The following is a 71,454-nucleotide window of genomic DNA, read 5'->3' as shown; positions in this document are numbered from 1 at the left end:
GCTGATGACGGTCGATTCCGAATTAAGTTGACAAGCCCCTAACGAACTACTGTAGCAAGTACACTCAACTTTTCGGTGACAAATATTCGGTGCATCAGATAGAGAATTAATGTCATCCCATCAGTGCAATCATATGAGAGAAAAAGCTTTTCACCCTGAAGCTCTATAAATACTGAAGGCAACCTTCAGTGAAGGAGTTCGGACAGTTAGATAATTTTTCCTTAGATAGAAGTAGCCTTATTTATAGTTTTTCTTTTACTTTGAAGGCGGAGCGAGAGAAGGGAAGAGATGTCGGAAGATTGCTTTGGTCAGCTCGAGAGAGAACCCAAAGGCATGGAAAAGCAGAGAGAGGGCCAAATTTCCCGAGAGTGAGACTATCTTTTGAGCATATTAGTGAAGAGTAGTGTAAAAGCCTTGGGAAGCAAGAGATTGCTACCAGGCTCTTTATTCTCATTTCACATTGTTATTCTGTATTCAAATTCTATATCTATAAAATGGAACTTACTTATCTACATCTGTTCACTCTCTTAAAAGCACGCATGAGTAGCTAAATCCATCGAATGGGTTGAGAAGAACTAAGCTAACATGACCTAGGATCCTAATTACATGCGATCATCTTGTCTTATGTTGCGCCCAACACCCCTTTAGAGCTACTCGTGAGAGAGTCTAAAGAAAGAACCTAAGACTTAAGAGAGTTAGGTTAGAATCTAGACTCGAGAGAGCAAGATTAGATCTGCATAAGCAAGAGATAGGGACTTAGAAATAAGCTCTGTTTGCCAACATGCATTGCATGCACTCTAGAGATAGGTTATGATATTATGCGGTCGCCTTGTTTGTGTGTGTGTCATTTGTCATCGCATAAATAAGAATAGAGGCTTATGTGTAGGTCCTATAGACTTTATCGTATATATCGCATGCGTTCTAGAACTAGAAGCCGTAGCATTTGTGTTGAGAGATGATTTGCTATTGTATGTATGTTGCATGATCGCATAACATGAACGCAATTCTATGAAGTGTTAGCTGAACCCCTTCTCAACCCGTTCCCCGCATATTCATCGCATCTTTCGTATTATCAACTCTTGTCTTGACTCCGCCGCATACTTTTTATACCGCAAATAACAACCCAAAAAAAACTCTTGATTTATTGGTTACCGAAAAGTCTTCTTAAAAATTACTAACGCATATTATTTTCCTTAGTCCCTGAGTTCGACCCCAGACTTACCAGGAAACACAGTAGAATTACTGCCGCATATTGTTTTACTTGGATTCTGTTGAGAAAACTTGTTGCACAACGCATTTCCCATCACTATAATTCCTTAAATAAAATCACCGCATAAAAAATATGATTCGGGCAAAACCTAAAGCGACCCTATCCATTTCTAGAGTTCACCTTGATATTGACCAACTGCATAAAACCCATCCGAAGGGAGCCGCATCGAAGGCAACTCGAGGGCATACAGAATGATCTCACGGTGTGAACCAATGACAGAGACCATAGGACGTGTTGGCACACACCCTTCACCCATTTACTATAAATACTCTCTCCGTCCACCTTGATATTGACTCATGCAAACACCATCCGAAGGGGGATGTATCCTGGGGCATCTCAAGGCCAAGCATGAATCTCACAGTGTAAACATACAGGGAGAAACGTGAATGGAATCATAGACATATCTGATACGCCTTCTCCTCCCACTGAGTATTTTATAATCTAAGGTTTAGTTTACTTAGAAAAAACACGGCTAAGGATTTTAACTAAGTGACTTTTAGGTTTTCCCAAGAGTAACTTTTACCTTGGATAGTTGAACAACTTTTGATCATCATCCATTAAACTCTTTAACGGAGTCTTTGACAATCATCGAATGCTTGTTGAAAATCTATCTAATTCACATTTCCAGGGAGGTTCTCAGGTAGGGGTGTTACGTTTCCGTCAACTTAAGAACTAGCCTAGCCGGAACCCGCCTTAGACAAAAGTTCCCTTATAGATAGGTTTACAACAAATTTAATCTTTTATTCCAACCAATTTAATCCTATTAAACCGATTTTAAAAAGATTAATCTAGGTTACTAAACTTTTTAGAACCATTTGAACTTAAGTCTTATCTCAATCCAATTTTAAAACCCTTTTAAAAAACTTGAGTTCACCCTAAGTCCGTATGCAACTCTGAATTATTGATTTTTAGGTCTAATTTTCTTTATAACACTTACAAACGGAAACAACCACAACAATAGAAGCTAACACATGCAAGGCATTCATAACGATTATAAACGGCCTAAGTGTCATGTTCAATGTATTGTCCATTCATTGCTACTTCTTTTATATAACACTTATACAAAATCGCAATGAAACAAGCAAAACATGTTTCCATTCACCCTTAGATTATAACATTTATAATAAAGGATTATACATGATAATGCTCAATGCATGCAAAAATATATTTCATGATGCATGCGCATGTTTTCAAGTAATTTCTTCATGCAAGAATGTAACATTTATAATACATGATGTATGAATAATTGCACAACCTAAGGTGGGTTTTTAACTATATGAAAAACACTTTGACATATAAGTACCATACATCACATGTATAAGCTATCAAAAGTTGTGAACCGGGTAAAACTGCCTTAAAACACAAAAGGGAAAGCTAACTATTACAAAGACAAGGAGTCTCCGATTCAAACAGGAAAATCGGGTCTTGAACCGCTCGGCAAAACATCACTTCTCCAACTATCCATCGTGTACTAAGCACCCCGTGATCGTCTACACAATAAAACAAACTCTTTGCTCTATTGCTTAACAGTGCTCCAAGAGTTAAACGATCGTTTAGCATTACTATACGATTGTTTAGAAAAATCCAAACGATTGTTTAGTTATTACTACACGATCGTGTACCTTTACTAAGTGATGAAGCCTGAAGTACACGATCGCTTAGCGCGCTCCGCACAGCGTCTGCCTTTCGCAATCATCTAAGCGACTACGATGCCGCGAAGCACCATCGTCTAAGTGATCGCTTAGTGAGTGTCTTCGTATCGCATACACACGATCGCATAGGTAGTAACTAAGCGATAAATTAGTAAAATCCCAACGATCGTTTACCTGAGGCTACACGATCCGACCAACGCTTGGTCTTCTTCTTCGTTGAGAACTACATCGCCATGCACCGAAGCTTCATCACGAACGACTCAATGAACTCGAACTTTTCGAATTACAGACTCGATTGCAAAGTTAATTTCACCTAAAAACACAGGGGCCCTTACAATTAACACTTTGTAATAACAAAATCTTTAACAAAAAAGGCAATTTAAACCTGAAACATTCATCAATTCATCCATAAATGCAGAAAACGGTTAACTACAAATGCAGAAACCCACCGCGACTGTAAAAAACATTCAATTCAGATCTGTAATTTGGAATATCAGAGAACCTAGCTCTTATACTAATTAAAGAAAATCGGATGCGGGATTTCTGTGAGCAGCGGAAGCAAGACTATTTCAAATTACAATCATGGATCAACAAATCATTTACAGTCAACTTGTTATACAATTTACAGAGAAATTATAGCATGAAACAACAAATGTATAGAAGGAAAAATAGTACTAACAACGGTAGAAGCGTTTTCACGCTCGGATGCGCACTCTAATCGAACAATAGCAACCACGAGCGCTCGATCTACACGACCGCAACACAGTACGAACACTTCGTGCTCATCCTCAATGATCTCCTCGGTCACAAACTCCTCTGCAACAGCGAACGGCCTCCACAGCACTACGAATGGCCTCTAGAAAACCTCGATGATGTCGAGTTTAGTCTGACACCACCAACAAGGAGACCTTGGTATTCTTGTGTGAGAATCCAGAGGGTGGGTCTGTTCGGACTTGGTGTGAGGCAGACGAATGGAGGAAACAACGATTGCGTACACGACTGGGCAAGTGGGAGAAGTCGGAGACCTATCGTATAGGTCGGTACCCAATTATTTAGATAAAACTATGCGATCATCTAGCAAAAGCTATGCGATCGTTTAGCTCTATCATCTAGCTCGGTCTACCGCATACAGAATCCACATGATCGTTTACCTTGGGCCAACGATCGTCTAGTAAAGCTACACGATCGTTTAGTAAACACTGCACGATCGTTTAGCTCACACATGCACGATCATTTAGCTCGTCCAGCCGTCGTTTAGTAAATTTGTATTTACTTGATGACTTCTGTGAGTTTCTTTTCGCTAGAGAGAAAACTCAAAATCTTTTCAAACTTTTTTGTGAAAACTTCTTTTTCAAAAATGGGAAACCACTTTCCTATCTACTCACGGTTACCATGATCCAATAACCACCCACTACATTTGGTTATTTAAAAGAAAAATATTAATTATCTAATAATTAATATTATTATAAATATAAATGATAATCAACTTATCATACTATATTTATAACATATAGTTTTAATATTTCATCTCATGAAATATATAAACCATAGTTCTTTTTCTATTCCATGGTACTTAATGTAAATCTCATTTACATCAATCCTCCACTAGATGTATCTCATACGTCATACCGATTATATCACATATAATCAAAATACCTCTTGTCAATTTGAACATTTCAAATCAACATCAAGAATTGATCCTCAACAGAATCCAGGCTACCAAGGGGACCTTATGGACCTGTAGATCCGAAGCTCCAACGGTACGTGAATAACTGAGTAAACTCTTTAGTCACGGGATCTACCATCCGTTAACTGCCATGCACTCTACTAAAGACCGACAGCTGAACTCTCTTAACTACAGATATATTATGTGTCCATCTTAACCAATCAGCAGTGCGACAACCCTTCACAGATCGCTCGTAAGTACAACTGGGCCAATAACCATTATGCCCCTGTAGTTATATCTGTTTCCTTAAGTACCATTGATCCCTCTAATGAACATAAACCATAGTCCTACTATGATTGAGTCTTCTCTTCCAAAGAGAAGTTGTGGCCACTATGTTCAAGCCCTGAAATCAGCCCTTAAGGGAGCAATCTCTCTACTTATCTCTGCTTCGGGAAAGGAGTGAATTCCATCTTGTGGATTGAGTTCCAAGCTCTCAGATCAGATAAGTCCCCAAAAAGGTAGGCATGTTGAGTTGGCAATCTAGCCACTCTCACCCATATTAATCAAAGGACAACCATCAAAGGCAGGAGTTCACAAAACACTCAGGATTGAGGTCGTATCACTTATGGTCGTTTAGGTGAGATGCAAGTCTCTAGTATCAACGGCGTTATATACAGATTCTAGTCATCTCGTGATTCAGGTCTTATACAAACTCTTTGTATAGGACATCCCCGCTCCACGTCTCCACACAAATGGTCAGGACCTACCATCTGTAGTAGTTTACAACACTTGCAAACCCCTACAAAGCGGGCCATATCCGTAATGTCACAAGGATCAGGTATCCCACTTTAATCCTTATACTACAGACCAATTTAGGTTATCACTTCAGACATGATCCACTTCTATATCACATATACATGCTTAAGTTCACATAAGATAACCAAGGATCTTTGTTTATTGGATATGAGTAAATGCCAGAATTAAATAACACTTATTTTATTCATTGAAAAATGTATATCTTTACAAAACAACGAGACTCCGGGAGAATTAGGACACCAATCCCAACAGTTGATAGAATAAGCACCTCAGGCCAGTCACATCCTTCTTAAGAGTAGAGAGTACCTCGATGTAGTGGGAGGGATGTCATTTAGCCCGACCGTTTCATAGGTTTGACAAAAACCCAAGTCGTCACACCTGATGATGCCATTGAGGATCAATTGATGTGGATACAAACAGGCAATTATTGATGTGGATAGAGACCAACAGAATAAAGCCATGGATCTCGAAATGGAGTTGATGTACTTCAATTCCATCTAGAAACTTGTAAAGCGACCGAATAGGGTAAAATCTATTGGTTGTAAGTAGATCTACAAGAGGAAACGAAACTAAGCTGATAAAGTACAAATCTTTAAGACTCGACTTGTGGGAAAGGATTATACTCAGAGGGAAGGGATGGACTATTAAGAAACTTTTTCCCCTATTGCCATGCTTAAGTTGATTAGAATACTCTTATCCATTGTCGCATTTTATAATTATGAAATTTGACAAATGGATGTCAAGATGCCTTTCTGCATGGCAATCTTGAAGAGAGTATTTATATGGTTCAACCAGAAGGGTTCATTGTATAGGATCAAAACCAAAAGGTTTGCAAGCTTAAACAATCCATTTATGGGTTAAAACAAGCATCTAGATCTTGGAATATAAGGTTTGATACTGCGATCAAATATTATGGTTTTGAATAGAATGTTAACGAACCTTGTGTTTACAAGAAAATTATCAACACCACTATAGCTTTCTTAGTGTTGTATATGGATGATATCCTGCTCATTGGGAATGATGTAGAATTCCTGACTAACATTAAGCGATGGCTAGCAATCCGATTTCAAATGAAAGATTTGGTAAAGGGTCGATTTGTTCTAGGGATTCAAATCCATAAGGAATCGAAAGAACAGAACGCTAACATTATCTCAAGCATCCTATATCGACAAGATGTTGACACAATATTCGATGCAGAATTCCAAGAAAGGTTTGTTACCTTTCAGGCATGGAGTTCGTTTGTCTAAGTAAAAGTGTCCTAAGACACCTCAAGAAGTTAAGAATATAAGATACATTCCCTATGCATCGAGAGTTGGTAATCTGATATATGCCATGTTATATACAGGCCTGAAAATGCTATGTTTTGAGAATTATCAGCAAGTATTAGTCTAATACAGGATATGATCATTGGACTGCAGTTAAAAATATCCTCAAATATCTTAGAAGAACGAGGCCCTATATGCTTGTGTATAAATCTAAGGACTGGATCCTTACAGGATATACCCACTCCCGATAAGGATTCGAGAAAATCTACATCGGTATCAATGTTCACTCTTAACGGAGGATCAATAGTTTGGTGGAGTATAAAGCAAGGCTATATCGATAGTTTGGAGGACAATTTTTTATTGTAATGCTTAATTTATGTGAAAAATAAATTTAAGATCGATCCTCTTCCACTGCGAACCTTCACATGTTCCTTTTGATTCATCTGATAAGGGATTCTTAGAGCTTAGAAGGAGCCTAAGATATTCGAGCAAAGGGAACTTTGCTCCTAGAAGGAAAGATATAACTCAAGTGAGAAAGAGTCTTACGACTTGAGGGGAGCTCGAGTCTTACAGAGAAAGAATCTTGGTCTTAAGGGAGCCTAAGACATTCTTCACCAATACTACTACATAAGGGGGCCCAAGTTTTCGTGAGAGAGAGTCTCAAACCTGGGGGAGCTTAGGTGTACGGTTGAGTGATAAAGCTATTTGAGAATCACTATAATTGTGTTACCATTATAAATAAGTACTACGTTGTAATTGCTTATCATTGATATTAGTGAAGTTTTCTTTCCTAGGCACACTGCCCTAGACGTAGGTGGTTTACACTTAACTGGGATACAAATCTCTTGTGTTCATTTGACTCTTGATTATTTCTTCTAATTGTTATGTGGAATGATGTAATATTGTAGGTAACTTAGTTATCTCGTAATAGTCAACTCCCTTCTTATTTTCACTATAAATCTCAATATAATCCTTCACTTTTAGTGTGGGGGTTAAAATTAGCTTTTTTTATTTTTTTATTTTTATTTTTATTTTTTTGTAAAAAAAAAAATCTCTCTTCTAGCTCCCTAGCTCCCACTTTCTCAATGGTCATGACTCATATTGAACATAAACTCTCATGATTTTGTTTTTGTTGAAGGAACTTTTATTCAAGAGTACCTATGAGCGGAAGCGGATCTTTCCAATTCATTGTGACAGAATTTCCACAAATACATTCAAACATACTAAAATGTATTCATAATGCTAAAGAGATCGAGAGATCATACCAGTTAAAGACTTCTTCTTCATATCAAATCTTACTTTTGCTGAGACGGTAAGCTATTGCTCAGTAAAACCCAATTGTCTACCTTAAACAATCACAAACAGAAGGAAATGAAGATGACACCACCACTCAAAGCCCTCAGTATTCTTGGAGTGAGAATTCTAAGGGTGGGCTTTGTTCAGATTTGGTAGAGGGAAGAAGGAAAAGAGATCGTATACAACTATCAAGCAAGTGGGAAATAGGCTCGTCTATCGTATAGACAAAATGCTTGATCGTTTAGGTGAAATATATGATCGTGTAGGAAAAAGGTAAGCGATCGTCTAAACGATCGTGTAGGAAAAGGTAAGCGATCGTATAAACGATCGTGTTGAAAAACTAAGCGATCATCTATACAATCGCTTAGTAAATATCAATCGTTAAACGATTGCTTAGGAAAAGGTAAACGATCATTTAGTAAATAGCGCGCGCGGGTGTAATCATTAACCGATCGCTTAGCACTATCGTATAGGTAAGCAATCGTGTAGGCACTATCGTATAGGCACAGATTTTCTAAGCAATAACACACTTTCAACACAATGTCCACGCATCTCATGCTTAACATACCATGAGCTATTTATGCATCTCAAAGTGATCTTTCAACTTACTCATCCGTTATTAAAACAGAAGAGACGTCGTCCCATTTCCCTTTTAACCATCCAATTAATAGACAATGAATAAGATCACATCATATTTATAACTTATGAATTAATATCATATACTAATCATAGTATTTTTCCTCCAGTAGATATAAATCATAATTATATCCAATTTCCTCCAAATTAATGTATCTCATACATAAAGTTAATTATACCATATATAATTAACTAGTTCAATTATATCATATATAATTGAACTCCTCTTGTCAATTTGAACATTTCAAACTGACCCAAAAATTGACTCTCAACATGTATCCAAGCTACCAAGGGGACCTTATGGATCTATGGCTCAAAGTTCCAACAGTACGTGAATAGCTTACTAAACTCTTTAGTCACAATATCCACCATCTGTTAACTGCCAGGCATTTCACTAAAGACTGACAGTTGAACTCTTCTTCCCATAGATATATTTCTATGTCCATTGGATATAACCAATCATCAGTACGGTGACCCTTTACAGATGCTCGTAATTACAGCAGGCTATTTTACTGTTTTACCCCTGTAGTTACATCATACTCCTTAAGTACCACTGATCCCTTTAATGAACAATACAACATAGTCCTACTATGTGTGAACACCTCTCGGGCCATGAGAAGGTTTGTGGCGCCACATCGTTCAAGCCCCGGGATCAGCCCTTAAGAAAGCAAAATCTCCTACTTGCTCTAGTCCAGCAGCAGGTGGTCCCGTAGACCCATGCTCTGAAGGTGGCCTTCAAACACTGTAGCCATGAGAACCTTTGTAAATGGATCAGCAACGTTTTTCTTTGAGACGATCTTCGTGACGATCACGTCTCTTCGATGCACTATCTCGAAGATCAGATGATACTTCCGCTCTATGTGTTTGTCGCGCCTGTGACTCCTGAGCTCCTTAGAGTTCGCCACAGCACCACTATTGTCACAATAGAGGGTGATGGGCCTCGACATATCTGGAACAACTTCCAGCTCTGTCAAGAACTTTTTGAGCTATACGGCCTCTTTAGCAGCTTCACAAGTCGCTACGTACTCTTCTCCATCGTGGAGTCGACGATACACTTCTGCTTAGTGCTCCGCCACACTACAGCTCCTCCGTTAAGAGTAAATACTGACTCTAGAGTGGACTTTCAAGAGTCCTTATCAGTCTGAAAGTCAGAATCCGTGTATCCAGTAAGGATCAAATCACTAGACCCATACACGAGCATGTAGTCCCTCGTTCTCTGAAGATACTTGAGGATATTCTTAACTACAGTCTAGTGACCCTGGCCTGGGTTAGACAAATACCTACTGACTATTCCCACAGCATAGCAAATGTCTGGCCTACTACAGAGCATCGCATACATTAAACTGCCAACGGCAGATGCATGTGGGACCCATATCATGTCCTCAACCTTATGAGGCATCTTAGGACACATGTCCTTAGACAAAGTGACTCCATGCCTGAATGGTATTAGGCCCCATTTAGAGTTTTGCATTGAGTACTTGAGTAAGATTTTGTCAATATACGATGCCTAAGACAGCACTAGCTCTTTGTTCTTACGATCCCGAAAGATCTGTATACCCAAAACAAACTGAGCCTCTCCCAAATCTTTCATTTGGAATTGGGTCCCTAGCCAGTTCTTAACTGCAGTCAGTAGACCTACATCATTCCCAATGAGTAGTATATCGTCTACATACAATACTAAGAAAGCTACTGAACTATTAACTATCTTCTTGTGAACACAAGGTTCATCAACGTTTTGGTCAAAGCTATACGATTTGATCGTAGCATCAAACTGAATATTCCAACATCGAGACACCTGCTTCAGCCCATAAATGGACCGATTCAGCTTGTAAACTTTTTGCTCTTGACCTTGGGAAATGATTCTTCGGGTTGCACCATGTAAATGGTCTCCTCAAGGTTTTCATTCAGAAAAGCCGTCTTGACGTTCATTTGCCAAATCTCATAATTATAATAAGCAAAAATGGACAGAAGGATGCGAATCGGCTTTAACATGGCAATAGGTGAGAAAGTCTCCTCATAGTTGACTCCCTCCACTTGGGTATAACCCTTTGCCACAAGTCGAACCTTGAAGGTTTGCACCTTCTCATCAATACCCCATTTGCACTTGTAGATCTATTTACAACCTATAGGTCTTACCCCATTAGGCTGATCTACAAGATCCCATACCGAGTTGAAGTACATCGATTCCATCTCGAGATTCATGGCTTTAACCCATTCATCCCGGTCAACATCCTTCATTGTCTTTTTATAGGACAACGGATCCTCAACGTCGCCATCTGCCACCATAGCTAGGATTTTCATGAAACCCAGATAGCAATCAGGTGGGTTCATAACCCTCCCACTTCGTCAAGGTTCCCTCAACTCTTAAGGTGGAACCGACCTACCAGATGAACTATCATCAACAACTCTGGTTAATGAAGTAGGTCCTTCAACAACTCTTGTTGAAGTTTCAGTAGTTTTTTTGGAAAGCTCACTTAACAGACTTTACTACGTGGATTGTGCTCCCTGATATGATCCTCCTCCAGGAAAGTAGCATTTGTGGAAACAAACACCTTGTTTTCGAATGGATTAGAAAAGTAACTCCCTCTTGTATCTTTAGGGTAACCTACAAGGCACAACCTTGATCATGATTCCAACTTCTTAGGATTTTCCTCAAGCACATGTGCTGGGCAACCCCATATGCAGAAGTGACGTAAACTAGCTTTACATCCGTTCCACAACTCCAGAAGTGTTCTAGCAACACTCTTAGAAAGAACTCAATTGAGAATGTATACCGTAGTCTCCACTGCGAAACCCCAAAACGAGTCCGATAAGGAAGCATAACTCATCATCGAATGAACCATGTCCAACAAGGTTTTGTTTCTCCTCTCTACTACACCATTTTGCTGAGGTTTACTCGGTGCCGAGAGTTGGAAAACGATTCCATGTTCTAATAAATAGTCCTGGAACTCAGAATCCAAAAACTCTCCACCTCAATCTGATCGAAGTGTTTTAATTCGTCTATCCAAATCATTCTCAACTTAAGCCTTAAATATTTGAACTTTTCAAAAGATTCAGACTTTCGTTGCATTAGATAGACATACCCATATCTCGAGTAATCATCAGTAAAACTTATAAAGTACTTATATCCTCCTCGAGCTCGCACATTCATAGGACCACAAAGGTCAGAATGTACTAATTCTAGAGACTCTTTGGCTCGATAACCTTTTCCAATAAAAGATTTTTAGTCATCTTACCCTCAAGGCAAGATTCGCACACTGGTAAAGAATTTTCTTCTAACTCACCTAGAAGGCCATTCTTCACCAATCTCTCAATCCTATTAAGATTGATGTGCCCTAATCGAAGGTGCCAAGTTGGGCATTTTCTTTTGGAGAAACTCATTGGCATTTAGATTGAGTTACGACAGATTTAAACATCTCTATGTTATGAAGGGAACTTAAGGCTAACGGTCTTAGTACATACAAGTTATTTTCTAGTTTAGCTGTACAAATTTCAACACCATCCTTATGAATAAATACTTTATTCAATTTAAAAGAAAGAGTGTAATTGCATTGTTACAGACACTTTACAGAAATAAGGTTCCTTTTTAGTTTAGGAACTACAAAGACATCTTTTAATACAAAAAAACCTATTCTTTAAAGTTAACTAGATACCTCCCACTGCTACAGTTGAGACGACATGCCCGGTGCCTACTCGCAACGTCATCTCACCAGCCTCTAGCTATCGCCAGGATCTAAACCCCTGAAAAGAAGAACATACATGATTAGTGGCGTCCAAATCCATTATCCAAGCAGAATCATCATTCTCCACTAAACAAGTTTCTAACACAAGTAAATCACATTTACCTTTGTCTGCCTTGGCCTTAGCCTTGGCTGTCTTCATTTCCTTTAGATAACGAGGACAATTTCTCTTCTAATGTCCATCCTGGTTACAGTGGAAACATTTTCCTTTTTTAACTAGCGGTGGACACTTCTTCTAGACGACAGGTGGTGGGTTAATAGGTGCATTCCCTTTCCCTTTACTACCCTTCTTCTTCCCTTTTCCAAAGTTAGAAGTTGAAGGTGCAGACTTTGTTGTTGAGGTCGAACCTCGATGGAACCTTTTAGAAGATGAAACAACATTTGTCTTACCTCCCTTTTTCTCCTTACTTTTCAGCAAGGATTGGTAAGTCTACAACTCTTTGAGGAGAATGGTAAGGGTATAGTTTACTTTGTTAAGAATCATATTGCTAACAAAGTGGAGGAAGCTCTCCGGTAATGAATGCAGAATAATGCTAACCTGACTGCCCTCATCGATTTTAGACCCATTCATCTCCTCCACGTTAAAGTGGGCCATCATATTCAGCACGTGTTCACGAATAGAGGTGCCTTCCTCCATTTTGGAGTTGAAGATGTGTTTTAGAGCCTCATGCTTAAGCTATCCAAACGGCTATCCGAACATTCCCCGCAGGGACTCCATGATCTCACGTGCTGAGACCATGGACTCTTGTTTCTTGGCTAACACGTCACTAAGACTGACCAAGATATAGGCTCGAGCCTTCTCATTTGCCCGTGTCCAATTCTCATATGTTGCCCGAACATTTCGAGTAACGTCCTGAGGTGGAATAGGAGGACATTCCTCCGTAAGGACAAACTTCAGATCTTTGATGATGAGTACCGTCGTGAGCATATGTTTTCAACTTGAATAGTTTTGGCCATTCAGTTTTTTGGCGCTAAGTAAACTAATAGTGGTTGTAGCCATTGAAAACCGTTGCTGAAAAAAACGAATAACTTTTCATAAGACTTTGCAAAAACCACATTTTTAACCAATTCATTTTAGCAAAACAGATTCCAAGTACCTTAAGTAATAAGACTTCTATTTTGCAATGATTCCCCAACGAGGCAGGGCAAACGTCATCAGTGGGGTGATCAAATTTTCCTTCATTGGGATGAGACATTCTCAACCATTTAGCAGAACCAACTCTTGGAACTGAACCTAATAGCCACCATTTGTTTGGTCCAGAACTGTTAATCCTTAACAATTCCACATAAGTGTAACCCCTTGTTTTCAGCCCCAGAGTCCCGCCCTAATGTGCCCACCATAAGGAAAAATCATATTAGGACAAGAGACTAAGTAACTTTATCCTCTTACAGGAGATCAAATAAAGAAACGCGCAAAACAACCATCCTATAGGGGGACACACCCAAGGTGCCACGAGGCGATGTGCAAAAACTTTATTTAATCTAACGAGAGAGAGATCGTGGGATATGTTATCGCACTTCTCACTCCTACTTACTATGAGCATTCTCTCCATCCACCTTGATATTGACCTACCAAACACCATCCTTAAGGGGGACACTCTCAGGGTGTCCCGAAGTCGATGATAGATCTCACGGTGTAGACTATGAGGGAGAAACGCGAGAGGTGTAAATAAAGTATCAAATGCCCCAAGTACTTCCCACTGAATGTTCTACCTATGGGTTTATTAACCTAGACAATTCGACTACTGATTATAATCTAAGTCATTTATTAAGTTTACTCAAAAAACAACTTTTTCCTTTGAAATAAAACAAGTCTAAGTAGTCACATTAAACTCTTTAATGAATTGTGCTTAATTTGCATGCATGCATCAAATCTATCTAATTCACCTTTCCAGGTAGGTTCCCAGGTAGGGGTGTTCCGTTGCCGTCACCTTAAATACCACAGCCTAGACAGAACCCGCCTTAGCCAAAAGGTCTCTTATAGATAGATTTGCTACATATTAACTTTTTACTAATTATTTTAGTTCTAATTTCATTTTATAACCATTTATAAAATAAACAACTAAAAGACACATGCCACATAACGAAGTATTTATAACGCTTATAAATATTATGCTAAATAAATAATGCATACATAAATATAACCCTTATATTATATGAAGCATGAACATGCACTTACGTAAATTAAATCATGCTTCACTAAATCATAATGCTTATAATAAAGAGAATATGCATGACCAATGTATAACAAGGTGGGATTTATCTAAATGTGCATACCATATGACAAAAAAAAACATACATCACATGTATAAAACCATGGATTAGTGGACCGTGATGAATCAATACAAAACCGAAATGAGAAAACTATCTATTTACATTATTTTGCTGAGCAAACCGGTTCACAAGCGAACCGAGTCTTGAGCCGTCGGGTGAAGCTCCCATCATTTAGTAAATGCCTCCAGGTAAACAATCATGTAGCGCACACTAGATGATAGCGCAAAAGCTAAACAATCGCATAGACAACAATGAGGCCGCGAAGCCTGATCGTCTAGACGATCGCTTAGCACACGAAAGGTAAACGATTTACCATGCTATTACTCCGCAATCGTATAGTCAGTAACTAAGCGATGAGGCTTGCTGAGCTATATGATCGTCTAGTGTGTGCACGTGTTAAACGATAGTCGAGCATCCAATACTCAGCGATCGTCTACCTCATCGCCTACACGATACGACCAACACTTGACCGTCTTCTTCCACGAAGAACAGCAACCCTTGCTCTGACTTCATCACGAATGACTCAAGACTCAAACTAACTTTGAATTTACAGACTCGATAATAATTAATTGTGCCCAAAAACACAGGGGCCTTTACAATTAACTTGAGAATTCAACAAATCGAGGTTACATCCCAGAAAACTCCATTAATTCACACATCCACAAACGAAACAACAATTAAAATAGAGAGTAGATATGCTACACCCACCAAGAATGTAAATGCAATTTTTTTGCAGCAATGAATTGGAATATCAAAAACTGAGTGCTCTGATACCAATTGAAGGAACTCTTATTCAAGAATACCTAGGAGCGAAAGCAGATCTTTCCAATGCATTGTGACAGAATTTCCACAAATACATTTAAACATACTAAAATGCATTCATAATGCTAAAGAGATCGAGAAATCATACCAGTTGAAGACTTCTTCTTCACAGCAAATCTCGCTTTTGTTGAGACGGTAAGCTATTGCTCAGCAAAACCCAATCGTCGACCTCGAACAGTCACGAATAGAAAGAAACAGAGATGACACCACCATTCAGAGCCCTCAGTACTCTTGGAGTGAGAATCCAAAGGGTGAGCTTTGTTCAGATTTGGTAGAAGGAAAGAGGAAGAGAGATCGTATACAACGATCAAGCAAGTGGGAGATAGGCTCGTCTATCGTATAGACAAAATGCTTGATCGTTTAGGTGAAGTATATGATCATGTAGGAAAAAGGTAAGCAATCGTCTAAACAATCGTGTACGAAAAGGTAAGCGATCGTCTAAATGATCGTGTAGAAAAACTAAGCGATTGTCTATACGATTGCTTAGTAAATATCGAGCGCTAAACGATTGCTTAGGAAAAGGTAAACGATCGTTTAGTAAATAGCGCGTGCGGGTGTAATCGTTAAACGATCGCTTAGCACTATCGTATAGGTAAGCAATCGTGCAGGCACTATCGTATAGGCACATATTTTCTAAGCGATGACACACTTTCAACACAATGCCCGTATATCTCATGCTTAACACACCATGAGCTATTTATGCGTCTCAAAGTGATCTTTTAACTTACTCATCCGTTATTAAAATAGAAGAGACATCGTCCCATTTCCCTTTTAACCGTCCAATTAATAAACAATGAATATGATCAAATCATATTCATAACTTATGAATTAATATCATATATTAATCATAGTATTTTTCCTCTACTAGATATAAATCATATTTATATCCAATTTCCTCCAAATTAATGTATCTCATACATAAAGTTAATTATATCATATATAATCAAACTCTTTCTTGTCAATTTGAACATTTCAAACTGACCCAAAAACTGACTCTCAACTTTCATCCAAGCTACCAAGGAGACCTTATGGACCTATGGCTTGAAGCTCCACCGATACATGAATAGCTAACTAAACTCTTTAGTCACGATATCCACCATCTGTTAACTACCAGGCATTTCACTAAAGACCGACAGTTGAACTCTTCTTACCATAGATATATTTCTATGTCCATTGGATATAACCAATCATCAGTACGATGACCCTTCACAGATGCTCGTAATTACAGTAGGCCAATTACAATTTTGCCCTTGTAGTTACATCTTACTCCTTAAATACCACTAATCCCTCTAATGAACAATACAACATAGTCCTACTATGTGTGAACACCTCTCGGGTCATGAGAAGGCGTGTGGCGCCACATCGTTCAAGTCTCGGGATCAGCCTTTAAGAAAGCAATCTATCTACTTACCCCTACTTTAGGGAAGGAGTGAAGTCCATCTTGTGAAGCTGAGTTCCCAACTCCCAAATCAAACGAATCCCTAAAGTGATAGGTTTGAGTCGGTGCTCTATCCACTCGCATCCATGCAAATCAAAGAATCGCCCTCAATGGCAGGAGTTCCCAACTCACTCAGGATTGAGGTTATGTTACCTATGGTCATCTTAGTGAAGTGAAGTCTCAGTCATGAACGGAGTTATATGACAAGACGTTAACACTTCGAGGTCAGGTCTTATACAAACTCTTTGTATAGGACGTCCCTGCTCGCATGTCCGCTACACGAATGATCAGAATCAGACCATTTGTGACAAGTCACAACAGTTATAATAATTCCATAAAGCGGGCCACGTCTATAGTGTTACCAGGATAAGGTTTCCCTCCTATATCCATATACTACAGACTATTTTGGTTGTCACTTAAGATATGATCCACTTGTATGTCACTACATACATGCTTAAGTTACATAAAGACAACTAGGGATATTAAGTTTATTAGTTTGTGGTAAAATAAAAACATCTAAATGTGCAAAGTCAAGCAGTGAAGTAAATATCATATGTATTATATATTACAAACGTTCTTACAAAGTTGTTTACAAACTACAGGACACAAGACTTTAAGGCACAAACCCCAACATTTGTAATCATCCAAAAAGCCTCATGCTAATGGATATAATTGTCCACGGAACTTATATATCCATAATCGCTTCATTCTCTAATTAATGTGAGATTTTATTTGCACTCCCAAGAGTATTATGAATAAAATTATTTGTCAAACTTAATAGAGAGAAATGACTCAGTCCAAACTAGTCAAGTTGACTCAAGTGGAAAGAGTTGAACATTAAAACTAGCCTAGGTGGTCAAGCCTTAAGCCAAGATATTAAAGACCCGAGACATGAGGTATGATGTATGAGCCACAAGCATAAAGCGTAAGGCATAGTCTTGAAGATGTATGAAACCTATGAAGATCGATCAAAGCCTAAAGATGAGACTAGTGGTGTGAGCAAGAAAGGCATGTGCCTATTGGGTTGGCCATAGCCCTAGAGGTACCGATCTGACAGTCGATTGAGACCTAAAAGGCCAACCTCGTGTGGGGTTAGCCTCGCCCACGTATGGTTAATTCTTATCGGTCGATTGTAGCTCAAACAAAACCATCCCCTTTAAGGGAGTGGTTGACCATTATGTGACCATTTCATTCAATTCGTAACATTTGAGAATTTTGATGGATTCTCAAACTATATTAGTGATGCTAGAATTCTGTAAAAGCATGAGACTTCTTTTATAAATAACAAAAAGTGGTAAGTTTAAAAGTATGCCCAAACACAATACTATTTTTCATTGTCTATTTACTCACAATTTCAATTCTAATTTAAGTGTCATAGTGTGTATGGATTGATACCACACTAGTGCAGGATTTTTTCTTTTTTTTTTTTTTTTTTTTTTTTTTGTCTTGTAGGTTATATAAATTTGATTCTCTTGTAACAAAATTTTACAGTTAACCTATTTTTCAATATCAACAACTAAGACACTACACAATAGATAACTTCTTAATGTAGATCTCCCCCTCCCTAATATCAAGGGTGGCTAAGAAAAGAGGGGGGAAAGGTTGAAGGGGAGAGACATTTTGTTTCTTTTGTCAATTTCTATTTTTCTGCTAAGCCAATGGATTAATTCAAGGATAACTATGATGATAACCCCTATAATTTGAGTTTTCTTTCATGTATTCTCAAATATACAAATTTTGTGTGAAAATGAACATAGTTCAACTTGAAGGGATTGAAGGCCAATGTAGAAGCGATTTATCGCTTTGTCCCAATTTTGTTACAAAAAATAACATAACAGAAACATAAATAATTAGGCTAAACATGCTTTATATCGTAGTTAATTAGGGAAGATGAATTAAAACCTTTATAGAACTAATTCTCAAAGACCTTTTCCCAATCTTCTAAATCCACGATCAAATCATGAGCCAGACACGACTGTGGATCTTCTCTACTATTCTCTTTGGAACAAGGAAGCTTATGGTAGCTTTAGTGTTCTTGGAGAAAGAAAAGTTAAAACCAGATAACTCTTCTCTATTTTTTTTTTTTTTATGTGAGATTGAGAGAGAGAGTTATTTTATATCTCTTAGACTTCTATGGTTTAGAATAAAATGTGAAGGGAGTTAAATTCCCTCACCCCATTAAATACACCCTTGTAAAGAATGAGAGTTGACTGATTAATTTATTTTAATTTGAAATTTAGATTAAATCTAATTTAATTTAAATGAATTAAATAATTAATCAACCAAATCCACATTTATTTAAGGGAGATTTTCAAATATAGAAAAATAAGAAAAAATATTTACACAAAATAACAAAATTTTAATCTTCTTTGATAGAGGCTGATAGAAGTCTATCAGTGTCTAATAACTGATAGAAGTCTATCATTGATATACTCTGATAGAAGTCTATTAGTATTTTTTTTTTTTTTTTTTTGCTATTTTTGTAAATTGTTTGACATATTTTCTACCTGTGAAAATCTCCCTTTATTTAATCTTAAATTAAATATCAAATATTTAATTAATTTAATATTTGATATTCAAAGATTCTTCTCTCTCATAACCTATAGTTTAATATGAAGCTCATGCATTCACATTGAATTTACTTTATAGGTTTAATATGAATCGATTCACATTATTTAATATTTGAACCTCAAATATTATTCTCTCATATTATATAGTTTTAAATTTGAATCTAATTGGGATTTATGTCCTAACCCAAAGCCTGTAAATTTGTAAACAAATTTTCTATATAAATAAAATGCCATGAAATAGTTATTTATTTAATCGCATAACTCAAATTCAATAAACTAAGATCCGAGGTTATTTTTGTGTAACTTGAAAAGTATGTGGCTGACATAAAAGTGAATAATGTTTACGTAATAACCTAAAGGTATATAGTATATGGATAAGATTGAGTGTCTTATCCTGGTAACACTTTGGATACAATCTACTTTGTTAGAAACAATTTAATTCAAATCGTTCATGTGGAGACATGTGAGTGGAGGTATCCTATGCAATGAGATTGTATAAGTTTAGACCGCGAAATATATAGTCTCTCGTTATAACACTGTTAACTGAAGAGATTAATAGTTCAAATGATTTCCATGGAACTCAATCTGAATCTTGAGTGAGTTACTACTCATGAGGGTCATCCTTTAAATATACGGGTGAGAGTGATCCTAATTGCCAACTCGATAAGCCTACATCTTTGGGATGTTACCAAGTAGGGAGCTGGGAACTAGCATCATAAGACAGAATTCACTTCGTCCCTTCTTTAGGGTAAGTAGATAGGTTGCTCCCTTAAGTGCTAACTCCGGGACTTGAATAATGATGTCTCATCCTCTCATTGGCCCAAGAAGGGTTTTGTATATGGTTGGACCATAAACAAATTTCTCATTAGACGATTAGTGGTACTTAAGGAGCAAGAAGTAATTACTAGGGTAAACGATAATTTGACCCAGTTATAGTTACGAATAGGGTTGGCAAAATTTCCTGCGAGGTCAAATCCACACAGGGCCCTACCCCGATCGGGACGAAAAATCCCCAATTTGATCGGAGTTGGGGTCAAACTGGAGACCTCTTTAGGATTCCCAAACTGGGTCACCCCGTCCCCGACCCTGGTCCCACCCCAATTAGATTTTAAATATATTTTTCTAAATGTATATATATATAACTTTATTCATTTAGCTTAGTTTTTAATTTAGTCTGAATCTAAGCCCAACTAAAGTGTCCAAGCCCAAACCAAAGAGAATTTTAGGATTTTTTTTTAAAGGTCCTCATGGAGAAACAAAAGGGAAAACGGGGAATGGGTCCCATGGAGATCTGTTTCCCCGATGGAGAATCCCTGCTCCCGTCCCCGCCATTTGAAGGCGGGGATGGGGGTAAATTCCCTCATCGGGAATGGGATGGAGAACCCCTTCCCGTCCCGCCCCGGCCCCGTTGCCAACCCTAGTTACGAATAACCTGTGAATGATTGACTTACAATAATTAGTTAAAAAATCAATGAATACATAAATATTCTACCATTCATAAGAGTGCAACTATGGGTTTATAGTGGAGAGCCCCTATTGTTAATGAATGTTGATTAATTTCATTAAAGAGTTTAGTTAATTAATCTTGTATTATTGGACCTTATAACTGTATGTCCATAAGGTCCCTCTGCTAGCTCATAACGTGATTAAACAAGGATTTGGGTATTGTAAAATTGAAATGTTCAAATTATTATTTAAGGAAATTTGTTGTATATGATACAATTTAATATAATGTATATAGACACATTTTAATATATAGTTTATTTAAACACAACTGATATTATCGACCTTTTTGTTAGAGGTTCAATTCCCTCACCCTACATATTGTAAAAAAAATCAAATTTAGTCCCTATACTTTAAATAAATCTTAAAATTAGTCATAATTTACCAAAAGTTTACATAATAATAATAAAATTTTTCATACAAGAAAAAAATCATATAAATATGTTTTAAAAATTTATAGAGAAAAGACTAATATAACATTTTGATTTTTGAAAAAGTTAACCAAACTAATAGTAGAAACTATTTTTATAAATTTATTGTATGTACAATAACGAAATTTAAACATTTAAAAACACATAAATTAAAAATAAAACATGTCCCGAAGTACATAGACCAAAATTGTGGTATTTCAACCATTTTTCTAACTCCAAACTAACATTGAAATTTTCTTTTTAAGATTTATTGAAACGGAGACTAAAGTTGAACACTTTCAAAATATATTGGTTAAAATTGAATACTGATAAGTGACTCACCAAAAAAAAGTTTTTAACCTAATTATTTTTTAAGTTCAAAAACTAACGTCTCATTTTATAACCATTTCATTTTTTGTTTTTGGTTTTTGAACATTAAATCTATTTTCTCGTAGTTTCTTTAAATGGCCTCCATTTTTTTTAAGGGAGAGAATTGAATCCTCATCCAAATTCAAAAAATAAAAACAAATTTTTTTAAAAAATACTTTTTTTAGTTTTCAAATTTTAGCTTGATTTTTAAATTATTGGTAAAAAATAGATAACAAATGAAGGGTGTGTTTGGAATGCATTTTCAAGTATTTAATTTAAAAAATAAATTATTTTGAAAAAAATTGGGGTGTTTGGCAACTACTCAATGTAGCTTTTGAAGTGTATTTTCAATAATTTTTGTCAAAAATATTTAAATAAAAATGTATTTCTTTAAAAGTGGTTGGTTGCACAAATAATAATCAAACCCAAAATAATAAAAAAATGTAGAACAAGGATAAACATATTAGGGATATGACACAAAATTAGCACCAGATATCATTGATAGCAGCTATCAGTGATAGCTATATAGGTAAATGACTAAAAAATCCTCATGTAGCCCAATATTTCACGTTTCTTCTTCCGGTTTTCTCAAATTGAAAACTATCACTAATAGAAGCTATCAGCGATAGCAATTGATCATGGCAGTTATCAGTGATAGCCACTGGCATTAATAGCTACTATTAGTTTCTATCATTGATAGCTGCTATCAGCGATAGCTTTCAATTTGAGAAATATTAATACAACCATAAAATAGTAACACTTGAAATATTACCTTTCAATTTACTATCAGTTTTCAATGCCTATCATTGATATATTTTGATCAATTGTAATCAAATTTGAAATATTAATACCTAAGGCTATCAGTGGATATCAATGATAGACTTTTATAGGTAGTTATTAACTTTTGAAAGGAAACTATCATCTTTCAAAGATTAACATTTAAAGCTATAAGTGATAGAAGTCTATCAATAAGAGGTCGTGACTATCTCTGATATTTACCTAAGTCATATCACCAACATCATTAATATCATTCATTTTATTGATATATACCTAAGCCATATCACTAATATATGGATATCACTGATAACTATCAATGATAGCTTCAATCAATAGCTATCACCAATAACTTTTAGCAGTGGCTATCAATGATAGACATTCATCAAATGGAATTGACTTTTATATCATTAATATCATCGATATATGGATATCACTTAAGTTCTATCATCGATATCACTAATATCACTTATATCGTAGTTATCAGTGATAGCTTTTATCATTGATAACATGTTATCAGAGATAACTTTTGCCATTCCTTTTTACCATCAAATAACATGTCATCGTTGATAACTTCTATCACTGATAACATGCTATTAGTGATAACTTCTAGGTATTCCACTTACACTTTAGTTCGAGATTCAACTTTATTAATTAAATTCACTAAGTTTGTTATCACTGCAAGACTTCTATAAGTGGATATTAACTGTGAAAAAAATCATCAAAGATTAAGCTATCAATGATAGAAAGTATTAGTAGCTATCACTAATAGACTTTTATTAGTGACTACCAATTTTGAAAGATTAACACTCAAAGCTATCAATGGATATTATTGAGAAACTTTTATCATGATTATCAATAATAAACTTTTACCATTGATATCTACCTAAATTCGATATCACTAATACATGAATATGACCGATAAATATCTAAGTTTGATCACTAATATCACTAATAATTGTTATTATCAATACACAAATACACAAAATATTTCAATTTGTGCCCTTCATTTTAGGTCATCTATGTCATTTTCTCAAGTTTATTTCTGATAGACATCATACTCTTAAAGTCTTATAAAAAATATATATATATTGACCTGTTTGATATAGTTCACATTTCTCTTTTTTTTTTTAGAAATATACTTTTTTAATAACTATTCTCGTTTTTTATTTCAAACCTTTAGAAATGTTTCTAAAATGGTGCAAATTTGTGGATTAAAAAAACTAGTTTCTTTCAAATCCGTTTTCATTTGCTATTTGTATTTAATGTTTCGTTATAATAATTAAATTTGATGATTGATTTGTTGGTGTTAAGTCATTTATGAATTAGATACTTTTAAGTTTTGAGTAAACTCAGACTCATAATTCTTTAAAAAAAGCAAAACAAAAAAAACAAGACAAAACCAAAAAAAAAAACAAAAATCGGTTAAAGGGAAGAAAATTTTAAAAAGAAAAAAAATAAAAAAGAAGCAAAAACTGGAAAAAGAAAGAGAAAAAAAAAAGGGAATAAGCAAAAACTGGAGAAAAAAGAAAATAGAAAAAAATAAAAAAAAATAAAAGGAAGAAGTAAAAATGAGAGAAAGGAAAGAAAATTAAAAAAAATGGAAGAAGCAAAAACTGGAGGAAGGAAAGAAAATTAAAATAGAAAAAAAAAAAAAAAAAGAAGGGAAAGAAGAAGGAAAAAAAAAAAAAAAAAAAAGGAAAAAAAAAAAACGGGGGGGAGGAAAAAAAAATAAAAAAAAAAAAAAAAAAAAAAAAGAAGGGAAAGAAGAAGGAAAAAAAAGAAAAAGAAAAAGAAAAAGCAAAAGCAAAATCGGAAGAAAAACTAGAGAAGAAAATAAAATAAAAATAAAAAATAAAGAAAGGGAAGAAGCAGCAATCAGAGAATTGAAAGAAAATTACATAAAAAAAGAAACGACAAAATAAAAATCGAATAAAAGAAAGAAAATTAAAAATAATAAAAAAAAATTAAGAAGAATGTGTGTAACAAGGCAAAACAAGAGAGGGCGAAATTGAAAATTAGAAAAAATTCAAAGGTTGATATATTTACAAATATTTTAAAAAGGTAATTTATTTTTAGATTTTTTCCCTTATTTTATTATCTATTACAAATATCTTTTTGAAAAGCATTCTTTTCAAATAAGTTCAAATAGGTCCAAAAAAAATTGAAGGTAAAAATAGTGTCTATGAACTTAATTTTTAAAAATAAAAATAAAAAAACCAAATAGTTACCTAACGAATATAAGAATTAAGACAAAATACACCTAGAAATTTTAGTAAGCTAAAAGAGATATTTGATAGATGAAAAACAAATTTTCAATGTTATGCTTGGAAGGAACTTTCTATTAGACAATGAGCTAAACACTAAACATTACGATATTTAAAATGTGTTTGGAATACATTTTTAAGTATTTAATTTAAAAAAAAAAAATAAGTCATTTTAAAATAAATTGAAGTGTTTGTAATTTTCAAGTATATTTTAATTAATTTTTGTCAAAAGTATTTAAATAAAAATAAATTTAAAAAAAAAAAAAAAATCTCAAACCAATCCAAATCAAGTAGCCTTAGAAAAGTTAGAATTGAAAATCGAAGGAAAGTAACCATATATGATAAAAGAACCTCGGTCACACTCACGGTCACAGTAACAACCAAATCAGTTGACTTAGAAGTCTTCGATCCTAACGCCAACGGAAGCCTTCAAATGCTTGTATATTAAATTAACTGAGAAGGACAGCCCTGAATCAACATCCAGATTTCTCTTCAAGACGGCCATTAACATTATTATTGATATTATGACTTGGAGATACAGACAAACCACATCAATTTCAAGCCTTTGTGGGCCAATCCAAAACTCACCGTCGGTATCTTCAAAATCAATCATGAATGACAGAAAATTCAATTATCATTTGCCCAATTCCATTGAAACCAAAATGGGGGAAGAAGAAATTGTTCAACAGCATAGAAGCTATTGGTGGAGATGGAGCAAACAAGATTTCTTACCAGAAGAATCCTTTCAAAGTTGGAGCAATTACAGGACTGCTCTTTCACAGACTTGGTTTCGGTTCATGGACCGTCTTCAAAGCAGATCATTCGATGAAAATGAAATTGGGGAGCTAAGAAAACGAAGTGAGAATGAAATGAAACGTTGCCTTACTTGGTGGGATCTCACTTGGTTTGGATTTGGCGCTGTTATTGGTGCAGGAATTTTCGTCCTCACAGGCCAAGAAGCCAACCAACATGCTGGACCAGCCATTGTTCTGTCTTATGTAGCTTCCGGCATTTCCGCAATGCTCTCTGTTTTTTGCTATACAGAGTTCGCTATTGAAATCCCAGTTGCAGGGGGCTCTTTTGCATACTTAAGAATTGAATTGGGAGACTTTGTAGCTTTCATTACTGCTGGCAACATTCTCCTTGAGAGCATTGTCGGTACCGCCGCCGTCGCCCGATCATGGACTTCTTACTTCACCTCACTTCTGAACCGACCCGACAAATCTTTGCTTATCCACACGAATCTCAAAGATGGATACAATCTTCTCGACCCTATAGCCGTTGCGGTCTTGGCAATCGCTGCAACAATAGCGATGACCAGCACGAGGAAAACTTCATACCTGAATTGGATTGCTTCAGCTGTTAATTCAGTTGTGATTCTGTTTGTTATAATTGCCGGTTTTGTACATGCTGATAAATCAAATTTGACTCCTTTTATGCCTTTTGGAGTTAAAGGTGTCTTCCAAGCTGCTGCGATTGTATACTTTGCTTATGGAGGTTTTGATAACATTGCTACAATGGCTGAGGAAACTAAAAATCCATCAAAAGACATACCTTTGGGGTTGTTGGGATCGATGTCGATTATCACTGTGATATACTGTTTGATGGCACTGTCACTTAGTATGATGCAGAAATATACTGATATAAACCCAGATGCAGCTTACTCTGTTGCCTTTGAGAGTGTTGGAATGAAATGGGCCAAGTATCTGGTGGCTCTTGGTGCTTTGAAGGGGATGACTACTGTCCTTCTTGTCGGGGCGCTCGGGCAAGCTCGGTATACAACTCACATTGCTCGAGCCCACATGATTCCTCCTTGGTTTGCTCTTGTCCATCCAAAGACTGGAACTCCCATCAATGCTACACTCTTGATTACCATAACAAGTGGCTGCATTGCTTTCTTCTCTAGCTTGGATGTTCTGGCGAGCTTGTTGTCGGTCAGCACGCTCTTCGTTTTCATGATGATGGCCGTGGCGCTTCTGGTAAGGAGATACTACGCAAGAGGGGTCACTCCAAGGTTAGATCAGTTGAAGCTTTTCATTCTTCTGATAACCATCATTGGTTCCTCCATGGCTACTTCTGCATACTGGGGGCTTTATCCAAACGGTTGGATAGGATATGTTGTGACCGTTCCGATTTGGTTTCTGGGGACTTTGGGGATTGCATTGCTTCTGCCAATGCAAAGAAAGCCAAAAGTTTGGGGTGTGCCATTGGTGCCATGGCTGCCAAGTTTGTCGATTGCAACAAACATCTTTCTCATGGGATCTTTGGGTCCTGAGGCTTTTGAAAGATTTGGAATCTGCACACTCGTGATGCTTATTTATTATGTTTTCTTTGGTCTTCATGCAACTTATGATATGGCTCATCAACAAAACAAGTTAATTACTCAAAAGCAGGTTAATGAGGAAACCACGCCCAGCGCAGGTCCTTAGATTCAGAACATGATGGAAGATAAAGTGGATTACAGTTCCAAGGCAATCAAATTATTATACAGAAACTTGATATTTGCAGTCATATCATATAGATTTTTCATGAAACAAAGCTCTAGTGAAGAAAAATATGTATTAATATCCAGTTGGTTTGATCTTGAACCTGATCATGAATTCTAGCAACTGGTTATTTCCTACATAGAAGTATATTGTTCTGTTTAATGCTTTTCGTTTCCACATTATGCATTGTGTGCTGATTTCTAGTATGTATTAATTTGCTCGGACAAATTACATTCATAGAAAAAATTGATCATAATGAAAAGAAGTCATTACAACCATGACGAACCTGGTCCATAAGCTAAACTTGCTAAGAAAAAAACAACAAAAATAACTGGCAGGAACAATTCCACTGTCATTGACTCTACTTGTTGCGCTTGGCTGCACGCCTACCTTGGCCCTTCTTAGGTGGTCCCTTACCACGACGCTTTAGCATTTCAAGCTTGGACAAGCGCCTAGCAAAGTAGATGGCAGTTAATCAGAATATTGAGACAAAATCTATGCACAGAGAGATAAAACTACGGGGCAGAAGCAGAAGATAATTGAACGACGAGATATAAAATTACGTTTAAAAGCTCTGGTAATTGATTGCAACTAAAAACCCAGGTAAGCTGTTGCCCTCGTTTAAAGAAGGTAACATCTCTCTAGAAACATTTGAGACTCAGTTACTGAACTGCACTGTCATATTAATTTCCTTTTCCAACCAACATTAAGATCCTCATCTTAAGGCATGGAAGCATATTTCCCGAGCTTGGAAGTTTGATTCCAAACCCCAAGATTTGTTTTTTTTTAAAAGAAATACACTGTTGAATTGGAACCTACTTTGGCTAACCAGAAAATTTATAAGTAGTATGTATAGACCTTAAGTTCCCACTTCCCACATTAAGGTAACATTTCTGAAGTGTAATATTTATGATTTTAAAAGATGCAAGAGCACTCGTGCAATGCTAAACAGATATGGCATTTCTACAAATCACTCCTTGTCCTAATACCACTTAATATATTGACAGAGAAATGCATAAAAAATTTGTTGAAGTGGTATTTCTAGCTCATGGCAGATTCACAAATAGAAAGGGAGCATACTCTTGTTCTTGGCGAGCCATGACAAGAGGATCATCCTTCTTGATGTCATATGGATACCACTGTGCTACTTTGTCACCAATGAGTTTTTTGCGCAGAAGCTTGTGGGTAGATCGTTGACCTGTTGGGTTAAGTATGTGACCAAATATCCTTGCCCTTGCTTCTGTCACTCCCATATTGACTGCTGCAGCAACCATACTCTTCAGGCCATTAGTAGCCATCCTCTCTTCCGGTTTTCCCTACGTACATCACCAAGGGAACACTCGGAGGATTTTAATTTTGAAAGAAAATAATGTAAAAACATGTCTTTAGCATTAGAAACTTCAACTGTGAATTAGTACTACCCAAAACCAAACCTACTGAAACTTCTCATCAGACAAAGATTACAAAGAATGTAAATGAGCCTTTTGTCCAACCTTCAAATAGAAAGTTTCACCTGCAATAATATTTTCTTGGGAGTATAAAGTGTCCGGTAATATACTAATATGAAACAATTGGTTCCCAATCCCTAATTCGAAAGAACTATTAAGTAAAGAAAATCAATTAAGAATCATACAGAGCATGGGACATGACAATAAAACTTCAAAGCTCGTAAACCAAACACTTCACACTGCTTGACTGGTCATTTTCAATCGCTCTACACCACACAGTATGATAATTAAATAGTTTTGTATTATAGAAGTTTTTTGGGAACAGAGCAAGAACTGAAGCCATAGTGTTCTTATTATCAATAAGAATCTACAAAACAATCAAAATGACTGGCTCAACCCCATACATTTGTTCTCACTGGAGGTAATCCCAGAAATAAGAATTAAAACTGACATGCGATAATTATCTCAATAATAATAACGTTAGATGGCATCAGCAGGTCTTGATTAATTTCCCCTTTGTGGCCAGCTTAGGGGCTGCTGTTTTAGAATCTTTCAATTGGTCTATTGTGCCTCCTATTGATTCAAAGAGTTTGGATTATTATACTTCTCTCAGAACATCCATTCAAGAATACCAGAAACTATTTGGCCCAACTATTTGATTTGAATAAATGCTAGGATTTTCAAAGAAAAGCCAAATCCATTGAAGATGTCCTTCATTCCGCTGTTTTCAATGCTTTATTTTGGTGTAAAACTATACCGGCATTACAAAACCATAGTTTCTCTTTTCTTGTTACTAATTGGAAACATCTTTTGTATACCTTGCATATTTTCATTCTATCCATGAAATTATTTCTTATAAAAAAAGAAATCATCATGTTTCTAACAAGTTCAAAGCTGGGTCAAGAAGCGAATTCGCTGAGCATTAATTCACATCACAATGCCGAACCTCAAGTTCATCTAATCCTCAAGGGACCCTATTCGAAAAATAGTTTAATATCAAATTAGACCAAAATGATTTAAAATCTTGTTTTGATTACAAGAAAAAGAACTCCATCCAAAATTGGTCGGGTTTGGATGCTGCATCGATGGAAGAGGGAGAAAGCAGAAGTGAGGGAAAGAAAGATGTTTAGGTTAACTTCTTTTCATTTCGTTTAATTAAACAAAATCTGGAATAGAAAGATAGTATATGAAAGTGAGTGTAAATGAAATACACAAAATGAAAGCAAAAATCGACATACCAGTGACAGAGAGAGAGACTGAAAGTGTAAAACTAGCAACCGGAGTTGGTGGAGGACGTAATCGCCGCCGCCGACTAGGGTGGAGAGTGTCCAGAGATAATCAGCGGAGTACAGAGTCACTTCTTTTCTTAAAAAAAACCCTTTCCATTCCACGAGTAAACTTTCGTTCGGTTTGGTTTTCTTGAGTTTTGCCTAAACCAAAACCGAACCAACATTCACGGTTTGAAAGAAAAAGGTTTTCTTGAGAAATGTCTAAAATGGGGAGGTGGATTTGAAATATGTCTAAATTTTGTTTGCAATGCAAAAATGTCTAATCGGCTTTGAGGGGTCTAATATATTTACTTTATTTTCAGATTTGCCTTCTAAGTTCTAACCACCATACCCGCAACCTTTGTTCTAGGGGTTTCAAAATTTTATTTTGATTGATTTTATTAGATATTCTAGTGTATTTTATATTGATTTGTTTTGAAATCTTGGAAACAAATATCCTTTTAATTAGATAAAATATTTTTGTTGTAATTATGGCTATTTTTTAGGTGTTGTTCATTTGAATGAATAAATCTTCTTGTTGCTGCTTCTCATTTTCTTTTCTGGATTTTTTATCACTATTCAATCAATCAAAGGGACAAAGGTGTCTGCACATTTTCATGAGGGACAAAAAGGCCAAGGCGAAAATTTCACCTTCAACTTTTCTTCATTAGATGAAATTGTGCCCTTCCGACCACCAATACATCTACAAAAATATCATTCCACTATATTGCAACGAAATAAGAATAACTCAAGTGACAAGGTAGTTGCAGTAGTAGTCAAATTTGAACATCAACAAATTCAACTCACAAAATCCTGATTTATGTCATATGTCAATTATTTTTTAGGGTTTGACACTTCAAATATATGATCTATTTATGGTAAGAACATCTATAAGGTACAAAATATATGTGTATTTTTAGACAAGGATGCAAGTTTATGTTTTTTTCTTCTTTGGGAATGTTGTGTTGAAAGAATTTTTTAGATCCAACAATACCCAATTATTCAGATTGCAAGTTATTTATTTAATTTTTTATTCTAAAAAGAAAAGGTTGTTAATACGTAAAAACTTAATTTAATTATTTTCATACATTGAATTAATATTAAAAACTTGGTTTCAATTTATATAATGATTTTTTTCTTTCCAAAATACTAAAATGCTATTTTTAGGAGTTGTTGGATAATAAATTATCCAAAGAATTTTTTTTTTAAAAAAAAACTTAAATAAATATATGTTTAAAGAATTGTATCATAAAGTAAAAAATATATGTTTTAAAATTAATAATAAGTTCGGGTTGGTTTTGATTAAATTAGCTCCATAGAGAGGTGTTAAAAAAACTTGTGGACCAACCCAACCCACAAAATTTTCATTTATTTGAACCGCACGGGTTGGATTGGGTTGATCACTCTTTTTGGATCATTGAGTTTTTTTTTAACACCTCTCTATGGAATTGACAATTACCCACTATTAGAAACTCACAATTTATCCAATTATCCTAGAACTTTACTTTAAATTAATAAGGATGAGTTTACCCACCCATAAATCTAATAAATCAATCGAAATTTGAAAAGTGGATCCCAATGATTATGTTTATCATTGTTTTCCTATATTTTGTAATCGTAATGAAATGTGGGGTCCACTTTCATTCTAAAATCAAATAACATAATCTGATTGAGGAATTGAGAATGTTCCATCAAATTGTGTTTGAAATTTATTTTGGGCTCACTAATCGTAATCATTACTGTTACAATATTAAAATTATGAAAAATTCATATTTATTATTAATGTTATCGTTAGCTAGCATTACCTTATTGCTAGGGTATAGGTAACAATAAATATAACATATTACATTTAGCGATATTGATAACAGTAGTAACGGCAAATGTGACATTCATAACTTTAAATAAATTTGATAAAAAAGAATCTAAATATGTTTGCGGTGGTAGCTCATTAAGATTGATTTATCAATATTATGTCCACACCAATTTTCATTACGAATTGGTAAATGCAGCCTAAATGTTTTTGTCGTATATTCTCTTAACAAATATATAAACAAAATGTTCGCTACCAAATTAATAAAAATTTACTTTGAAAAAACGATTTTTTTTTCTGAAAATTGTGGTTTTTTTAAAAAAGAAATGTTTATTCAATTATTCAATTATTCAATTATGAATTAATTCACCTCATGTTTGTGCAAGACTTATATTGCATTTAAATTACTTAATTTTGATTTTTTTTAATTAGCAAGTGAATTAATGAAAATTTAACCTAAGTTAGAACTAGACATAGATTAGTATTAAATTTGATGAAATTAATTTTTTTTGACAAAATTTAGAGGTACAATTCTTACACTTTTAAAGGTTTGAGATTTAAATTTTAAAAATAAAAAAGTTTAAGAATGCAATTGTTACAACAAAAAAAAAAATAGTTTAGGTGTTCTCATTTCTTTTTGAAATATCTGATCAAACGATCGGTGAAAGCTGATCCGATTCTTCGGCTCGGCTATGAACTTGAATTATTTCCTTTATATTCACAGAAATTCCATAAGATGTTTATTCTCAGAATTACATTTAACAAATTGAAAAGATATCGAATATAAACTGTGTGGCTCTGTAAGATGCAACCATTCAAGATCGATTCTCAATTTTTTTTCTCATTTGATGCTACAATTAATAGAACTCCTACGACTAATAACTGAATTTACTTCATGAAATTTATGTAGCCACAGCAATATCTTTACAGGAACTGAAGACAATTTTATGCAGCTACCAATAATATCTCCTATGATCAAATTGCAGCAGAAAATTTTCAAAACTAGAAGAGTATCCGCTCTTGATAAACATCCAATGCCTTGATGACTTTCTCTATGAACAACTTTCGGTGCAATCTGTATCTGCAGGGGGGCAAAACCTCCATTGTTAGCCATAAAAACAAATGGGAACGTAATGTATCTTCATTAAAATCATATAATTAGCTTAAGAAGGAAGAAGATAACGTGTACTTGATCGAGGCTTCTAGCGTTCTTGTAGCTTGTGACATAGAATCTATTGTTTCAAACAGCAGCACAACAAGGTGTTAACATCTTCAAATATAAGTTATCAAGATTTGTTTCAATGGTTTTAGAAGTCGCTTTGGGTTTTTGGCTTTCATTCGATATCCTATAAGCGACTAAGGCAATTAAATTTGGGAGAGGGCAAGGACTGCATGGCGTACCTAGCAATTTTTGGTCTTTTTCTGACGTGGTTGGAAATGCTGCGAGCATCCGTTGGCACTCTTCTTGTAGCTCTTTAACTGCTTTCTTCTCCCTGCTTGGGCTTGGTGGGATATCCCCATCGGACCATGAAGGCAGAGATCTTGCTGCTGCAATTACTGCTCCGTCAACAAATGTATCTTCCTTGTCAGATAACCGACCTGCTATCGTTATTTTGTCAGTTTGTTCAGCACTTTGTTGAATTACCAAGGGCGTTTTTTCCCCCCTTATGAAGAGGTAAACAAAAGAAAGTTCTCATTAACCATACCATTGTAATAGTAGTTCTCAGGAAGCCCGGCTATATTGAAAACTGATAAGAATGAATCTAAGTGAATACGTGCATTACTGGAGAACTCGATCCTGTCCCAAGGATTCTGCAGTTCCCGAAGTTAGATGTTAAACCATAGACTAAAAATACCAGATTCATGTATGATAATAGAGTAGGACCTCGAATGAAAATTTCCAAATTTGCGATAAAAGAGATTGAGCACACAGGTGATTTGATTCAGTGTGCTACTTAAGCAGTAAATACGCTTTTTTTAAGGGAACAGAATCTTCTTCTGCACATGACTTGAAATAAATTGCATCATTAACTCAAATATTTGGGAAGTCAGGCTTGAGATCAAATTACCACAGGAGATGAAAAACCATATCTCTGCAGAAACATGTGGTTCTTTTGTCCATTCATGTAATTGATGGTCATCTGCAAGTTAAACAAGAGATAGAGTAGACTATTATCTTTACAGGTATAGGCACAGAAGCAATTATCAAGACAATTGAGTTCTAGCATCAAATGTTAATGTTAATAGGTTTTATTGTATGATTCTGGCAAGATGAAATTGCAAATTGTATCAGTTTTTATTCTAATTATGCCACAATATCTTTGTATAAGTAACACAGATTGATACTTCAAAAAAATAGACAATATAAACTTAAAAGTCCCAAAAAGAGTGATTTCTTTGATCTCTTGCTTACAAAGCATAAACACCCAAGACAAAGCCCAAAAAAAAAATTCCCATATCACCCTCCTTTCACAAGTACGAGTGAATTTTAGGAGGAAGAGTAAAACCATCAACCATCTTTTTTATTTTGTTTTCCTTTCTTTCCCCCAGTTCTTTGGCTGTGGAGAGTTGGTCAAGATTCTGCAACAAGTTCAGAGTCTCAGACTAATTTGCTGTCTGCATGAAGATCTAAATTTGGCATTTTCGGGATGGTGACCTATAGGAAAAACTAGGACTCTTTGAAAAGTTGCTACTAGAGATATCTTTTGTTCAACTTTGACACAAAGAAACAATAGTGTTTTCAAAGTATAGCTCTTGGAAGGAAGTACAGCACACCACCTTCGGTTGGATAAAACTATAAACTGCCAATCTACACAAAGTTTGTGTTCCCTTTAAGTGTTATAATGTTGGATTGTAAATCTGTAATCCTCCAGTTGACTGCTTGGAAAAAACATTCTTATCTCCTTTCCTTTTTTCTTTTACAACCCCACCCCCTCAATATTTCATCTTTGATGTGAAAATGGTTTGCCTATAATCAATATGTATGTATGCGTGTGTGTATAATTTTCAAATTGCAATAGTAGAACTTTTTGCAATGATGCAACCAATATCCTTTAATATAAGATTGCCAAGAAAGAAATCATTTCAGTTATGCAGGGGCATTGCTAAATTCAAATACAATAACACAATGAAAAACCTCTTGCCCTTTTTTGATCTGCTGCCCAGCATTTATCATCACCTCAAGCATCCGATCCTTAAAACGCCAGTGGAAAAAACAATTTGGCTGAAAAGAATGGTTCAGCATATCTGCATATTATTATTAGAAATTACACAATTTGTGACATAAAAGAATCAACATAATATACTAATCCTCTGATGCATTTTGAGACATCTTAGCTTTTAATCCCTATCAAAATGTTGCCAACAGTTTTGTAACGCTGATAAAAGAGCACTTTCAAAACCTGATATATAAACATTATTTTTACTGCTTGTTCATAATCCACCCCCCCGGGAAGTTTACCAGCATAAGGAATTAGCATATTTGCATCTTGTACTAGGGCTCCGATCCTTGTTTGCATGTTTATGCATCGTGATTGTGCTATACTAACAGCCCAAATGAACCTTTTAGGATCTTTTGCAAGCCTCTTAATTTTAAGAGGTACACCACTGTGCTGTAGTATTAAAATAAGCCATAAAAGAGCAGCAGGCACATTAGTATAGTATAATGGAAAATTAATAGCACGTTCCATTCGTGTAACAGAGAAAATTTACCCAGTTCCTTTCCCAGAACTCTAAAACACGACGTTGCTGGTCTCTGATGGTTGAAGCAAGATTTTGATCCTGCAGCTCCAACAGTTCTTCCTAAAATGCATAAGAGATTTTACATAAGGCAAGTTAATCATTAAGGAACCGTGAAACTAATAAGAAATGGAATGACCAAAGAAAAACAATAATTGACAATAAAATTTCCAATATACTTCAATATTACTCTAATTAAATTGCATTCCAATATTTCTCATTTACTTCAAATTAACCATAGGCCGATTCATTAAATCATATTATACCTCCGAAAGATATTTTCACTACATAATCATCAATAGAATAATTTCACTGTTTATTCATAGGTACCTCGGAGGCTAGAAGCAAGCTTGTACATTCATCAATACTTGGTAGAAAATCACCATAGAGCTGCCAAAAGTTTTCCTCTCGATCAAATGCATACAACAGAAGACACGCTAACCGTAAATCCCAATCTGTCTGCATCAAAGATATGCCTTATATCAGTCATTTACAAACATAGGAACATAATCAATAAAACTAATAACAGGTATTCATCTAAGAAAAATATGCTTAATGATAACTGGGAATTTATTCAAATTGAATGGGATAAGTTATTAGAGAGCTAGGTAGGGGCCAGAGACATAAATCAAATGAGGTAGACCAGAATAAAATAATAAAACGAATATTTCAGTTAAAATAACAAAAACAAAAGCTCTTAGCTAAGAAATATTATCTTCGATCTTATGTAACTTGGTTTACCTCTGGATTTGTCGAGTTAATTATATCAAATATTGGATGACCCACTGGAATTATATCAGGGAAAAACATCCAGGGGAGTTTCTGGCTTATGGTTAACATTAGTTCTAAAGGAATTTCCATAATAACCTGTGAAACAATAGATAGAGAAAACATCATTCTTAGTTATCACGACCAAATAGCATGTCTCCGTGTGTTTGAAAAGAACTGAGAATTTTAGAAGTAATGCAAAAAACAGACCCTAGCGCGGCGAAGAGGTTCAACATCTTTGGAAGCATATACACCAAATCCATCGGGTCCTTCTTTGAATTCAATTCCATAAGCTCGCATACTTCTAACATACCCTATCTTATAGAAGTCAGGGTCTGCTGGTTCCAACTACGGAAGTTTAATAGTTGTTAAGATTCAACATTAACCCAACGCACGAGGATTGCATTTTACCAAATTATTCATGGCAGACGAGAATTAAATAGTTTAGACATTTGTTAGGCAAAGAATTATATGGTGGTTATAGAGGGATTTCACCTCAGAAGGAGATTCGTCCGCTTTGGGAGGTTGAAGAAGAGGAAATGCGGGGATTTCGGTTGCAGCTTTAATCGGCCGAAGTCTGCTTCTAGGGGAAGTGGAAGAATAGTTACTGAATCTTGATAATGGAAAAGACCGGAAATCCTTGGCCTGTATTAACAATAGAGAAAAAGAAAAGATGAGAGACGAAGGAGAAGAAAGGTTTGTTGACATGGCGAGAACGGAAGAAAGTACCTGCGGGCAGGACATGAAGCGGTGAGTGGGCTGATGGAAGGAGATGGAATTCGCCATTTTAGCTACCGATCAACTGCAAGCAGAGCAAAACGTTATCCACTTCACTTCTCTGCTTCCGTGTTCCCTCCCATTTTTTAACAACAGCGCGGTCTAACGTTTGACTTCACGTTTGTTTAAATATGTTTCTGAAGATAAATTTTCCAGAGTTATTTATTTGAAGATAAATTTTCAATAGTTATTTATTTATAATTTTTTTTCTTTTTACAATGTGTGTAGGTGAAGCCGGGAGTGATCCAAACCTCCGACCTAGTTGGTTCATATCCATTGAGCAAATTTGTTTAAACTTAACAATTTGGTTCAATTGAAATAAGTTAATTAGATATGTGGTTGAAAAACATATTAGAATTCAAATTTTGCCTAGAAGATAAATTTTCTTGAAGCAGTCAGTACCTATTTATATAACCTTGTAATAGCATGGTGCACTTTTCCATTGAAAATAAAATATGATGGCTCCTTTTATTAAGTTCAAAATTGACCTTCAGTATTTTCGAAATGGGATTGGGAAGAGATTCAAACCTTGGACAGTTTAAAGAACTTATTTTCATTTTCATTTTAAGTTGATAATTTGTTTTTTCTGAATTCGAACAAGTGAGACTTGAAGATGGAACGGGCACCGATAGAAATGATACTTGTCTTAACGAGTTGAATTGGGTAGTGCTGTTTTAGATCTTTGCAGGGAGATTCTACAAAAAGCCCAAATCCCAAATGATGACACTAAACAGAGAATAAATTGTGTAGTTAACCTCCACTTGGGTTGCAGGGCCATTTAACCACCATTACGTTACATTATGACCTCAATTTCTGTAGCTATTTATCCCAGTTTATAGCATTTGATGTGAACTTGATGCTCAAGCCTTCTACTGCTTAGACTATAGGTCCTGCGTCAATAGCTTTCCTGTCCATGCGAATCGAACACACCAGTAACCACCAACAGTTCTCTTCCTTCTCCAAGAAAGGAACTAGAAAGTACAAGATTTTGAACTATTGGATTAACATCCAGCTATATAAGTAACTGAAATCTCAAAGCTATTGAATCACCCAAGTTGTAAGTTTATGAGTTATAAAACACTCTCCCCTCAATTGTAAATTTGAAAATTTATAGAAAACCCAATAAGTAGAACAATTATTAATTGGAGAAGAAATGACATTACTTTGATACCATATTAAACTTATTGTAGTCCATTAGCTTAGGCGTCTGCTTCATGTTGGAATAGCCGATTGTTATACATGAACGATTCCACAATAACTTCTTTTTTCCATTTCTTTTTTTTTTCTCCTCCTCCTCCTTCTAGCTAGAGGCTGTTTAAGCTTTAGGCTTTCCATTATATCTATACAAGTTGTAAGAAGAATACAGAAATCACACTTTGTGTTAGCAATATGCACAGAAAAATAAGTACAGAAAAATTGTATCATACATCTCACAACTCATAATACAAACTAATGCACTAGTTCTGGCTGATAAACAAGCAGGAAGTATGATGTGGGGGTTTAGAAGCTTGCCTTCTATTTTAGCGTTCAGTTTAACTAGTTTAAAACCAAATCCTTTTGTGTGGGCTCACCATGTGATTTAGCTTTTGAAATGAAAAGGCAGCAAATGTCATAGAACTATGTTAATTAAGTACACAACACAATACAAAGAAGTAAAAAGAATTTAACATTACCAATTAGATAATTGATACTAAGCTTCCCAACTTTTATGCTATAATAGATTGGAATGAACTAAAAAACTCAATAAAGAACCAAGCAAAGTCGGACAATATTCTTGGAGTACACGACCCTGTGATAAAGTTACTGAATACTTATAAATGCATAGTTTTATATGTTATGATCCACAAATTGCTTGAGTCAATTATCCACTTTATTCTCAATGTCATAAAAATTAGAATCTAGAGATGGTCAGAAATTAATTGAGTTGAATCACATAAAGCAATTGGCTTACTAGAAGATCTTCTCTAGTCTATCCAATTGGTGATGATACGATCCAACAATTCCGACACCTTTCTCAGATGGTCACTGGTATTCTGATCACCAACGAAATTCAAAGTCTCATTTAACTCCATTGCTTCGCCGATCATCGCTTCTCTCAGCAAACACCTAAAAACCCAATTCCTCAAATCGCAATCCGGAACCAAATTAGAATTTACCATGTTCCTGAGAACCTTCAAAGCATCAAGTGTCATCCCCTTCCTGCAAAGTCCCGCAATTAGGGTATTATAAACCCTCTCATCCGGCTTACACGGCGACCCCGGTCTCAGCATCCAATGGAAAATCTTCAAGGCGTCCTTGGATTTCCGCCGCTTAGAATAAGAGAAAATAAGCATGGTGATGATAGGGGTTGAATAAAGAAGGGCATTCCGATGGTGGTTGAGACGGGTGAGGAGAGACATTGTGAGGGCAAAATCGGATTGGGAAGCAAGGGAATGGGAAAGAATTGAAAGGGGAAGAGATTGAAGTGATGGATTTGTAAGGAGAGTCGCGTCCAGAAGGGCGATTGCAGTAGAGTGGTGGTTATAGAAACAGAGACGAGGAAGAAGGAGGTTGATCTTTGTTATAAGCTCGTCATGGGTCAGAGTGGTATTGGGTTCGGAAGCTATGGAAGCAGAAGCAGGAGCAGAATCGGAAATGGAGGAAGAAGAAGAAGAAGAAGAAGGAATGGCGGGAATTTGATAGCAGAGGAGCTGTGGTGGGAGTGGAAGACGGTGTAGGGGAAGAAGCCGCTGCCTTATTCTCTTCATTTCCTCTCAGACTCAATGCGACTCTAATTCCTGCAAGTCTCGTTCTTTTTTCTTCTATTTTTTTGGCCATGTTTAGTTAATTCTTTCAAGAAAAACTCCACTCCGTTTAATCAACTAATATATATATATATATATATTATTAAATATTACATAACTATAAGGATTAAATTAAAGGTAATTTTGTTGGGAGTGTAGCTCAATTATTTATACGGTAGGTTCAATTTTCTTAAGAATTTAGTCCAAGGACAACTTAGGGACTATTTAAAATAATTTTATCAAAATTGAATTAAATTCAAAATAGAAACCATAAGGATAACTATTTACTTTTGTTTTTTTATTGTAGTAGCTAGTTTTTATTTGTTTAATAAGTACTTAAAAAATTTATGATCTATTATTGAGATTTAGCAAAATCTTGATAGAAAAAATATTTTTCAAATGCCAACAAGAACGTAGTTCAATTGACATAATGTTCATATTATCAATTTTGTGGTCTGAGGTTCGATTCCCCCACTTCACACTTTCATTACATCAATTCATTTACTATAATGAAACACATAAACGTTGGATGCCATTGGATTTTGGCCGTTTGTCCCACATCACTTAAACTGGACAAGTGAGAAGCTCAATGCTTGAATTTGAAGAATCTTAGATTAGGATACTTAAGGAGGTTCGAATGATTAAGGACGTTTTGACTTCCACCAAAATAATTCTTTTGATCAGATGCCAACATGTGGGATAGGTTTACATTGAGCAAGTTATTGGACAAATCCAATTTAATGACTTCATTTGGTCCATAACCAGAAATTCCAACAGTAGAGAGGGTGATCTCAATTAGTTGAGTCTGAGTTTGAAGCCAAATGGGAAATTGAGGACCTATGAAACAATATTTCAAATAAAGTTCCTTGAGCTTGAAAGGTGGAATCCAATCATGTGAAATGTTGAAAACCAAAGCTTACGAATTATTTATCTCGATTTCAAAGATTTCCAACTTCGTTAAATCCACTAGGTGAACCTTTGTTATAATTGTGTTCCATGAATTCCCGTAACTAACAAAATGAACTAGTTTTGAAAGTTGTCCAAAACTTGAAGGTATAGTTCCATTTAAAGAGTTATCTGATATAGATAAATGTTGCAACAATGACTAATTACCTATTGAATTTGAAAGTGAACCCCATATATAATTTTCTTAAAGATCCAAGAATCGTAGATTCTTAAATGTTCCCAATGAACTCGGTATCTCTCCCACAAATTTATTAAATGCTAACTCCAAGCATTCCAAACTATTGTGGGAATAATTTGAGAAACTATCCAAAAAAATCTTCAAGTTTAATCTCAAAACTATTGAATCCAAGGTACAAAAATCGTAACTTGCAAAAATTTTGCTGGAAATCTTGGTGGGTGATCTCCATATTATTATTGAAGCTATTAGAACTCAAATCAAGATATTGGAGATTTTTTAATTTCACAAAATCCTGAGAAATTGTACCTTGAAAATTATTGAAACTCAGATCAAGTATTGAAATGCGAGTAAGATTAGATAGCCAGGAAAGTATGGAAGAATTTATCCCATTAACTGATAAATCAAAGACTCTAAGTGAATTGAGATTTAAAATGGCATCTTAAGTATCAAAACTTGAAACACCACAGTTACTTAAGCGTAGCTCTGACAATGAAGAAAGTCCATTGACTGCATGCATCCAATTTGCTACAGTACTCAAATCCGCCCCTCTAAGATTAAGGTACTCAAGAGAAGAAAGACCAGAAAGCCATTGCAAGTTTTCAACATGCAAATTAGGCCATGTGAAGAAAGGTACATCCCAACCAAAAAGATCTAGATAATTCAAATGAGACAAATTTCCTAAATGAATGGGAATTTTGTCCACTAGATAATTCAAACTCTAGTTGCATATAGAGGTTGTCCTACTAAAACTCAAAAATACTGTCAGCAAGCTCCATAACCAAAGCCTTTAAAGACTTACCTGACCCTGAAGACTGAGCATGAGTCGACTGGTGTGGTGTTGTGAAATTTTGGCTGTCTAAGCCCTACTACCATCCTGAGTATCCATGGTCAAAAGACTCTTCCCATCTAGGATGATGAGACTCGCAGTTCAAATGACCATAATACTCCTTCTCGACGAATTCACATGGTGCTGGCATCCACGGCAACCTCAAGCATGCTTGCATAGGATACCCCTCGAGTAGACAACTCCCACACATCTCTACTTGTTGCGAACTCCTTTCCATCAAGTGACCAACTAAGGAAGTCAACTCGACAATGTGGCATCAAAGACCACTTGCCTCATCGCCAAAATCTACAACTTCGATTTCAGACATCCAAGATTGATTTGAAAATTCTGTCATGCTTAACTGACACAAAAAGAAAACAAATCAAACCAAAAGAAAACTTTAACTAAAACTAACTAAGAAGAATTAATTGGCTTTCCCGGCAACGACACCAATTTGGTACACCCAGATTTTACCATCGCTCGTAAACCCTTGCTACATAAATAAAATTTATAAATCACTGAATGAACTACTTATACTAATTGGTAGTACAAGCGACAAATTTGGGGTCAAACCTCAAGGAAGCGCAAAAGATTAGTTCGTCGAAGCTCGTTTTTAGTTAACGAGGAGGGGGAGGGAGGAGGGAGGGGGAGGGGTTGGTGTGGATTGGATAAGTCGAATTGCAAGAAAATAAAATGCAATTAAAAGAAACGACCTAGCTTAAGGGAATTGGAATTGACCAATGCAATTCTTGTTCATCGAGTTATTTAAATGCAATTTTAGTTTCTTAACTATGCCTAGCTTAATTGATTGGAATCCCAACAATGGTCCTAATTACCTCATTAATCCAAATGCATAGAAAACGGATCCACTCCATTCAAATTGACAAATCGCATTAAGTTCTAGGGATAATGCTAGGATGAGTATTCGACTTCCAACGTCTAAACAACACATTCAATGTGGTTTCTCTATAGGTCGATAGGACAAACTACTATTCATTATAGACAATGAATGGTAAGCCTAACTAACCTAGCTTCCATTGAGATTAACCTATAATTATATGTCACATATTACAAGCCGTTCTCTAAGCATTCGAACTACACAACAAATTATTGGTTGTCAATCAATAATAAAATTATGCAATTCATAAACACAAAATTCAGATTGAAACCCATAGACAATAATATAGAAATTTCATTCAAATAGAACTCCCAAAATTTGCATTGTTCCAAAATCCCCTAAACTAGAAAATAACTATAACTTACCTTCCCATGGAGACGAAGAAGACAAATCCCAGCATTGTTCCATTAACTACATGAGATGAGAAGAAAAATGGAAGAAAAATACAAGTGGAGAGGTGAGAAGAGCAGAAAATCGCCCGATTAGGGGTTGATGATTTTTGCCCTAAGTCGAAGAGGACATTATATAGTAGTCATCGAAGCGTTGCAACACTGCGAGCCTCGCGCGCGCGTCCGTCAAATATCGGAGCATTGCAACGCTGATTTGTTTTCTTCATGAAATAGGCAGCTACTACCTTGTAGCGACTCAATGCTCCGTCTAGGGGCAATTTCATCCTTTCACATCTTTTTGAAGCCCAGCTGCTTAAATTAGGTCCTAATTGCTCCAAATTAACCCCGAACAACTTGTAACAACTAATTCCATCTCAAAGATGCTCAATACCTATAAAATCATTAAATAAACACATTAAACATAGTAACGACCTATAATTAAGAAGAGGAAAATAACACATTTTTTTGTGCTATCAAGATACAAAGACCAATAATGTGCATTAGAAACCAAAAGATGCACACGACTTCATGGTAATGTGAAATAAATCATATGATAAGAAAATAGTGGATAAAGAGAGAAATGACAAACTAATTGCATTAAGCAAGTAGATGGAATGGGTTTGTAAGTTGAAAGGAAGTAAACCCATATATATTAGTTGGGTTAACTACTGGTACAATTATTCTTAGAAATATACACATCCTATCAACCCAGATAAATAAGGGGACCCTTTGAGAACATACAAACAAAAGTTAATAATTTTGAAATAAACCTATCCAATAAACAGTACCTAACAATCACTGTTCATCAATATGATGGAGTTAGCATGCAATTATCGGAAGAAACCAAGATCAATAAGCACTCTAATTCATTAATTTTAGCAATCAATTTCAGCATGTTCATAAGGAAAATGAGGGTTTCAAAAATTACCTTTGTAGAATCTTTTCGATCCACAAATTCAGCAACAACCTTCAATCCAAATAGATGTAACCACCACTTGATCTTCCTTACTATTCTCTTGAACTTTAGATTCGATGGTTGAACCCAAAATGAGCTGAGATTAGAGGGAGTTTTTATGGAAGAAGACTGGTTTTTGGTGTTTTGGAGTTGAAGAACTCTTCTTTAACAAATTTCTGGATTTCAGCAAATTCTCTCTCAACTTAGCTGAATAACTTTTGTTTTTATTCAACTAGTTCATGCAACTCTCTTGCATGAAGAGGTGACACTAATCCCACCCAATTTTAATGAAAAATGAGTGTTCATTGTTAGAATAACCCACTTAGTCCATAATTTTCAATTTTAATATCAAAACAATTTTATTTAATTTAAATTTCATAAATTAAATTAAGACAAAAATGAATTTGATATAAAATTGCAAATTTCAAATTTTAAATAAAATTAATTCAAATAATTAATTCTAAATAAAATTAATAATTAATTAAAATAATTTAATATCCAATTTTAAATTATTTACACCACTAATTCTACAAACATGAATTCATGTAATTTTAATATTGAAATCATATTTAAATATTATCCGATTCTCCAATTTTGATAATTAAACGTATAATTATATCGCATATAATTACTTATTCCCTAAATTTGAATTTGAACATTTCAAATTAAACTCATCACGCTATTCTAAGGTTTAATCCGTTTGTGAGCTAGTAGGGGACCTAATGAACCTATAGATCATTGGCTCTAACGATCCGAGATTAGTTGACTAAACTCTTTAAATCAAATGAATCAACGTTAACTACCAAGTCACTCCACTAAAGTCCAGTAGTTGCACTCCTCTCACTCTAGTTATATTTCTGTCTACTTGATTTAACTGTAATTAGTAAGTCGACCATTTACAGTTTGTTCGTAATAACGGCTGGGTCAAATGTTGTTTTACCCCAGAGATTATAATTGCTCCTTAAGTTTCACTGATCCTCTAATGAACAATTGGTTTGTAATCCAATCACCGAGACCCTCTCAGGCCAACGAGAGGGTGGGACCCCTTTTTCAAGACCTAGAATTAGTACTTAAGAGAACAACCTCTCTACTAATCCTAAAAGCGGGTAGGAGTGAATTCCATCTTGCACCATTTGTCCCTAACTATCTACCTAGTCTTACTCCTGAAATGGGAGGCTTATTAAGCCGGCACTGTTGAGCCAACTCTCACCTATGCAAATTTAAGGATAATCTTGAATAAATAGGAGTTCATAGTTAGCTCAGGATTAACGTCGAGTTACTTAGGTCATCAATTTGAAATAGTCAGTCTTAAACAATAAATAGCATTATAAAGTAAGAGTGACTTATTTCTTGGTCTCGGTCTTACGCAAACTCATTGCATAGGACACCCCCACTCACATGGCTCTACATGAACGATTCGAATCACATCGTTTGTACTAAATACAAAGTGGGTCACATCCGATAGTGTTACCAGAATAAGGTGTCCAACCTTATTCATATACTATAGATCGTTTTGACTATTTATTTGAACTTGATCCATTTTTATGTCTCCATATAAAGTCCAAGTATTCATATAATAACCATGGATCTTAGTTTATTGGATTTAGTCTTGACAAGTGCAATTTACATATTCAATAATAGTTTTATGGAATAAACCTCAATAATATCTTTATTGCAAATAAAATATATTTAATATTAACAAACTGCGGGTTTTAGGACATACAACCCATCAAACTCTTTACTGCAAATAGAATATGTTTAATATTTACAAACGGCAAATTTTAGGACATACAATCCAACACAATATACAATAAACCATTATAAAAATAGGGGATATGTCAATGATAAATCCAATAAACAGTACCAAACTACTACTGTCAATCAATCTAAAATACATTAAAGAAACCTAAAAAAACAAGGGGATGTGACATACAAATGTGAATCCATTTAAACAGAGACCAAAATAGACAAACAATTGACAAACAGAGACCAAAATTTACAAATTGGACAAACGTGACTAAAATTTACAAAATGGACAAACAAAGACCAAAATGGATAAACAATGGACAAATAATATACAAACAATGGACAATCAGAGACCAAAATGGACAAACAATTAATATGAAATCATCCATCGGAGACCAGCAATGGACAAACAGAGACAAAAATTTACAAAAATTTCAATCGAAAATATAAAACTAAATTGAAGCTATTGAAACTTTTGAGCTAAAATTGGGAAAACAAAAAGGACCTCATCATCGACTGGGAAATGGAAAGAAAATTACCTTATACCTCATCCCCCCCACCAAGCTCCACAATGGATCCTTCAGCCCCTACCACTCTCCAAACGAGAACCTTTGCCCTCCACCAAGCAAAATCATTCCTCAACCAAACAAGAGAAAATCGATGAAATGATAGATAGAATGAGAAAATCGAACGAAGCGGCAAAGGAAATCCTTCATTTGGAGCGGCAAGGGAATCCTTTATTTGAATCGACAAAGGGAAGAAGGAATGGACGCATTTGGAACAATAACGAGAAGGAGGAAGTCAGACAAAACCTCAATCAGATCTAGAGAAAAATATGCAAGAGGAGTACTACCCTAAACGTAGATTTATAGATCTGTGAAGGGTTAGATGAAATAAAGTTAAGGGCTTTAAGGATACAGATCTAATTTCGATGGAGATGAAGAGACACGAAACTAGATCTTAGGAGTGGCATCGACAGAGATGAAAGAGACAAAAAGTACATCTAAAGAGTGGAATCAACGGAGAAGATAGAGAGAAAAAGCATATATGAGGAGTGGAATCGACATAAATGGAAGAGACGAGCCAAGACTTGAGCATTACAATCGACAGAGAAGAAAGAGAGACGGGAGAGATGAGCCAAGAAACAAGAGAGATGAAACCGAGAGGTTGCAAATAGTGAACACTGTAGAAATCGTGGATTAGAGAATAGTAAATATTGTTGTTAATTTGGGATATAAAAGTTGGAGCCTCAAACAATAACCCACTCCACCCTACTCTGGAGCCTCAAACAATAACCCACTCCACCCTACTCTACTCTAAGGCCAAACAACCCCTTAATAATTGTAAGAATATAGAACTCTTAACCAATTACAAGCAAATATTTACTCAACTACGGCTAATATTATTATAAAGGTTTCTTCACAATGGAGCCTGGGTCATGTCGTAAGAATTTAGGTCATTATTCGAAAGGCATATACTTATATATGGGTAAGTTTTGTACAAATTTCTAATTAAAAAGCTACCATAGGTCATGATATTAAATTTATGTAACATGTCAATATTTCTATTGATGTTTCCACATTTTAGTACATGCAACATCGACATGAGAGATCAAATTAGTATTTCCATTATATTGTTGAAAAATAATAAAAGATAAAAATTAAACACAAAAATGTCACTAATGTAAATATAATATAGTTAATAAGTATGTTAAAAAATGTAAAATGTTTGTTTAATAATTTAAGTAAATATTTTTTTTTGTTCTTTTTATATTTTTTATAATTTTTTTAAAATATTCATCAGCGTGAGATTTTACCCATATTTTCATCCACCTTTCTATAAAATTGAGTCTCGGCGTTCTGTCAACATTAATGTTCATTAGACATTAGGCAACATATCCTGCAAAAAAGGGCTATTAACGTCTGAATTGGCCCATTCATAATAGATGGGTCATTATAAGCCCAAAAAGAAACGGCCCATAATATATAAGCCCAAGAAAGCCCAATCCGGACCGGTTAAAAGAGTGTGAAGCAAGCTTCCCGCCTTTTCTCGATTCATTAGCGCGCCACTGGAATCTGAAATCTGAAATCCGCATTTTAATTTCTTCTTCCAAAGGAAGCTGTCGAGGGATTACTGATTGAGACGATGTTCGGGAGAATCAGATCGTCTTCTTCATTGGATTCCTTGGAGCGGCCGCCTTCCAAGATTCTTAAAGATGATTGTCTCTCCATCTATGGTTCGTTCTCTATCTCAATCTTTCTTTTTAATCTAATTATTGATTCACGTCTATAATCTGCCGATGTCTCGTAACCCCCACCTTTTTTTTTTTTTTTGAGTTCTTACTGAAATTTATATGTTATGATTGGCTTTTTTCCAATTTCCGGAAATTAATTATTGTTTGGATTTGAAAAATGTCATGTTGGGATGCCTTGTTCTTTTGTCTTCTTTTAGTTTTTCGGTTTTTTAGCCACTTAGTAGAGTGAAAATCGATGTCTATTCTGATCGAAAGTGGTAAGTTGAATTGGTTAGTAGTGGAAATTGTTGAAGATCTGGTTTTTAAGGATGTTAAGAATCAGGAACAATTAGATGTATTTAGTTACCATAAAGAACAAGGATATTATCATGTTACTTGGTATTGATTGTCGAGAATGATTCTTGAATTTTCTTTTCACTGTTTAAAACTTAACAGAAGCTGGACCTGCTGTGTCGGTTTATGTATTTGAGAGCTGGTATTTTCCGGGTCATAGCTCATTTTTATCGGAGTCTATTCAGGTTTTAGTGTTGCGTTCCAGTAGATAATTGACATCTACCATTTTTTTTTGAGGTGTGGAGTTCAAATCTCCATGCCCCTATTGTAAATAAAAATATGCTCTTATGATTTTTCATATCAAGGATGTTAAAGTTATAAGTGATGGAAACTGTAGTGCTTCGTTGGAATTAACAAAGTTCTATCTGATCATTTCGGTTAGCTTTTGGACTTGTCTTAGGCATGGATGATTCACTTCACTTTCCTTTTAAGATTAGACTGCAGCCCAGAATCTGATGTGGGAGATGAGATGGTGTTGTACGTTAAGATTTCAGATTTTGGGTTCTAAGACTTATTTTATTAGAACAATCGTATAACAACATTCTTTGAAGTTATTTAGTTTCTCTTTCTTCTTGCAGAGACTACCTTAATGAAGCTTAAACACGGTTCTCAACATAACTCAAGTCCACCCATAAAGGAAGATGCCTTAGAGGATGGAGAAATTGATTCTAACTCAAGTTCATCGTGCAATGAGGCAATGAACACAGAGGCATGCACAAGTTTTTCTAAGAATTCTAATGAGTTAGCCGAGTCAACTAAAGAAGATTTCATGACTGTAGATTCAGATTATTCGACTACAAGTATTACCTCTACACCTGAAATTTCTGAGAATTGTCAATCAACAGAATATTCAACACAGCGCAGGATGAAGAACTCTATTCTTTACCTATTCTCTAAATTCAAGAATTCTCCAGGAATTTCAACAATCATGGAGGAGCCAATGACAACGGAAGACTTCTGTTGTGTAGTTATATCACCGAGTTCTAGTGCATCTCAGTCTACATCCAATATCGAGCTACATTCAGAGCAAGAATCCATTGGTTTGTCGACAATGTTACCGGAAGAGGTTCTATAACTTGGTGGCATGATCAAACATTAGCCATTCCAGATTCAGTCCCCTCTGGCAATGAGTTTTCATTCACATCTTCAAAATCTGTTTAAATCATGTTGTAATGGCCACTATGCAGAATGTAGGGGAAATGTATAATTATTATATCTGAACATGAGCGAAATTATGATGTGACTGATTTTTTCTAATTCACCAGTTATGATGAAAATTTCTTTGGAGTCTTAACATTCAAAATGGATTTCTCCTTTTTTGTTTGGATAAAAAGTTCTGTGAGGAAGATTACAGGGCTCTGCTGACATCTTATTCTATAATTCAAGATTACAGACAAGAATGCTCACAATTTTCACTGAGTACATGGATGCTTCATAGACACCATCACTCTATCAGCCATGGTACAAGAGCTGGCTCCCACTCTACCAATTCACCTTCTCTGAACCAGAGAGCTGCATAGACGCAAAATTTAATGTACTCTCAAGAATTCTTAGTCCATTTAAAGGAATTGCTAATAAACTTAATGGTGTAAAGTCAGTTATGCGAACCTAAACTAAATTCAGTAAAAGACTACCAACTACAATTCAATGAGCACAAGAAAAATGATTTATCTTCTGTAGTTTCTAACCTCTGAAAAATGAAAATTTTACCCTAACAACAAATCCACTGATTATAGTATTGTTATCGAGAATGTAAACGAGTTGACCCTTTTCAAAACCACACAGTGCTTCTTACCTACTTCACGCTTGCCACTCTCAGGACTATCACTCCCATGAATCACATTCCTGCCAAGAATTTCAAAAATAAGTTCATTCTAATGTACATACAATAGCATACAAAAAATTACACCAAGAATCAAAATTTATAAGGCCCAACCTTCCTTTTTGAATAGCAAGATCCCCTCTTATTGTTCCTGGCTCAGCTTCGAGAGGATTTGTAACTCCGATTAACTTACGTGCTGACGCCACAACACCAACACCCTCCCATGCCTAAATAAACACAATTAACGTTGACAGGAAAGTTACAAGATAGTTATTTATTTTTTATAGCAGGCCAGAATACATCAGAAATAGAGTTATGAGAAACATACCATACACACAACGGGACCTGATGTTATGTACTCAATTAAACCAGGAAAAAAGGACTTGCCCTTGAGATCTTTATAGTGTTCCTGTAATAATATAAGACTAGTTGACTAGAGAGACAACAAAACCATGGTTGAGAAAGACATCAAAGGAGAATGTTTAATGGAAGTCTCAAACGACCAATTAGCTTATGAAATATTCTTTCAAATTATTTATATAGAAATGAAAATTAAGCCTATAGAACTCAAATACTTTAGGCTCCCTTTGGTTATCATTCGGTTTTTTGTTTTTAGTTTTTTAAAACTAAGCCTATAAACACATCTTCCACCTCTAAACTTTTCGTTTTGTCATCTACTTTTTACCATTATTTTTAGAAACCAAGTCAAATTGTTTTTGTTTATAGAATTTGCCTGAGAATTCAACTTATTTAAGTAAGGTGCAAACCATGGTAAGAAATTGAGAGGAAATATGCTTAATTTTCAAAAACTAAATGATTACCGAGCGGGGTTTAAAAAAGCCTAAATTAAAACAAAATTCAAATTCTCCAAGAAACTTTGAAACATCATGGAGAATGACAAACCTCAGCCAAATCCTTAGAGCATTGGAAGAGTTTCAAGCCAGTAAGCTTAAACCCTTTCTTCTCAAATCGCGAAATTATCTCTCCAACCTAACAACAAAATCAGTTAAACCAAGGAAACTTCAGAATGCACATCAAGCAGTTCTCCGCTATAATTACGGAAGAAAATATGGATTCTTTCATTTCTATTTCTGTTTTTTCCTCTTTAATTTGACATTATTCAACACAAATGAACTTACATTCAAGAATTGAAACCTTAATAGCACAGGAGCTGAACAACAACCAGAGAGAAAAAGAGGGAAAACCCAGAAATTAAGGGCAAAATTATCAGGCCGTAAAGGAAACTCACAAGGCCACGTTGAACACCATCAGGTTTCACCATAATGTAAGTCTGGTCGACTCGCTCCTACACCTCAAAAGTAAAAAATCGATTAATCTGAAAATAGACTGATTAAAGGCCAGTTGAATCGAACAAAAAAGAGAAAGAAAAGTGAGCAAACCAGGGAGGCAACCAAATGGGGCAAAAAGATGAAGGATTCATTGTCAATGGAAGAAGCACGAGAACGAGTAGAAATTTTGGAGAAGAGATGGGAATTCGAAGGGAATGCTGAAAGAAGGTCACGACGGCGTAGGGCGGCCGTCCGGGAGTGGGTTAAGCTGCAAAAGGTTCTGGTCGGCGGCCGGAGAAGTGGCGGAGCTCCTCTTCCGAAGACGGCCACAGCTTCCATTTCGCCCTCTTATTGGAAAAAGCCCAATCCAAAAGGTAAAAGTACAGAGGCAAAGTTCTTGCTTTCGCCTGCAGTCCCACTCCCTTTTCACAAGGATTTTCAAATATATAAAATTTTAACTTTTTACATCATGCGTTTATAATTTTTTCCCCTTTTGGTAGTTAATTGTTTTTGTTTCTACCTCAAAAATATTTCTTCCGAATGGTTAAATTAAAGGGTCATGGGAAATCCAAGCATGGAGATAAATTCGAGATTAAATATTCGATTTTTCAATTTTATATTTTGTCCAAAAAAAATTTAAAAATTTAGATTCTTTTGGTAACTATTTTATTTTTTTTATTTTTTAATAATTAAGTTTATAAATATCACTTTAATCTATTGGTTTCTATATTTTCTTATCTATATTTTAGGAGTGTTGATATGAAAATCCTAGTAATTCGAGAATTAGAAACCCTTTATTTTTTTGAACTTTAAAACTCCTAAAATTAATCGGCACGACTACAAGGAGAGTTGGATAAGGTTACCTTATGATGACATACTAGGAGGTAAGGAAAACTAGTCCTCTACTCAAGGTTTGAATACTCATCAAGCAAGTTGATCGATCTTAATTGAATGTTCAAACATGCAATGCAATCCTATATTGAGAATTGCAAAAAAGGTAGCTATGAATCTCCTTCATTAACATAGAAGAAAAATCTCATTTCCAAAAGTTAAAATCTAAAACTCTTTTGTAAAATCTAATGGTTAGACTTTAATTAGTCTCCCAAAATCCGAATGTGTTTCATCATAGATCTTAGTAAAATAACAAAAAAATAAAAAAACTTTTATTTAACATATTTTAGAAAGGATAAAAATTGGAAACAATAAAACTACATCCAAAATTATTAAAGAAAACATAAATTATAACTTTGAAGCCGTAACAGTTTATATTAGGTATTTTCAAAATCAAAACTAAGTTTTGATAACTAGAAAATGTAGTTAAAAAAAAAAAAAATTGCTTTTCTTTTTAAAAATTGACCAAGAATTCAAATGTACATATAGGAAAATTTAAAAATCACAAGTAAGGAATCGTGAAAACAAACACAATTTTTAAAAAACAAACAGCTATCAAACAGGGCCTTAATCTTCATCTTTGAGATTTGCATTATCCTAAGCCTTTAAAAGTATCTAATAAATCTCTAAAATTTTGAATTTATGTCTAACATAGAACATTGAACTTTCATTTTTGTGTCAAATAAGTCCTTAACAGATGAAAAAATTTATAAAATTAATTGATCTATAAGATATAAACTTTCATGAATTTTACAAATTTTAAAAGTTTAAGTCTCGTTTGATAACTATTTTGTTTTTCTTTTTTTAATTTTTGAAAATTAAGTTTTAAAACTCTACTTTCATGTTTAAAATTTTATGGTATGTTATCTAGTTTCTACCAAAGTTTCAAGAAGCAAGGCTCTTCACATGAGATTTTCTTAGAAACTTAATTCGTGGAGTATAGTAAAGTAGACACAATCTCTAATACTTGATCCTTTGATGTCTTCTCTAGCACAAGGGATAAAAGTTTAAAATCTCTAATTCTTCAATCTTCAAGGAATTGCTTTAAACTTCGATCTTCTAGAATTCAAGGAAATTTTAATCTTGCAAGTCTTCAATCTTCAGAAGGTTGTAAAGTTGAGATCGATTCGAGTTTCAATCTTCTAAAATTCAAGGAAGTCTCATATTTCAAGTCTTCAATCTTCAGAAGGTGATAATCTAAGATTGATTAAAACTTTCAAGTCTTGAGAGCTTTAGAGCCTTAATCTTGATCTTCAGAGCTTCAGCACTTTGTTGCCAATTTTTTTAACCCACCCTAAATGAAAGGGCAATACCTCTATTTATAGAGCATTTACATGGGTTTTAGGTGAGTTTGGGCCCATTTGCCTTTGGGCTTTTGAGCTTTAAGGTTGTTAGTTTGATGGCTGAAGGGAAGATGTATAACCTTGTCGTTCTTGTTCTAGCCAATACTTACCATGGCTTAAAGCTGATAACTGAATCTTCAACTCCGATTGAATGCATGGATTTTTATTTTTCCATGCATTATGTTTATAGTTGGCTAGCCCATTATTTTAATACCCACTACTCCATCGCAATGAATATTTTGTTGGTGTTGACAATCAATAAGCGGAAGCAATTTGGATCTTAAACACTAATTCTATTAATTTTTGCAATCAAGTAAGCATGTTCATAATAAAGAAATAGGGTTTCTGAAAAATACCTTTGATAAACTCTTCAAATCTTCAATTCCAGCTTGAACTCTTATGTCCAACAGGTTGTAGACCACCACTTGATCTTTCTTACTATTCTCTAGGACCTTAGATTGGATTGTGGGATCCAAAATGAGAATGAATTAAGAGAATTTTGAAGAGAGCTTTTCTGATTTTTGGTCTCAATGTAATAAAGAACCCTCTTCATTTTAATTCTCTAAAATTTAGCAAATGCACCCCCAAATCTCAGTTGAATGAAAATTATTTTTGATTAATTTTTGTCATGCATTCAGAATGCATGAATAAATGACACTAAAACATGAAATATTGAGTGGAAACCATGGTGTCAAAGGTGGGAATAACCCACTATGGGTATTTCTTCAACTAAATTTAACAAAAAATTTAATTTTCTTATTTTTAAATTGAATCCAAATTTTAATTTTAAATTTTGAAATCATAATTTTGTTGGGTTTTATGTCCTAAAACTCGCAGTTTGTAAAATGATAAACATATTCTATATTCAATATACTTATTATTGATTTCATAAATTGTATAAAAGTTTAAATCCAATAAACTAAGACCCATGACTATTGTATTGTTGGGATTAGTGTCCTAATTCTCCCGGAGTCTCATTATTTTGTAAAGATACACATTGTTCAATGAATAAAATAATTGTTGTTTAATTCTGGCATTTACTCATATCCAATAAACAAAGCTCCTTAGTTATCTTATGTGAACTTAAGCATGTATATGTGATATACAAGTGGATCATGCCTTAAGTGATAACCTAAATCGGTATGTAGTATAAGGATTAAGGTGGGATACCTGATCCTGGTGCCACTACAGATATGATCCGCTTTGTAGAAGTTTGCAAGTGTTGTAAACTACTACAGATGGTTGATCCTGACCATTCATGTGGAGACGTGGAACGGGGGTGTCCTATACAAAGAGTTTGTATAAGACCTGGACCACGAGATGACTAGACTCTGTATATAATGTCGTTGATATTAGAGACTTGCATCTCACTAAATGACCATAGGTGACACGACCTCAATCTTGAGTGTTTTGGAAACTCCTCCCTTTGAGGGCAGTTCTTTGATTAGTATGGGTGAGAGTGGCCAGATTGCTAACTCAACATGCCTACATTTTTTGGGACTTGTCTAATATGGGAGCTGGGAACTCAATCCACAAGATGGAATTCACTCCTTTCCCCGAAGCAGGGATAAGTAGAGAGATTGCTCCCTTAAGGGCTGATTCCGGGGCTTGAACATAGTGGCCACAGCTTCTCTTTGGGAGAAGAAGACTCAGTCATAGTAGGACTATGACTTATGTTCATTAGAGGGATCAGTGGTACTTAAGGAGACAAATGTAACTACAAGGGCATAACGGTTATTGACCCAGCTGTACTTACGAGTGATCTGTGAAGAATTTTCGCACTACTCATTGGTTAAGATGGACACATAATATATCTGTGGTAAGGAGAGTTTAGATGTCGGTCTTTAGTGAAGTGCTTGGCAGTTAACGGATGGTGGATCTCATGACTAAAGAGTTTAGTCAGTTATTCACGTACCGTTGGAGTTTTGAGCTACAAGTTCATGAGGTCCCCTTGGTAGCTTAATGGATTCAGTTGAGGATCAGTTCTTGATGTTGATTTAAAATGTTCAAATTGACAAGAGGTATTTTGATTATATATGATATAATCGGTATGATGTATAAGATACATCTAGTGGAGGATTGATGTAAATGAGCTTTACATTAAGTACCATGGAATAGAAAAAGAACTAAGGTTTATATGTTTCATGAGATGAAATATTAAAACTATAGGTTATAAATAGAGTATGATAAGTTGGTTATCATTTATGTTTATAATAATATTAATTATTAGATAATTAGTTTTTTTCTTTTAATAACCATATGAGTGGGTGGTTATTAGATCATGGTAACCGTGAGTTTAAAAGGAAAGTGGTTTTCTATTTTCAAAAAGAAGTTTTACAAAACGATTGAAAAAGGTTTTGAGTTTTCTCTCTCGTGCAAAAGAAACTCACGAAGTCGTCAAGTAAATTCGGATTTACTGAACGACGACTGGGCGAGCTAAACAATCATGTAGTGGCGAGCTAAACGATCGTGCAATATTTACTAAACGATTGCATAGCTTTACTAGACGATCGTTGGCCCAAGGTAAACGATCATGTAGAGTCTGTAGGCGACAGACCAAGCTAAATGATAGCCTAAACGATCGCATAGCTTTTGCTAGACGACCGCGTAGCTTTATCTAAATGATTGGGCATCGACCTATACGATAGGTCTCCGCCATCTCCCACTTGCTCAGTCATGTACACGATCAATGTTTTCTCCTTTGTCTGCCTCATACCAAGTCCGAACAGAGCGCACCCTCTGGATTCTTACATTGAAAATACCAAGGTCGCCTTGTTGGTGGTGTCAGACTCAACTCGACACCATCGAGGTTTTTTGAAGGTCGTTCGTGGTGCTGTGGAGGTTGTTCGTGTTGCGGAGGAGTTCGTGACCGAGGATATCGTTGAGGACAAGCACGAAGTGTTCGTGCTGTGTTGCAGTCGTGTAGATCGAGCGCTCGTGGTTGCTGTTGTTCGATCAGACTCGCACAACGGAGCGTGGAGACGTTTTTGCCTTTGTGCGTAGAGTTTTCTTTCTATGCATTTGTATTGTTCATGCTGTAATTTCTACATTTGAATTGTATAACCGTTTGTTTAGAAGTCGACTGTAAATATATGTTCATTCATAATTGTAATTTGGAATAATCGTTCTTCCGCTGCTCATGGAAATCTCGCTTCCGATTTCCTTCAATTGAATGCACTTTTCAGTCGCGGTGGGTTTCTGCATTTGTGGTTAACCATTTTCTGCATTTGTGGATGAATTTGATGAATGTTTCGGGTTTATATAGCCTTTTCGTTAAAGCTTTCAGTATTACAAAGTGTTAATTGTAAGGGCCCCTGTGTTTTTGGGTGAAATTAACTTTGCAATCGAGTCTGTAATTTGAAAAGTTCGAGTTCATCGAGTCATTCGTGATGAAGCTTCGACGCATGGCGATGCAGTTCTCAACAAAGAAGAAGACCAAGTGTTGGTCAGATCGTGTAGCCTCAGGTAAATGATCGTTGGGATTTAACTAAGTGATCATTTAGATATTTTTTTTCTAAACGATCGTGTAGTATTTTCTAATCGATTATTTAGCTAATGCTAAGCGATAGGGTAAATCATTTACCATATCACAGAGCGTTGGTTGTGCGATCGCGTAGGCGCTGAAGGTAGGCGATCGTAGTGGGAGCATGTGATGCTCGTCGTTTAGTAGAAGGCGCGCACTAGATGATCGCGTAGTTAGCAAGCTTCATCGCTTAGTTACTTCCTATGCGATCGCGCGTATGCGATACAGAGACGCTAGCTAAGCGATCGCTTAGGCGATGGTGCTTCACGGCATCGTAGTTGCTTCGACGATCGTGGTAGGCAGGCGTTTTGCGGAGCTGCTAAGCGATCATGTACTTCAGGCTTCATCGCTTAGTAAAAGTATACGATCGTGTAGTAATAACTAAATGATCGTTTGGATTTTTCTAGACGATCGTATAATAATGCTAACGATTGTTTAACTCTGTAGCATTGGTAAGCGATAGAACAAAGTGTTTGTTTTATCGTGTAGACGATTGCGGGGTGCTTAGTACCTAACGGTTGGAGAAGCGATGCTTTGCTGAGCGGTTCAAGACCCAGTTCATTTGTTTGAACTGGAGACTCCTTGTCTTTGTAATAGTTAGCTTTCTTTTTGTGTTTAAGGCAATTTTACCCGGTTCATTACTTTTATTACTTATACATGTGACGTATGGTACTTATATGCCAAAGTGTTTGTCATATAGTTAAAACCCACCTTAGGTTGTGCAATTATTCATGCATCATGTATTATAATTGTTATAATATTACATGAAGAAATTACTTGAAAGCATGCACATGCATCATGAAATATAAGAGTTATATTTTGCATGCAGTGAGCATTATCACGCATCATCCTTTTATTATAAGTGTTATAGTCTAAGGGTGAATGGAAACATGTTTTGCGTGTTTCATTGCGGTTTTGTATAAGTTTTATATAAAGGAAGTAACAATGAATGGACAATGCATTGAGCATGACACTTAGGCTGTTTATAAGCTTTATGAATGCCTTGCCTGTGTTAGCTTCACATTGTGGTGGTTGTTTCCATTTATAAGTGTTATAAAGGAAATTAGACCTAAAATCAATAATTCAGAGTTGCATGCGAACTTAGGGTGAACTCAAGTTTTTAAAAGGGTTTTAAAATTGGATTGAGATAGACCTAAGTTCAAGTGGTTCTAAAGAGTTTAGTAACCTAGATTAATCTTTTAAAATCGGTTTAATAGGACTAAATTTGTTGTAAACCTATCTATAAGGAACCTTTTGTCTAAGGCGGGTTCCGGCTAGGCTAGGGTTCTTAAGTTGACGAAAACATAACACCCTACCTGGGAACCTACCTGAAAAGATGAATTAGATAGATTTTCAACAAGCATGCGACGTTTTGGTCAAAGACTCCGTTAAAGAGTTTAATGGACGATGATCAAAAGTTTTTCAACTATCCAGGTAAATGTTACTCTTGGTTAAACCTAAAAGTCACTTAATTACAATCCTTAGCCGTGTTTTTTCTAAGTAAGCTAAACCCTAGGTTATAAAATACTCAGTGGAAGGAAGAGGCGTATCGGATATGTCTATGATTCCACTCACATTTCTCCCTGTATGTTTACACGTGAGATTCAAGCTTGGCCTCGAGATGCCCAGGATGCATCCCCCTTCGGATGGTGTTTGCATGAGTCAATATCAAGATGGACAGAAAGAGTATTTATAGTAAGTGGGTGAAGGGTGTGTGTCAACACGTCCTATGGTTTCTGTCATTGGTTCACACCTTGAGATCATTCTGTATGCCCTCGTGTCACCTTCGGAGTATCCCCCTTCAGATGGGTTTTGTACAGTTGGTCAATATCAAGGTGAACTCCAGAAATGGATAGGGTCGCTTTAGGTTTTGCCCCAATCGGATTTTTTTCCTTCGGATTTACCTTTTGGGACGGACCTCTAGGGCTTAAAATGGTGAGTCACACTTACGAGAGATTGTTAAGTAAGTTAATGATCTCTTGGCCAAATCAATGATGACTTGTCGTTATAGGAACAAGAGTTGTTCTGGTATTAATGACTGGTTGAGAACTTCTCAATTCAGAGGAGGGATAACTAACCTCCCTTCGGCGACTTTTGTCCTAAACCTTTGAAGCGTCATTGCGAAATTAGATGTCACATGGGGTTCATGTTAGTTTTGCTAAAACTTTATTGGATGTTGTTTTGTTTTACAATGGGTATTTACTTAAAATCTAACGTAGGTCAATGTGTTTTTCTTTTCAGCAATTCGTTAGTATTTCTGTTTAAAGCTTTTGACCGATTATTTAACATGTCTGGTAGAGAATGATGATTCTGCTTGGATCCTTAATTCAGGTGCTACTGATAACTTGTAGAAATACAAGTTATTTTGACTCAAAAGTTGGAACAATTAGGGCCATTAATGATAAAATCTCTTCATTTTTAGAGAAAACGCATGGAATTACTCGAACACTATCAAACTCATGCAAAAGAATATTTATTGCTAAAATACTGCGGCACTAATGCATGATATTACAGGTTTTCAACAAATATTCTAAGTGTCGCAGGCAATGAAAAACGCATGGGCACGCATCGGAGGGATTCAACGCAAGGAAGATTCATTGATTCAGGCTGTTTTTGTCAAATCACCAATTGCAAGCATGGGCATCTGCAGCTTGCGGCGTCTGAAAAGGATCTGAGTGTCAGACAGCTGACCAGGGTATGGAATTAATGCTGCCCATCTTCAAGTTGGAGAAGACCGACACCTATAAATAGAAGAAATCCCACCAGATAAAGGGATCTTTTTAGCTCATTGCATAATTCTGAAATTTTGAGACCTTAGAGCTGTGCTGTGGTGACGAGAAGAATAAGAGGGAAGAGAACCACCACCACCGTCGATCAAAGGGAGGAGAAAGCTGAGCTCGAGAGAGAACTTTCTTCCAATTCTTCCACAAGTGGTTGTACACGAATTAGAATTGAGCCAAAGAGGACAAGAGATTGTACTCTGCGGCTTGACTCCTTTCATTTCATCTTACTTATCGTTTTCGTCATCTCATTTGATTAAGTGTTGGTTTTGTAAAGACAATCAGTTTCTTTATAAATTCACATATTTGATCTATCTTACTTTGCCACTGTTTATTTCTTGTTATATGTTGGATGCATCTAAAACTTCATGCAAAATTCCATTTCGAAACATTTAAGCCAACTAAATCAATTGGTAAAAGTAGCTTTAGCTTAAATTATTCGAGAGAATAAGCAAGTTAGCATTAAGTTAGAAATGTTTAGTATATCTAGAGATAGACGCACTGGTGTTTTATTGCATCTTGTGACTGATGCATACATCCTAGAGATATGTATTGTATGACATTCGTATTGAGAAGTGTCGAATAGAAGTCTAACGCATAAAAGGAGATAAGCAAGTCATCTCATTTGCATCAAAAACTTGGTGATGGAACACGAGACATATGTAGTGGAATAAGGATCTAATTACACTTTAATTACTTTTAATTAAAAGGAAATTAACATGCAAATGAAGGAAAAACAGTAAATTAATAGGGATAGAATACAACCTTTGTAGCTCCTGAAAAAAACGCTTTTCCTTGCTGAATCTTGACTCGAACTCTTCCGGATCACTACTAGAGCTGACCTACTATCTTCTGGACTCAGAACTGAGTTGTGAGACCCGATGAAAGAAGAACCCGAGAGAGAGAAAGTGATGGAAATAGAAGATGGAATTTTGGGTTGGGTTTGGGTTTTGAATTTCACTAAAAAATAGTGATTTTTCCAGCCCAAATTTAGAAAACAATTTTGGCAAAAATGGCTAAAGTTTTTCATCCAATTTGAAAGAAAAAAGGCATGCAACAATTGCATGAAACAAATTCATAAAAACCCAACACTTCAAAATCCACTATCTAAGTGGGCTTGATGTCTCAAGGCAACACCTAGCCCACTATCTTGTTAGTGGAATTATCCAACAAAAGTTTGGATTTTCCCACTAACTTTAGTCAAAGGGCAAAATAGTCATTTTGTCAAAGTCAAACTTTGACCGAAAAGTCAACATTTTGACTTTTTATGATTTTTTTCGTGTTGACTAATTTTGACCTCTCGAGCATGAATCTGCATTCATTTTCTCAAAATTCAAATCACAGTTGAATATAAGGTCGGTCAAAGTTTGACTTTTCGAAGTCAAAAGTCAACTCTTTGACTTTTCGAAGTCAAAAGTCAACTCTTTGACTTTTTACATCTTTGTCCATTTCCATTATTTCCGAGCTTGCGAATATGAACGTATTCATATTCTTGATATTTAAATCATATTTAAATAATAAAGTTGTATCTCTAAACTGAAAAACTGACCACTATATCACATGTACTTGTCGGTTTCTCTCTCTTCACCTAATTCGAACAATTCGAATTATTCTATCATACTGTTCTAAGTTTATTCCATATGAGCTAGTAGGGGAACCTAATGGACCTATAGATCATGGGCTCCAACGATCCGAGATTAGCTGGCTAAACTCTTTAGACGGAGCTAATCAACATTCGTTAACTCACGGGTCATTCCACTATAGTCTCGAAGTTGCACTCCCCTCACTATAGATATATTTATGTCCATATGATATAACCATGATTAGTAAGCTAATCCTTCACAGTTTGTTTGTAATCTCGGTTGGGTCATAAAAACCATTTTACCGCCAAGACTACATTTTGTTCCTTAAATTCCACTGATCCTCTAATGAACAATTGGTTTAAGGTAAAACCTATAAACTGAACCCCTCTCGGGCCAAGGAGAGGGTGAGGCCCCTTCAAGACCTGGATTCAGTACTAAAGGGAACAACCTATCTACTATCCCTATAACGGGTAGAAGTGAATTCCATCTTGTACCCTATGTTCCCAACTATCCACTTGATCTTACCCCTAAAATAGGAGGCTTATTGGGCCAGCGATAATGAACTGCCCTCACCTATACAAATCTAAGGATAATTCCAAGTGAACAGGAGTTCATAGTTAGCTCAGGATTAAGATTAAGTTACCTAGGTCATCAATTAACGAAATACTCAGTTTTATACATAAAACGGTGTTTAGAACGTGAAAAGTGACTATTTCATGGTTCAGTCTTATGTAAACTCTTTATATAGGATGCCCCCACTTTCATGTCTCCACATGAACAATTTAGGATCACATCGTTTGTACTAACTACAAAATGGGCCGCATCCATAGTATTCCCAGAATAAGGCACCCAATCTTATTCATATACTATAGACCATTTTGGCTATATATTTGAACTTGATCCACATTTATGTCACTACATAAAGTTCAAACTACACTAAATAGCCTCAGGACCTTAGTTTATTGGATTCAAGATTATAATTTCAATAACAATTTTATCAAAAAACAAAACAGAATATGTTTATTAATTTACAAGCTACGAGTTTTAGGACATAAAATCCAACATACGCATCCCATGCGGGAGTATGTGTCTCCTGTGTTGTATGATTCCTCACCAGGGATCATATATCCCACGCCAGATGGGACAAAATTTGAAATGAAATCTGTGATTTACAAATGCTCCAAACAGCTGGACAATTTGGGGGTGCTCGGGGAGAAGACCCTCACGCCCACATGAAATGTTTCCTGGAGATGTGCAACTCGTTTATGATTCCTGGAATCACTCCAGAAGCTATCAGACTATCTTTATTCCCTTATTCTCTGCGTGGCGACGCAAAGCAATGGGTAAGTTCTTTGGAGCCATGGGAGATCACGACCTGGGAAAAGTTGGTGGAGAAGTTCATACAGAAATACTTCCCACCCACCACAAACGCAAGTAAGCGGAGATAGATCATGAACTTTGAGCAGGAAGAATTTGAAACCTTGAGTGCCGCATGGGAGCGCTTTAAAGGATTAGTCTAGAATTGCCCCAATCACGGTTTACCGTTAACCATCAAGATGGAGACCTTTTATGGCGGATTAAACAGAGCATCTCAAATGGCAGTCGACATAGTTGCAGATGGCGGTATCATGGAAAAATCTTATAATGAAGCTAAGGAAATACTGGACCGCATAGCCAAGCATAATATGGAATGGGTGGATGACACTTACGACGCAAGAACAGATAGGAAGAGGCGATCTCAGAATGTGAATTTTATTGACTCTAACGCAATAGCCATGCTCTCTGCACAAGTGGCTACTATGACAAACCTTTTGCAGAATATGTCACTGGGGAACGCATTAAACCCGCAAAAGATAAATCAGGTAGAAACATTCGTACAGCTCATGGTTAGCTGTGTGGGCTATGGAGATCCCCATTCCTACTCTGATTGTCCACAAAATCCGCAATCGATATGCTTTATTAAAAATAACCCATTCTCAAACACTTATAATCCTGGATGGAGGAACCATCCAAATTTCTCTTGGGCAGATCATCAACAGGAGCAACACTAACCAGGGGTAAACCAATAGCAAAGGCAAGGATCGCCGCCTAGACTCCAGCCATCGCAGCAGCCGCACCAACAATTCTTTAATAGAGGAGGTCATGCATCGAGTTCAGCATCTTCGCTTGAAAACCTTTTAAAGGAATATATCGCCCAAAATAACGCATTGTTAAAAAGCCAAGCGTCTTCCATCAGAAATCTGGAGATATAGGTGGGGCAGATTGCTAGTGAGTTGAAGAATCGACAGCCAGGAGTCTTGCCCAGCAACATGGAAACCCCAGGAAATAACAACAGAAAAGAGCAATGTCATGCGGTGACATTGCGAAGTGGCAAACCTCTTGTAGAAAGAACCATGAACCTAAGAACCAACAATCCTTCAAAAGAGATCAACACACGCCCAACGACATTGGAAGATCAAGAAGAACAAACGCCTGAATCCACAAGCCATTCAAAGCCAAGCACATCTAACGTGGGAGAACCTGCGGTGCAGCTGAACGCACCATTTCCTAGACGTTTGATGAAGAAGAATGATGAACAAAAATTTAAGCATTTTCTTGAACTCCTGAGGCAGCTGCACATTAATATTCCACTTGTAGAAGCCTTAGAACAAATGCCAAAGTACGTCAAATTCTTGAAGGATATACTGACAAAGAAGAGGAGAATCAGCGAGACGGAAGTAATTGCTCTAACGCAGGAGTGCAATGCGTTAGTCAATAATAAATTACCCAAGAAACAGAAGAACCTAAGAAGCTTCACAGTCTCGTGCTCAATCGGAGGGTTGGACGTAGGACATGCATTGTGTGATTTGGGAGCAAGCATTAACCTCATGCCATTTTCAATCTTCAAGAAATTGGGAATTGGTGAAGCACAGCCCACTTCTGTAACACTTCAACTCGCTGATAGGACGATCACATACCCTGAAGGAAAGGTTGAGGATGTTCTAGTGAAAGTTGACAAATTCATATTCCCAGCGGATTTCATCATCCTAGACTATGAAGCAGACATGGATGTACCAATCATTCTTGGACGACCCTTTCTCGCCACTGGGAAAGTATTAATAGACATGCACAAGGGAGAATTGACCATGCACGTAGACAATCAGGAAGTGAAATTTAATGTATTAAACGCATTAAAGTTCCCCGATAATGAAGAATGTCAACTTAACAAAATAGAGTTGCCTGAAGAAGAAGCGACCCAAATTTGTGAGGTCCTTGCGTTGGAAGAAAGCATGAAGAAACTCGAGTCGCCAAGTCTGAATGACCGGCAGACGAAACCAACGCGTCCATCATTAGAAGAACCACCAGAACTAGAACTGAAACCATTACCTAACCACCTTAAATATACTTTTCTTGAATCAAACATGTAACGACCCGACCCTCTAGAACTTAGGTTAGATCGTTACTAAAATAAATGCATGCATAAAATTTAAAACGACGCTCAGTTATGTTGAAATAAATGTTAATTAAACAAGAGAAATTCGAAAGACATTTATTAAATGCAATGGTTAAAACAATAATAGGGTACCCATAATTCGTAAAGACTATTAAAAGTATATAAAAGAAATAAACCGTAATAATAAGTTTAAGACAGTAAAACTAAACATTAAAAAAAATAAGGACTCTAATGTCATGATACAGAAGCGTAAAAACTAGTCCCAGTGGCACAATCACGGATTCTGCTACGCCATCATTGGTACATCTCTACCTTTACCTAAAATACAACATGAAAAAGAGTGAGTATAAAATACTCAGTAAGTAACCCCACCACTGGGGTCAGGCTAGGCATCTATGTCTTCTAGATACCCACCTACGACACATAAACAAATGGAACAAACGAAAGACTGAGCCCTATCCTATTGTAGTTAAGTATGCCTACAAAACTGGTGAACCCCGAAGGGAACACAAAACTGGTGAATCCCGAAGGAAACACAAACTGGTGAATCCCGAAGGAAACACAAACTGGTGAGGTCGTCTAACTAATCAATGAGGATATGTCACACAGTCTCAACGTTTTAAGAATCAACATGTACAATTCTGGAACTTACTGAAAATCCTTGATACCATGGCTCCCATCACATACACATGAAATTATTGACAACATATCAATACTACATTTATGTATAACCTTAATCAATAAAACCCACAGCTATGCAAGTATGCTCAACACCAAGTAGATCAGATATCAACATATTGAAAAACAACATAAACCTCTCACATACTAACGTCAAAAATTACCCTAGTTGTTATCTTTTAAACAAAATAAACCGTGCCAGAACATACTTGATTCAGCATCATACTATCAGTCAACATGCCAATATTTAACCATAACATACACTTATCAACGCGAGCATACAAATAAAACCTGGCCCGTGGGCAGTTCCAATGGTAAGATTACTTACCTCGAAGTCAAATTTAGAATATTAATCCAAGCTAATAATCTCCAACCAAATAAGTCCTGATTGAGTCCCCTAATACCTACATACATAACTAAATTTTCAGTCTTAGAAACCAGCGTTGCAATCGTTTGTGAAACGGGGCCGGGTTCGGACAGAGGGGCGGGGACTCAGCGGATCCAGAGGGTGGGGCTGAGCTCTGCAACGATGCAAGCCGGGAGCGGGTTGGTTGGCGGTGGCAGAGACCTGGACGACTGGCAACTGGAGAAACGAAAATGAAGGGGAGGGGGCCGGCTAGATCTTCGGTGGCGCAAGGAGAAAGAAAGAAAAGGGTTTGATTTATAAAATATAATAATATATAATAATATAATATAATAATAATAATAATAATTTATATAAGAAATGAAAAATAAACCTTTTATTTTATTCTTTTCCTTATTCTACTATATTTCATTAACTATCTTTCCTTCCCGAAAAGAAATTTATTCCTGTCATTAATTTCCAAATCGAACAATTTCTAAGGTTAAAAATAAATTCATACACTTACACTGGAAATTCAAAATTCTAAAAATGCTCTCCAATAATAAAATATTAAAATTACATTAATACTAAAAACAAAATACAGGGTGTTACAAAACAACACCTTACCTGTAATTATTTCAGCAAATCTTTTTGAGCCTAACGAATATTCTCTTTTGCAGATGTTGCAAAAACACATGCGGGCAATAGGATGGATGCTGACTGACATCCGTGGCATCAGCCCATCTTACTGCATGCACAAAATCAGGCTAGAAGAGGGGAAGACTGGATCAATTAAGCCTCAACGAAGGCTAAATCCCATAATGAAGGAAATAATTAAGAAAGAAATCTTAAAGTGGTTAGACGTAAGAGTAATCTACCCTATATCCGATAGCAGCTAGGTAAGCCCAGTTCAATGCGTCCCCAAGAAAGGAGAAACAACAGTGATAGTCAATAGTAACAATGAGCTCATCCCTTCAAGGACTGTCATGGGTTGGCGCATCTGCATGGACTATAGGAAACTCAATGCGACAACCAAGAAGGACCACTTGCCTCTTCCCTTCATTGACCAAATGCTTGACAAACTGGCTGAAAAAGAATTTTATTGTTTTCTAGATGGATACTTCGGCTATAACCAAATTTTAATCGACCCAAAGGATCAGGAAAAGATGACATTCACTTGCCCCTTTGGAATGTTCGCGTTCAGATGCATGCCCTTTGGACTATGCAACGCACTTGAAACATTCCAAAGGTGCATGATGGCAATTTTCTCTGACTTTTTGGAAAAGACTGTTGAAGTTTTTATGGATGATTTTTCTATTTTTGGAGACTCATTTCAGTCATGCTTAGATAACTTGGAGGCCGTCCTCACTCGATGCGAGGAAACAAATCTTGTGTTAAATTGGGAAAAATGTCACTTTATGGTGACTGAAGACATTGTTTTGGGCCACAAGGTATCTAAAGCCGGGTTGGAAGTTGATGAGGTCAAGGTAGATGCCATAGCTAAACTTCCTCCGCCAACAAATGTAAAAGCTCTACAAAGTTTTCTAGGACACGCAGGCTTTTATCGAAGGTTCATAAAGGGCTTTTCTCAAATTGTGCGACTTTAAGCGCATTATTAGAAGCGAACCGGCTCTACGAATTCAATGACGACTACTACGACGCATTTGAAACACTGAAGTACGCATTGACTACAGCTCCGGTACTAATAGCACTGGATTGGATGCAGCGTTTCATTCTGATGTGCGATGTAAGTGATATTGTAGTAGGCACCATGTTGGGGCATAAAAAAGGGAATTTGATACACCCCCTCTCTTATGCGTCGAAGACACTGAACGACTTTCAGGAACATTACACAACCATGGAGAAAGAAAGGCTGGCTGTAGTGTTTGGCATCGAGAAGTTTAGATCTTATTTAGTTGGTGCGTCAACAACCTTCTATACAGACCACTCAGCCATTAAGTTCCTGATGAGTAAGAAGGGCGCGAAACCAAGATTAATCAGGTGGGTGCTGCTATTGCAGGAATTCGACATTGATATTCCGGACAGAAAGAGGACTGAAAATCAGGTGGCTGACCACCTGTCCAGATTAGAGAATCAAGAAATACAAGACCAAGAAGATGAAATCAAAGATGCATTTCCTGATGAAAGCATATTCAAAGTTAAAGGCAAGGAACTTTGGTACGCAGACATAGTTAACTACTTAACTACCAAACAATTCCCCGAACACTTCAACTCTCAGCAAAAGATATGATTGGTACACGATAGCGAATTCTATTTTTAGGATGAACCGTTTCTCTACAAACAAGGTCCCGACTCCATCATGCGTCGGTGCGTCCCGGAGGGAGAGACACAACGCATTCTGGCTGAGTGCCATGACTCTTCTTATGGAGGACATTTTGGAGGGCAAAGAACCGCTGCGAAGGTTCTTCAAAGCAGATACTTCTGGCTTACCCTTTTCAAAGACGCAAGGGAGTATGTTCTCAAGTGTGACCCTTGCCAACACATAGAAAATATCTCATCAAGAGACGCAATGCCTCTGAATAATATTCTTGAAGTCGAATTATTTGACGTTTGGGGCATCGATTTTATGGGACCTTTTCCCCTGTCCTGTGGTTAACAATATATCCTGCTGGCAGTTGATTACGTATCGAAGTGGATGGAAGCAGTAACTTGTGCCAGAAATGATGCGTCGATTGTTTCTAAGTTTCTCACCAGGAACATTTTCACACGCTTTGGACCACTAAGAGCTCTGGTGAGTGACGAAGGTACGCATTTCATTAACTGCATCATTTCAAAAGTGCTTGCCAACTATAATGTCAGGCGCAAGGTCGCTATCGCATACCACCCGCACACCAACGATCAAGCTGAGGTATCGAATCGGGAAATAAAATAAATATTGGAAAACGTCGTCAACGCATCGCGGAAAGATTGGGCACAAAGGCTGGATGAAGCACTCTGGGCCTATAGACTGCCTATAAGACTCCCATAGGTATGTCTCCATACTTTTTAGTATTCAGAAAAGCTTGTCACTTACCCCTGAAGTTGGAGCACAAAGCTTTCTAGGCAGTAAAGAAGTTGAATTTAAACTTGGACGTCGTGGACAATCAATGCAAGATCCAGCTCAATGAGCTTGAGGAATGGCTATTGAACGTATACGAGAACAACAAGCTCTACAAGGAGAAGACCAAACGTTGGCATGACCAATGCATTAGTAAGAAAGAGTTTGTTATTGGCCAAAAAGTTTTATTATTCAATTCACGATTGCGTTTGTTCACAGGAAAATTAAAGTCAAGGTGGTCAGAACCATTCATTATCAAAACAATCTTTCCCCACGGAGCAGTAGAGTTGACGCAGGAGGATGGCACAAATACGTTCAAGGTAAATGGGCAAGAGTGAAGCCCGACTTTGAAGATGGTGTAGAACGACAGAAGTCATCCCTTGCATTACGCGAAGCCAATTGAGGCTTGCATCGAAGCCTCCCTGCGTTCTCATCAACACATATTCCAGGGACGTTTCTTCTACCTTCATTTCTTTTGCATTATGTATTTTATGATTGCGTTTGTGTTTACTCTGATTGTTTGCTTATCTTTGCATTACGTTTTAAGTTGATTGATGATTGTTATTGCTTTCCTTATTTAAAAAATTTATTTGATCTAAAAAAAAAATTATGTACAACCGGAAGAAGCTTAGGATGGGAATAAAACTAATGCGTTGGACTTAAGCCAACACATGGCCCAAACCGAAAGGACGCATCTCAAAAACACAAAGCACTCGATTGCCTAGAAACCCTAGGTACATCCTTTCGTCTGCATAATAAATGATGATGTCAGGCGCCGCCTGACGTCACCTCGTCCTCTCTCACAGGCCTATAAAACGCTCACTCTTGACATTCTTTCTTCTTCCACCTTCTTCAACCCTACTTTGTGAAAACCTTTGATCCCGAAACTTTACCGCCCCTTCGATCAAATTCGTTATTCCGGTCAGCCTTCAGCAACAATGTCTTCAGCATTTAATAGCCAGAACCAATCACTGAGCTACGAAGGCGGGTCGTCGGTAAGTTCCTTTTCATCTTCTTCAGCTTCAATGTCATCCCTTTCAAACCCTCGCCGAACCTAAAAAATCCCTTTTCCGACCAAGCCTTCGCACGACGGACCTTCCTCCATATCCCAGTGACCATCTCGGTCGAAACCCAAAATCGCTGCCAAATCTAAGGTCTGACACTGAGAATACCAAGGTCGCCTTGTTGGTGGTGTCAGACTCAACTCGACACCGTCGAGGTTTTCTGGAGGCTGTTTGTGGTGCTGTGGAGGCCGTTCGTGTTACGGAGGAGTTCAGGACCGAGGAGATCGTTGAGGACGAGCACAAAGTGTTTGTGTTATGTTGCAGTCATGTAGACCGAGTGCTTGTGGTTGCTGTTGTTCGATCAGAGTCGCGTAACGGAGCGTGGAGACGTTTATGCCTTTGTGCGTAGAGTTTGCTTTCTATGCATTTGTATTGTTCATCCTGTAATTTCTACATTTGAATTGTATATCCGCTTGTTTAGAAGTCGACTGTAAATATATGTTCATTCATGATTGTAATTTGGAATAGTCATGTTCCGTTGCTCATGAAAATCTCAGATCCGATTTCCTTTATGTATGAGTACTTGAACTTTACATGGAGACATAAGAGTGGATTAGGTTCGAGTAAGTCAAAATGATCTATGGTACATGAGTAAGGTTGGATACCTTATTCTGGTAACACCATTGGATGCGGCCTACTTTGTAGTTGTTACAAAGAGTTGTAAAGTGCTACATACGAATTGATCCTAATTCGTACATGTTATGACATGGGGAGTGAGGCGTTCTATGCAATGCGTTTGCATAAGATCAAGAACAAGAAATAAGTCACTCTTACTTTATAACGTTGTATACTGTTTAAGACTGACTATTTCACCTAGATGACCTAGGTAACTCGATCTTAATCCTGAGCTAACTATGAACTCCTGTTTATTTGGGATTTCCCTTAGATTTGCATAGGTGAGGGTTGGTTCAATAACGCCGGCTTAATAAGACTCCCATTTTAGGGGTAAGATCGGATAGATAGCTGGGGACATAGGATGCAAGACGGAGTTCACGCTTACCCAATTTAAAGATAGGAGAAAGATTGTTCTCTCAAGTATTGAATCTAAGTCTTGAACAAGGGGCCCCACCCTCTCACTGAGCTGAGAGAGTTTGGTTTAGTGATTGGATCACAAACCAGTTGTTCATTAGAGGATCAGTAGGGACTTGAGGAATAAGACATAATCTCGGGGGTAAAACAAATATTTGACCCAGCTGTTATTACGAACAACTTGTGAAGGGTTGACTTGCTGATTATGGTTCAATCATGTGGACATA

At 36.1% G+C, this 71,454-nt stretch overlaps 7 protein-coding genes and 1 non-coding gene across 11 annotated transcripts; 3 read left to right on the top strand and 5 right to left on the bottom strand.

Annotated features, from left to right (window-relative positions):
• The first annotated feature begins 25,288 nt into the window (after positions 1-25,288).
• Positions 25,289-27,460, top strand: LOC120069311 (cationic amino acid transporter 5). The gene has a single exon (XM_039021039.1). The coding sequence runs from the start codon at positions 25,293-25,295 to the stop codon at positions 27,195-27,197; it is 1,905 nt and encodes a 634-aa protein (XP_038876967.1). The 5' UTR covers positions 25,289-25,292; the 3' UTR covers positions 27,198-27,460.
• Positions 27,404-30,097, bottom strand: LOC120069312 (28S ribosomal protein S33, mitochondrial). 2 transcript variants are annotated; one of them, XM_039021042.1, is made up of 3 exons: positions 29,941-30,097; positions 28,335-28,593; positions 27,404-27,706 (listed from the first exon to the last, which is right to left on the bottom strand). In XM_039021042.1, exons 2-3 carry the CDS (start codon positions 28,550-28,552, stop codon positions 27,616-27,618), a joined length of 309 nt encoding a protein of 102 aa, XP_038876970.1. In that variant the 5' UTR covers positions 28,553-28,593; positions 29,941-30,097; the 3' UTR covers positions 27,404-27,615. The 2 variants fall into 2 exon arrangements, with proteins under 2 accessions (XP_038876970.1, XP_038876969.1); XM_039021041.1 differs by having other exon boundaries at positions 27,441-27,706; positions 28,335-28,570; positions 29,941-30,096.
• Positions 30,098-32,475: 2,378 nt separating this feature from the next.
• On the bottom strand, positions 32,476-37,176 carry LOC120069315 (protein PLASTID TRANSCRIPTIONALLY ACTIVE 14). 3 transcript variants are annotated; one of them, XM_039021045.1, is made up of 13 exons: positions 37,016-37,176; positions 36,782-36,931; positions 36,497-36,634; positions 36,260-36,385; positions 35,849-35,977; positions 35,492-35,581; positions 35,241-35,391; positions 34,917-35,026; positions 33,850-33,921; positions 33,487-33,592; positions 33,182-33,382; positions 32,970-33,012; positions 32,538-32,861 (listed from the first exon to the last, which is right to left on the bottom strand). In XM_039021045.1, exons 1-13 carry the CDS (start codon positions 37,070-37,072, stop codon positions 32,783-32,785), a joined length of 1,452 nt encoding a protein of 483 aa, XP_038876973.1. In that variant the 5' UTR covers positions 37,073-37,176; the 3' UTR covers positions 32,538-32,782. The 3 variants fall into 3 exon arrangements, with proteins under 3 accessions (XP_038876975.1, XP_038876973.1, XP_038876974.1); XM_039021046.1 differs by having other exon boundaries at positions 33,182-33,379; XM_039021047.1 differs by lacking the exons at positions 36,260-36,385; positions 36,497-36,634 and having other exon boundaries at positions 32,476-32,861.
• Positions 37,177-38,084: 908 nt separating this feature from the next.
• Positions 38,085-39,900, bottom strand: LOC120069316 (pentatricopeptide repeat-containing protein At3g22470, mitochondrial-like). Its single transcript, XM_039021048.1, has 2 exons — positions 39,015-39,900; positions 38,085-38,403 (listed from the first exon to the last, which is right to left on the bottom strand). Exon 1 carries the CDS (start codon positions 39,808-39,810, stop codon positions 39,028-39,030), a length of 783 nt encoding a protein of 260 aa, XP_038876976.1. The 5' UTR covers positions 39,811-39,900; the 3' UTR covers positions 38,085-38,403; positions 39,015-39,027.
• A 7,969-nt stretch (positions 39,901-47,869) lies between these two features.
• Positions 47,870-49,694, top strand: LOC120069295. The gene is made up of 2 exons (XM_039021008.1): positions 47,870-48,040; positions 48,970-49,694. The coding sequence occupies exons 1-2, from the start codon at positions 47,950-47,952 to the stop codon at positions 49,464-49,466; spliced, it is 588 nt and encodes a 195-aa protein (XP_038876936.1). The 5' UTR covers positions 47,870-47,949; the 3' UTR covers positions 49,467-49,694.
• Positions 49,660-51,933, bottom strand: LOC120069294 (nucleoside diphosphate kinase). The gene is made up of 7 exons (XM_039021007.1): positions 51,614-51,933; positions 51,463-51,519; positions 51,117-51,203; positions 50,542-50,622; positions 50,328-50,440; positions 50,187-50,236; positions 49,660-49,903 (listed from the first exon to the last, which is right to left on the bottom strand). The coding sequence occupies exons 1-7, from the start codon at positions 51,839-51,841 to the stop codon at positions 49,836-49,838; spliced, it is 684 nt and encodes a 227-aa protein (XP_038876935.1). The 5' UTR covers positions 51,842-51,933; the 3' UTR covers positions 49,660-49,835.
• An 11,123-nt stretch (positions 51,934-63,056) lies between these two features.
• LOC120069336 lies at positions 63,057-63,162 on the bottom strand. Its single transcript, XR_005479509.1, has one exon. It is a non-coding gene; the product is annotated as a small nucleolar RNA R71 (small nucleolar RNA).
• A 769-nt stretch (positions 63,163-63,931) lies between these two features.
• On the top strand, positions 63,932-65,029 carry LOC120069319. The gene has a single exon (XM_039021049.1). It carries the CDS (start codon positions 63,932-63,934, stop codon positions 65,027-65,029), a length of 1,098 nt encoding a protein of 365 aa, XP_038876977.1.
• Positions 65,030-71,454: the final 6,425 nt, after the last annotated feature.

This window comes from Benincasa hispida, unplaced genomic scaffold (genome assembly GCF_009727055.1).
Source record: "Benincasa hispida cultivar B227 unplaced genomic scaffold, ASM972705v1 Contig316, whole genome shotgun sequence".
In the NCBI taxonomy this organism is placed as follows: domain Eukaryota; kingdom Viridiplantae; phylum Streptophyta; class Magnoliopsida; order Cucurbitales; family Cucurbitaceae; genus Benincasa; species Benincasa hispida.
This window is presented reverse-complemented; position numbering and strand designations above follow the sequence as displayed.

Coding starts and splice junctions, on each gene's coding strand:
- LOC120069294 (XM_039021007.1), bottom strand. CDS start 51,841: ATGGAAGCTGTGGCCGTCTTCGGAAGAGGAGCTCCGCCACTTCTCCGG. Junction 51,520..51,613: donor CCCATTTGGTTGCCTCCCTG/GTTTGCTCACTT, acceptor TTTGAGGTGTAG/GAGCGAGTCGACCAGACTTA. Junction 49,904..50,186: donor GAGTGGCAAGCGTGAAGTAG/GTAAGAAGCACT, acceptor GCGTCTATGCAG/CTCTCTGGTTCAGAGAAGGT.
- LOC120069319 (XM_039021049.1), top strand. CDS start 63,932: ATGGAAACCCCAGGAAATAACAACAGAAAAGAGCAATGTCATGCGGTG.
- LOC120069311 (XM_039021039.1), top strand. CDS start 25,293: ATGACTTGGAGATACAGACAAACCACATCAATTTCAAGCCTTTGTGGG.
- LOC120069315 (XM_039021045.1), bottom strand. CDS start 37,072: ATGGCGAATTCCATCTCCTTCCATCAGCCCACTCACCGCTTCATGTCC. Junction 35,392..35,491: donor AGTTCTGGGAAAGGAACTGG/GTAAATTTTCTC, acceptor TTAATACTACAG/CACAGTGGTGTACCTCTTAA. Junction 33,383..33,486: donor TGAGAACTACTATTACAATG/GTATGGTTAATG, acceptor AAATAACGATAG/CAGGTCGGTTATCTGACAAG.
- LOC120069316 (XM_039021048.1), bottom strand. CDS start 39,810: ATGAAGAGAATAAGGCAGCGGCTTCTTCCCCTACACCGTCTTCCACTC.
- LOC120069295 (XM_039021008.1), top strand. CDS start 47,950: ATGTTCGGGAGAATCAGATCGTCTTCTTCATTGGATTCCTTGGAGCGG. Junction 48,041..48,969: donor TGATTGTCTCTCCATCTATG/GTTCGTTCTCTA, acceptor TTCTTCTTGCAG/AGACTACCTTAATGAAGCTT.
- LOC120069312 (XM_039021042.1), bottom strand. CDS start 28,552: ATGGCTACTAATGGCCTGAAGAGTATGGTTGCTGCAGCAGTCAATATG. Junction 27,707..28,334: donor ATGGCTCGCCAAGAACAAGA/GTATGCTCCCTT, acceptor CTACTTTGCTAG/GCGCTTGTCCAAGCTTGAAA.